At 40.8% G+C, this 52732-nt stretch overlaps 5 protein-coding genes across 5 annotated transcripts; 4 read left to right on the top strand and 1 right to left on the bottom strand.

The window, feature by feature from the left end:
* Positions 1–1960: 1960 nt before the first annotated feature.
* paqr4a (progestin and adipoQ receptor family member IVa) lies at positions 1961–8727 on the top strand (the record flags this gene model as incomplete). The annotated part of the gene is made up of 3 exons (XM_083896830.1): positions 1961–2234; positions 5909–6127; positions 8294–8727. The coding sequence occupies 3 exons, from the start codon at positions 1961–1963 to the stop codon at positions 8725–8727; spliced, it is 927 nt and encodes a 308-aa protein (XP_083752956.1).
* A 7191-nt stretch (positions 8728–15918) lies between these two features.
* Positions 15919–24443, top strand: coro1a (coronin, actin binding protein, 1A). The gene is made up of 11 exons (XM_083895770.1): positions 15919–15989; positions 17042–17245; positions 18705–18827; positions 19129–19258; positions 20255–20436; positions 21142–21261; positions 22056–22160; positions 22253–22398; positions 22727–22784; positions 22867–23082; positions 23752–24443. Exons 2-11 carry the CDS (start codon positions 17048–17050, stop codon positions 23842–23844), a joined length of 1371 nt encoding a protein of 456 aa, XP_083751896.1. The 5' UTR covers positions 15919–15989; positions 17042–17047; the 3' UTR covers positions 23845–24443.
* A 347-nt stretch (positions 24444–24790) lies between these two features.
* Positions 24791–26235, bottom strand: cldni (claudin i; the record flags this gene model as incomplete). The annotated part of the gene is made up of 2 exons (XM_083896043.1): positions 26095–26235; positions 24791–25294 (listed from the first exon to the last, which is right to left on the bottom strand). Exons 1-2 carry the CDS (start codon positions 26224–26226, stop codon positions 24791–24793), a joined length of 636 nt encoding a protein of 211 aa, XP_083752169.1. The 5' UTR covers positions 26227–26235.
* A 3029-nt stretch (positions 26236–29264) lies between these two features.
* On the top strand, positions 29265–36343 carry ppp1caa (protein phosphatase 1, catalytic subunit, alpha isozyme a). The gene is made up of 8 exons (XM_083897090.1): positions 29265–29385; positions 29639–29758; positions 33773–33904; positions 34152–34382; positions 34626–34730; positions 34815–35038; positions 35293–35427; positions 35774–36343. Exons 2-8 carry the CDS (start codon positions 29704–29706, stop codon positions 35888–35890), a joined length of 999 nt encoding a protein of 332 aa, XP_083753216.1. The 5' UTR covers positions 29265–29385; positions 29639–29703; the 3' UTR covers positions 35891–36343.
* Positions 36344–41509: 5166 nt separating this feature from the next.
* On the top strand, positions 41510–52339 carry kmt5c (lysine methyltransferase 5C; the record flags this gene model as incomplete). Its single annotated transcript, XM_083895856.1, has 10 exons — positions 41510–41783; positions 42219–42351; positions 43329–43494; positions 43650–43759; positions 43908–44071; positions 45416–45435; positions 45703–45839; positions 45977–46137; positions 46956–47969; positions 49938–52339. The coding sequence occupies exons 2-10, from the start codon at positions 42239–42241 to the stop codon at positions 52337–52339; spliced, it is 4287 nt and encodes a 1428-aa protein (XP_083751982.1). The 5' UTR covers positions 41510–41783; positions 42219–42238.
* Between the last annotated feature and the right edge of the window lie 393 nt (positions 52340–52732).

The following is a 52732-nucleotide window of genomic DNA, read 5'->3' as shown; positions in this document are numbered from 1 at the left end:
GCGAACTTTGAACTGTGACGAATTTCCATATTTCACAAATTAAATCAAATTTTAGAGATTTTGAATATACTTTTCGCTCAGGTGTGTTTATGTAATTGGTGAAAATAAAGAAATAAAAAATAATTTCATGAGATTACCTTTAAGTTGTTGAGAAAAATGACAACATATTAAGACAATACATGTATATATTGCACATTCTTATAGCCTCTGTATGTTTTAACATAGTAATGAAAAAAAAAGCAGCCAAGGGTTAACTACCAGCAACCATTCATTTTCTATGTCATTTTCTGTCACAATTATGCATAGTTGTTTATTTCTCTGGTATAAAAGGTGAGATCCATAATTTATTCCTTTGGAAGTATATATATTATAAGATAAAAAAAAAAGAAAGAATTGTAGTGGTACTTAATTGCTTGTTTGTTATTAGTATAAATCTACAAATAATAATCTTTAAATTTTAGTTAGCTCAGGTTATAACTATACATTTTCTACCTGAGTCAGTGCATATACACGGCAAAAAGTGCAGCTGGGTGTTGTAAATTACACACAGTCAAACTGACAAGACCGGAAGTTAAACGAGTGTAAGTACAAAATAAATGTTTTATTTTTAATTAATATATACATATTTTTTTCTTTTATATTTTCTGGCATAGTGATAATGGTTGATGGTAATTATGTAGCAAATATTGTACAGGACAGACGATCAGAAGGTGGAGAATACAATGTGCAGCATTCAGGCCTGACAAACTATTGCTGCAACCTGAGTTTATTCTACATACAGTATGTGAACACAGTCTACACGTGGAGTCTTGAATCTGATTTTTTAGAAGACCAATTGCTCAAACAAGCCTTTCAATCACCTTTATAGAGTATTCTACATGACTTATATATTATTATAAGCGGGCTATATATTATATATAAGCCATTTTGTTTTTATATTTATATTGTATTATATTTTCATGTTAGCAAATCTTTTATTTTGTGGTCTGAATTTGACCAAACGGTGACGTTTGCATGAGTTACAATAACAATACAATATTGTTTCTAGTCCGAAAAATAATATATTTACATATTTTATTTTGAAAGCGAAAATCGGAAGTGTCGATATTACATTTTAGATAGCTTCACTACAGTCAGTGTGGAAGCGATGCAGGGGACCTGAGGCCGCCAGGGAAATCACCGCATGTCAGGGAATACAGCCAGACTGAGATAATGGCGGAACGCAGTTGGGTAAACCCGGTATCGGAAAAACTGAATTTAATCTTTATGGACGTTGCCGTTTGTGCTTGGAGTCAGTCGGCTCAGATATTATCCCCAGTCACAGGACGTCGGTAGCGCCGTTCCCGGTGTCGTCCTGCCGGCGCGCTAGCGAATCTCAGCTCCACAATCACGGATCTCATTGTTATTTCTGTTCTTTTTAAAAAAAGATAATAATATATACAGCTGTGTGAAAACAAGCCTGTGACAAGCGAATCGGACGCGAGGAATATACCACTGCTTTGCTGTTATTAAAGTAAGTCAGGTATGACCTGCTAGTCCTCCGCTAGGATCAAGCTAGCATCATCTAGAGTCGGATGGAGCCTCAGCGGCGGCTCTCACAGCATCATCCCAGCCCGGGACGCGCTGCAGCCGCAGCAGCGGAATGCTAACGACGAACGGGGAAGAAGCGGGGACATGTTGTCTTTACACCGCCGCCGGCGGTCTTATCATTGAGGTGCTCAACTTGTACACTCTTACATGTCTAATGTGATGAATACGCCCAGGTTGCAGCATGTATGTGGCTGGCCGTGTCTGCCTCCACCCCTGCGGGTGACACACGTACAGATACCGGCGGCTCAGAGCAAACACAGCCGGAGCGGTCACACCGTCGCCGGGTAGCGCCGAGAGACTCCTCGCTACTAGCGCCGAACCAGGCGGCTAACAGCACAGTAGGAAAGACCCCGAAGAAACGGCAACACCAATGGTGTCCCATAAGGTTTTAGTCGCAATCATCCTACTTAATGTGTACATCGGGGTACAGTCCGCGTTTTACTTATTCGGCGGCGTTATTTTAACCGTCCTGTTTGCTATGGCATTTTTGAATGGACCCAGGCTGCTGGACTGGACGAGTTCACCTCCACATCTTCAGTTCAACAAATACGTCCTGACGGGATACCGGCCCATCTCCTCCGTGCAGGACTGCATCAGAAGCCTGTTCTACCTGCACAACGAGCTGGGGAACATTTACACTCATGGTGAGTAAAAAAAATAATAGAAAAATCACAGGGAATTAAAAATCAGTTTCGTGAGCAGGTGACATTTGTATATCTGGTTACACCACGTCAGGTGCTTTGCAGCTGCAGAGAGAGGACAAACTGACTCTGCTGCACTGAAGCCTGGAAATCCTGCAAAGCTTCAGTGAAGTCACCAAACACCAGACCATCTCACTTTTCCTCTCAGCTAAGGGCCAAATACATCCTTTAAAGAAGTACTTCAAGGAATCTGCTCATGTATTTCCTCCAGAGTTATGTACATATACACTTATAAGGAAGGGTGGGTAAAAAATATCAATTTGGTGATGTATCGTGCGATACGATAATCGATACGCCAGGGCAAATATCGATATTTTAATGATCAAATTGAGTCGCTGAATGAAGTAAACACTCCCACTTCTAGATGTGTCCTCGCGGTGGCTGAAGAAGAGGGAGCTTACTGCGGGATAATGGCAGAGAAAGCTAAGTTAAGACATGCTCCCGTCCACGTTCAATACACAGCCTTTATGCACTTTGTTCTCTGTGTCGTGAACACAAAGAATAATCCTGCACTTTTACTTTTTTCACGTTAACTTTTTGTTTTTTTTCACTTCGACAGACATCGCGATGCATCACTATATGATTTTCTTGCAATATATATCGATTATCGCAGAAATTATCATCATGATATTATTGGCATCGCGGACCATGTATCGTGTATCGCGAGGTGCGCTGTGATTCCCACCTCTACACACCAGCCACTTCTTTAGGTACTTTGTGTACCTAATAAAGTGTGTAGTCTTCTGCTGCTGTAGGCCATCTGCTTCAAGAGTCAACATGTTCTGCTTCCAGAGATAGTTTACATACCTAAGATGTAGGGCTTGGCAGTAATTCACGTCTATTATATACGGTGATATATTCCTAAATACAACAAACATGTGACATCTTCTCGCTTGATTTACAACGTTAGAACATTTTCCTGAGGAGAACGTCTCGGAAACCAATTTCAGGTCTTCTTCAAGAGCACATGATGTCAATATTGTAAGTTATGTTCCCATTTAGGACACCATAGGTGGTTGTTTGTCTCTATACGTGTCCATGTGATGGACTGGTGATCTGTCCAGGGTGTACCCCACCTTTCGCCCTATATCAGTTGGGATTGGCACCAGCGCCCCTCATGTAGAGGATAAAGCGTTAGAAGATGAGTGAGTGAGTGATGTTCCCATTTAGAGGAAAATAGGCAATAAAGTAGGCACGTATGAGTGGACACAGACAGTTTCTCAAATACTCAGACCAGGCCGTCTGACACCAACAACAATGCCACATTCAAAGCCAACACATCGACAGATGGATTCTTAGCTTAATCTGTGTATTTTATTTTGCGAAACAAAACACAAAATCACAGTTTCCCACAGCTTGATAACATTTCTTCAGATGCTGTGAATGTAACGCAAAGGTTTTCAGTTTTCACTGATATCTGACGCAAGAAACACAGCACGTAATCACACATTTTTGTCTAAATGATCGCTTTAAAAAAAAAACTGTGAAAACAAACAGAGTATTAATTAACCAGTCATACACTATAGTGGTTATCTGAACAATCATCTCAGCCCAGTAACATAGTTTAAACTCAGGGATAAAACTGATACGAACACACTTAAAATAGCTGTGTCACAGTTAATAGTGTTTCCTGTTTCACCTGGCTGGTACAAACGCCTTGACATTGGGAAAGGCAGAGTGAGCAGAAAAAAAAAGTAGAGCAGGAGAGTGGGATATATATGTCGCTGAGAGATAAATGATCGTAACAGCTGTATGTGGATCAAATTTCACAGTCTGGTTTTTGCCCGTGTAGCAGTGAGCAGTGAGCACCCCCCCCTCCCTCCTTACTGTACAGAGGACTTTTAAGTCCTTCCTTTTAGCTTTGAAGCTGATGAAGAAGACACTTGTGCACAGATGTGTGATTTACCTGGCCGGAATTCATATAATTCACTGTGTAAAATCCAAGAAATTAATTCCTGGAGATTCCTTGTGAGAGAATCTGAACAAGAACATTGGAGTACAGTAGCAGAGTTTGAGAAGGTACATTTTTACGGTCTACCTCAACAGCATATTTATGCCTGGATTAGCGAAGAATATCAAGTTCTGGCTTATCTCAAAACTGGCACAGGACGGCAACTCCTCAGTGTAGACATAAAACATTCTGAATCTAGAACATTTGAAAGCTTTACGTCTGCATTAGAGCTGTAACAATGCATTGATTATTAATCCATTACTAAATCAACAACTATTCAAAACTCAGTGAATTATGTTTAAGTGTTGTTGTTTTTTTGTTTTTTCTTAAATAATTAAAACAAACTGTCTGATTTTTCAGCTTCTTGAATGTGGATATGTTGTGGTTTATTTGCTCCGTGTATGAAAGAAATCATTAAAAGTGATTCATTTTTGGTTTGTGGACAAAAAGAGACACAGTACACCGTCACTGCTGCTCACTTTTGTGTGGCGTGAAACACAAACGTCCACAGGCAACACAATGTCCTGAGCGAGACAATCCGTCAAAATAAACATGACACCTTCATTTGCTTTTGTCTAATGTTGGAGTTTCCGAGCTGAGGGTCATGTATGTGTGTTACCTCAGGCCTTTTCTCTTGTCACTCACAGGGTGCGCATGTGTGTTTTTTATTTTGTTCTTATTGAAAACATGTATGTAGTACTTATAGACAGAGGTCAACAGATATGGGATTATCTGTGGCTGATTATATATGTCTGTCTGATTGATTAATTAATAACTTTATCGATTTATCCGCATCTTAAATTTGAGATAAAAAAGAGTTGAGTTTCTTTACTTCCTATAATGGAGAATAATTTTGGTTCGTGGACAAAGTGAGACGTTTGAGAACATCATCTATGTAAGGTTCAGGGAACATGATCAACATTTTTCTGCTTTTCCTGACATTTTAAACTAAAACTGATTAACATAATAACACGTGGTACACAACATTGGTTGACTTAAACAAACATTTATTGAACAATACTTAAGGTCTGTCACTACAAATAAATACACTGCCGTGCACTTAATAATTCGGCACCAATATTCGTCATATCAGCATTGGCCAGTTTACATTATAAGAGATGCTGCTGACCTTAAAACAAAGATACGTGAAAGATAAAATAACATTTCAGTTATATTGACATTTTGGAAAACTTTACTTACTGTAGAAAACTTTTGGGAGTTTATTTGTTTAAGTTTTTATTTAACTTTATAAGACATACTGCTGAGCCTGGGAGCTTCCTGCACTTTTTGTTTGAATTTTAAAACAAAGATGTCTATTGTCTAAGATTGAAAAATGTTTCAAATCTGAAAAGCTGTTTAATAAACATATGCTTAAAGGCATTTATACTTTAAAGTTAAGTGTTGGTGTTTGTATTATTCAAAATTTTGAAGCCAATATTTTTACTTTTATTGCAAATGAATATCGGCTCCAAATATCGGTTATCGGCCTCCTTGACTACTAATAATCTGTATCGGCCCTGAAAAAAAACATGTCGATCTATCTCTAACTCGGACCCTAATAAATAATCACAAAAAACTACGAGTGACTTGTGTGATGTGGTCATTGTCAGTGGTGAATTGACCAAACACATGGAATAAATGCGTTTATTCTGTCTTCACCCTGCAGGCATTCCGCTGCTCTGCTTCCTGGTGCTGCTGCCGCTCAACATCCCCTGGTCTCAGATCAGCGTCACGTGGCTGGGCGTGGTGCACTTTCTGGCGTGCCTGTCGCCGCAGCTGGGCTCCGTGCTCTACCACCTCTTCATGAACCACGAGGGCGGCGAGCCCGTCTACCACACCCTGCTCAAGCTCGACGTGTGTGGAATCTGCATGATCAACACGCTGGGTGAGTGAGTCAGTTCTCCTCTGAACAGAGGCTGATTCGTGGTCAGCTGGCCCTTCCGTTATTGCCCCGTCTGTTTTACTTTATGGGTGGAATTTTGCTTCATTGATCATTAATGATTTACCCTGGATGTATTTTTGCTTAGAGGTGTACCTGTATTGATTTGAGTGCATGCTTTGGCCAGTGCAAGCAGCGATCCAAGTTCTGAAATTATTATTGATCCCTGCACGCTGCCTGTATTACCTTAATATAAGTGAGTATGACAAGTGCATTATTTTACATTTATATAACTCCTAACTCCTACTGCGTGTACTTTGAGCAAACTTCTAGACGGGCCTACTATTAATTTTAGGATGTAAGACTGGAAAGCTGGTACTTCAGCACTGCACTGCACATTAATCCTATAGAATCAGTATGAATGTAAAATGGCTTGTCAAGTGTGAATAAACAATGAACCTTGTGTGGGCCACATGAATAATTCTTATTCCCACATTTAACCACACGTCTTGCTGTCAGTATTGGCCAATTTCAAAAAGCACAGGCTGCAAGATATTTTTAATACGGAAGATTCTTCTGGCAGGGAGAATTAACAATGAACTTTATTTTGATTCTGCATTTAGTTCCTGATTAAAGGTCTAGAGTGTAACATGTGGGAGGGTTTATTTGCTAGAAATGGAATATTCTACCCAGAGGTATGTTGATGATGAATGATCACTGGATTCAAAAATTAGAATGAGACTTTTATATACTTCAAGCAATATGGAGTCTGCCATCCTGTGCTGCCAAGAGTCTGCAGCAGCCAGACCATGTTTTTATGGTTTGAAGCCAAAGCTTATTCCACAATTGAAGAACAACATTAGAGATTATTTTGTAGTCCATTAATCTGTGGATTATTTTCTCAATGAATCGTTTGGTCCATAAAATGTCAGATAATCATTTAAAAAATGGTTGATCGGTGTTTGTCAAACCTGGAAATGTGTACACCAAGGGTGTTAAACTCTGGCCCGCAGGCCAAATTTGGCCCACGAAACCATACTAAATGATTACTCAGGCCGGTATACAGCGTCCGCGCAGACCGCGAGTGCACGAACTATGGCTCTGTTGACAGCAGTCATAGTGTCCCTATGCTACTACTGGCACCGTGCCACCCCTCCCAAAAATGACAGGTGGGAGGCTGAATGTATGTTTATATACGTAAAAGACAGACCTGTTTGTCTTGTATGTGAAGCCAATGTGGCTATAACCAAGGAGTACAACATTAGAGAGAGGCCACTATGATACAAAACATCACAACAAGTACAGTTGAAAAGATGAAAAGAAGTTTGGTTTCACAACAGACTATGTTCAAAAAAGCCACATCACAAAGTGAGGCTACTGTAAAGGCTAGTTTTATTGTGGCAGCAGAGATCACAAAATCAGCCCGACCCTTCAATGAGGTGAATGAATGTCAATGTTGGCCCACGACTTTGTCCAAGTTTTACATTTTGGCCCACTGCTTATTTGAGTTTGACACCAATGGTGTACACAAACTAAAATGATTCTGTTTTAATGATTTCTTTGTTATGTGGAGCAAAGAAATGCAGAAAATATTCACTTTTAAGAAGCTAAAACAATCAAAAGTCGTGGTTTAATAATGAAAAAAGCTTCAAACCAGTTAATCAAATATCAAAATAGTTGATGATTCATTTAGTAATCAATTACTTGATTGTTTCAGCTCTTGACAACATCCTTTCTGGTAAGTTAAGGCCACCGTAGTTCCCTGACATGCTCGTGAAAGGGAGCAGAGAAGTTTGGTTCATTGTTACAATCTGCAGTTTCACATTTTTACACATCGTTGACCGACCATCTTTGGACCACATTGCTGTTTTGGCTCTTGTTTTTTTTCTTTTTCCCTCTAATGTTTAATGACAACAATACAAAAATGCTTCAGTCGAAACAAAAAAAAACAAGAGTTTAATGTCGATTATTAGAACAGTAATCGGTTATGGTTGGACCCGTCACCATGGAGACATGTGTAAACTATTATCCCATTTGTCCGTTTTCAATAAAAAGATTCAGGTTCAGACAGTTGAACATCTGTGTTTTGGTTAATGTCAGGCTTTGTGTTGCTGTCGACTGTCGTCCCGCGTCCCTGCGCTAACGTCACTGTGTGATTTCTTTCTTTCTCAGGGGCTCTGCCCATTGTCTACAGCACTCTGCTGTGCTACCCATTCATCCGCACCGTTGCTCTGGTCGTCTACATCCTGCTGTCCTCCCACGCCATCTACTGCGCCGTGACGGCGCGGAGCAGCGTTCGCCGGCTGCGCTCCTTCGCCTGGCAGGCCCTTTTCCGCTTCTCCTTCTTCCTGCTCCGCTGGGCGGGCGTGGGCGGCGGCAGCCCCACCTCTCTACGCAACTTCATCACAATGGATGTACTGGCTGTGCTGGGCGGGGTCATCAACATCATGCGCATCCCAGAACGCTTCCGCCCGGGTCTCTTTGACTACTGGTGCAACAGCCACCAGATCATGCATGTTCTAGTGGTGGGCTCCATCCTTTACTTACACTGGGGTGTGCTGGATGACCTGCTGTGGATCAATAGCTACAATTGTCCCTCTAACTGACCCCGCCTGCAGCCCCCACCCCTGACACAAGGAGCACTGGGATGTAACAGTGAAGGACTTCATGGGGGAGGGGGTTGTTTTCTGGAGATGGGGAAGCAGGGGAAATCAGGGGAGGAGGTGATGCGGCGAGGTGAGAAGATGACGTGTGCATGTGTTCTCGTACACTCAAACTCAGAATGTTCATATCTCCGTCCATTTCTGCGTTGTCTGGGAACGCAGGCAGATGTATGTCAAGTAACGCGCACAAGCATTTACACTCACTTATCACAGACATGAACACACACACTAACTATTTTAAGATGTGCTTAATGAGGATTAAACCCTCAAGTCTTTGACAAATGCTCAAGTACAAAGTTACTGCTAATTTCTACTTGAGCGTTAGCTGATGTCATGGATTATGACAGTTTGCAGTGGAACGATATCATGTGCTGAAGTCCCTTCAGATGTCACTGTTGCTACCTATGCAACACATTCATACACAACAAACGCACTCCCTCACACCTATATTTTTATACGACATGGACAAAGTGCAAGTGCTGCACAGAGCGTTCGTAGAGTTTTGTCCATCTGTGCTAGTTGTACTGACTCGTTTGTCCTCTCTCCCTCTGTTGTTTTTGAGCGTAACGATGAGACGCAGACGTGTGGCAGAGGGGTTCATTCCTCCTGAATGTTGGCTGTGAGTTGACTCACTCTGGGTGTCTTGTGCCACACTTTAAGAATCAGTCGACAGTCAGTGTTATCAGCTTTGTTTGCAGCCTGAACTTGAGGCGTTTATCGTCAGGAAAGTGAATTGCACATGTTTACAAAGCGGCGTTGTTGCTGGGCGTTACTGTTGGCCAAACTATTCATGTATATTTATGACGGCCCTTGAGCTGAAAGGAGGCTTTTCAACACAATTTTTTATCTTATTTGTTTTATTCTCCCTCTAATGTACGTTTTTAAAGATAAGAAAGATAACAGTTGTTTTTAACACTGGGTTGGTACTTTGTGTACATGGCATCGTAACGTAGACACTTAACACTTGCCAACTCGTAACTGTAAGTTGTTTTTACACTGTAAAATTACTATTGGAATGTTACGCACAGAATACATTGTTTAAGGAACACACTGTTGCTTTTTCCGTTAGCTCCTTGAAAAGCGTTGTTTCTGTGCAACATCGCTGGCTGACGGATCAAAGTAGAGGTCAGAAATGAACTGCTGTGCAAAGCTTTTACGGTTAGTCTCTGCTTTTTAAGTGAGAAAATTGGTCACATGTTAATATTGTCTAAAATAACTTCCCCAGAGGATGTTACTGTTCATTTTACCAAAGACGGCTTTAATGAACACACTCTACTTTATTTGGATGACATCAAAAATATTGATGGTTTACATTATTTATTATTCTTATTCTTATTGCCACTTAATACTTTGTTGTTGTGTGAATATGCACTGCTTTTGCGCTGCAGCTGGATTTATGTTATTGCACTATTTATCAGGCCAACCAGAGGATACAGACGCTCATTATGTCCCTAACTGAGCAGGAATGAACCCCTTCACCGCGTTGCCGCGTGTAAGTAACCGCACTTCTTTTTGTTTTTGAATGGTAACGATCATTTTTGGCTCCTCCGCTGTTTTGTTTCAGTTGCTGCTCTAGAGTAAAAGGAAACGTCGCTCTCTTCCTTTATGCACAAAAATGTCAAAGCCTGATTTTTATTTTCAGTCCTTAGGAAAGAAACAGTCCTTGTTTTTCATGCCAACAGTCGCAGCCGCCCGCTGACTCGTTGCCAGTCACCTGCACTCGATCTCGCCAAATGAGCAGTGTATGTGAGGCGTGTTCACACAGTGACTCATAAAGGAGAAGAGGGATTTCCCAGTTCGTTATCGCGTACATTATCGTCATCAGTTTCCACCGTCACTGCCCCACCCTTGGCCTTGAACCTGTACGTCTCCTCTCTTGAATATTTACCGACGACGACCGTGGTACAATGTAAAAGTTAATGTTTTATTGGCCACTGAATGAAACTGACACAATGCATGAAAGTAGCTGCTAGTGTTACCTGATTCGCTGTAGCCAAACACAGGCCCCATATAGACTGAGTCATGAAACTGAGCCCAGGAAGTAAGGACAGAAGTAGCAGTTGGCCACCAGGGGGCAACTCCAACGTTTGCCAAAAGAACTCTTGAATGAAATGACCCTCTCACTTTATTTTATAACGTCAGGAAACGTTTTCTTCTGAGGATTCAACAACCTCAAAGTCTAGTTTAAGGTTTTCTTCAATAGCACATGATGTCAAGTTTGTAAATTATTATTGGTCACCAGTAAAGGAAGATGATTGGAGCTGGCGGCAATGTGTCGCTGTCAAACAAACTGCACTGTTCATGCTCATTGTTCTCGGAAAAAAAAGGGCTTTGAATCAAAGTAAATGACAATTTTGAACCATATTTAAAATCCGTATAAATACATGTAAATACATTAAAGTAGATCCAATATACACGCAGTGCAGGAGATAATACCTTTATTCCTTTTTGATACGTATGTTGAGGAAAGACCTTGGATTAGTCGTTAGCTGCTGCTCTCTTTCACAGCCAAAGTGGGACATGAGAGAGGGAAGCAGACGCAGCGCCGTACTGATTAACAGCAGATTAATATCAAAGATGCCTGTTTGCTTAGTTATTTCCATAAGTATGTAAAATTGGTTTGAGTGCTAATGTAGGCTCTTGACATTATGTGACCCCCCCCCCCCCCCACCCCCATCCCCAACTTCGATCATTTAAATGTAAGTGCTATTTTGGACACATGGGTAAGACGTTTGCGGCCATCGCGGGGAGTCTTGGCAGGCGTGTGAATACCTCGTGACTACCACTGGTCTATCTATGCATTATCAGCCGAGGGATACGTAACAGTGAAGTCGGTTTGTGTCTGTTCAAAGCAGCTTTCTGATCCGCTGTAATGGAGGTTGTCACTCCAAACATCCTGGGTCTCACACTTCTCAGGGTGCCATAACAGTAGCCACAACAACAACAACAACAACAACAACAACCGAGGCCTGACCTCTGCTGTGTGACGCATGGCTGCGAGACTTCATTTCACCTCCTCCTGCCCCCATTTTTTGCTGTCTGTTCACGGTGTGACAGTGTAGAGGTAGACCGATGTTCGCTGATACCAAACAATGTTTTTGTTCACAGCCATTTGACAAACGGGCCACTAAGACTAACATGTAATTGAAAAAAAACTGCAGTGCAGACACAAAATGCTAATTGAATTGAATCAGGTAAATGTTTTATTTGCACCACGTTTCCAGAGTATTACGCAAGTGATATTTTTCTCTGATTTTCCTAAATAGTCGATGCAAATGACTAAAAGATGTATGAGGGTGGGAGGCCGTTCAAGCAGAAACTCTCTAAAAACCCACAAGTTCAATGGATGCAAGGATTGTGAAGCTGCTGTCAAATAAGGGGTCCTATGTTCAAATGTAACTTGACCTGTGAAGGTGTTTTTTGATTGAAATAGCGTTTGGTTTAAGTAAATATGACCTCCTAATGCTGCAAATTCAACATGACGAATGACAATTTTCAATTCTTTACAACCTATAGTTATAGTTTGTTCAAAAACATTCAAATTATACTCTAACGACAGAAAATCAGAGAAAAATCAATTTTGCATAATAATTTAGAATGTGGTGTTAGTTAAGCTATTCCATTTATCGTTTTTTAGCAATTTTATCAGATGGAGGGGAAACCCCCCCCCCCCCCCCCCCCCCCAAAAAAAAAAGTGCCATATATAATTTCTACCACAAATTTCCGAGTGAAGCTGATACACAGATTGGAGATGAGAGGATGGGGAGGTTTAAAGGGAGTCTCTGAAACCATGTGACTGCAGTGGAACCTGGCCAGAAAAATTGGTCTTTGTCCTTTTGTCTGTCTGTTAAATAAAAAAAAATGACATGATCTATGAAAACATTGCTAACAAAATTAATTTCTGGTTTTTTTAATATAACACAGGTGCCGGTCAGCCTGTTAACAACCTGTTTATAATGGATTACCTGCACTGTTATATACTGATTATAATGACTACTGTAATTCTGTGGAGCCTAATAATGACACTGGTCTATATGTACAGATAAGGAGACGAGCCCTTCGCTTTAGGATGAAGGGAGTTTTCTGGAGGGTCTGTCTGTTATCGTTTTCAGTCATATCAGCTATTTATTGGCATTCTTGAAATGACAAAGGAGCGAGTGTGGCTCCATCTTGTGGAGCCTCGTGCGCACTGATGCAGGAATTACTGTAGCCATACTGCAGCCAAACGAACCTGACAGACAGCTCGTGGTGCTGTCGCGGCCGGTTTGCAGTTGTTGCTCTGCAGAGTTGTTAATTAATATATATATATATATATATTTCCAGACCATGTATGTACAAATGTGTGTGTGTGTGTGTGTGGGCTCTGCGCGCACACACACACAAGCATGAAATCTGTATGTTGTCCCCCGTTAAACTTTCTCCCGTTGCACAGACGGGGGTGCCGATCGCATCCTCAAGAGTGCCTCATCGTCCAGTCTGTGTGCACGAACACAGACACACACACACAGTTTGTCCCCTTTTTTCTAGATCTGTCCAACATTAGTGTCCTGTGTAACAGACAGGCTCTCACACTCCTCCAGCAACGATTGTGCAATAAACTGAAGTCTATATTTTTAAAAATAACTGCCTACAGTACGTTTATTTCTTTCGTTTTTTGTTTTTGTTTACCTTGTTGAAGTCTTTTGTGTTGTTATTAGGTAGTCATGTTGTCATTAACCTTGTTCTTTCTCTCCCTAGTTGACTTTCCTTCCTTTCCTGTCTCTGTGTCCTCGTCTTGCAGGATACTATTTTCTTCTGTCTCTACCTCATCGCCATCTTGTCCCATCTGTCCCCCACCTCTCCTCTGTCCCCCATTTTTCCTTTCACCCCAACCGGTCGAGGCAGATGACTGAACATCTTTGAGTCTGGTTCTGTCAGAGATTTCTTCTTCTTCTGTTGAAAGGGAGTTTTTTTTCTCTCCACCGAGGCCGAGTGCTTGCTCATTGTGTGAACTGTTGGGTTTCTCTGCTCTCCGAGATGTTGTTTAATCTGTGATGGTGACCTTGACCTTGGTGCCAACAAATAAATTGTATTATTATTATTATTATTATTGTTGTAGTTGAAGCTAAGACAATGTTGCCAGATTTACCACCTGATTCTTTCTAGTAGCAGCTTGTGATCATTTTTGGCTACAGTGTCTTTTACCAGCTGGGTGGATTTACCACTAAAGAGTTCATTATTTAGCCAACTCATGATCCTTATTCATTCCTCTCTGTGTATTAATTTGAATTCTTGTTTCAGGTGTTTGTGTTTATCTGGCCCTGTGATGGACTGGTGACTTGTCAGCTGGGATTGGCACCAGCTCCGCCCCCCGCCGCGACCATCATGTGGAGGATAAAGAGGTAGAAGATGGATGGATAGATCAATACAGTATGTTTTACTATGTCACATTACAAATTAAAATTGGCCCAGATAGATATTTATTACCATGGTTACTCTGTAGCAGTCTAGTCTGTTGGCGTTGTGTCAGGTGAAAGCACCATATTCTGTACTCACTCACTCAGTACAGACGTATGTTCAAGGCTGAACGTCCTTGCAGTGACATTGACAGTCTCACTAAGTGAAATGGACACAACCTGACATCAGCACTAAACCAGGCTCGGGCAAGCTTTTAGTTAGAATTGAATTGAAGGTCTTCATTATAATTTGGTTTGCATGCACCAGTGTCCACAAGAGTTGCATTTGGAGAACTGATGGTCCTTCATGACATTGCTGAAGGAACAAATGAAATCATTTGTAGGAGGAAAGGACATGAGCTTGTAACGTGGGTTGCTGGTTCAAATCCTGTGGTGGCGTGTCCCTGAGCAAGGCACTCAATCCCCTATTGTGTGGGGGATAGAGCAAGTGCTGCCCACTGCTCCTGGGCCTGGTTTGTGTGTAATAAGGATGGGTTAAATGTAGAGGTCAAATTCACTATCACTAATTAGTGCGTGTGCAAAAATAACTAATTCAACTTTGGTCTCTTGTAGAAAGTAAACCTTCTCCCTGATGGCAGAGGATGAAATTCTGCATGAAGCTTCCTCACCACTTTCAGCCATCTATATATGAAAGCATCTCTAACTGTAGACCCTCGTTTTTCTTCTCCTCTGTACAAGACAAAGGTAGCAATAAGGCTTTTTAGGTTTCGGTCACGTTCTGCATTTCAAACAGCTACAGCTGCAGCTGCTGTGTTGAGGTGACGCACCACGAGCTGCGTGACTGTGGACTCAGCAATTCAACATGTTTCCTTAGTGTCTGACGGCGAGTCATTTTTATGAATATGATGCATTTCTTGCATAAAGCACCTTTAATCAGCAATGTCTCCCCCGTCATGCTGCATTAATGGCTGAATGAATCTCATGCTTTTGGAGCCGTTTTACACGACCGTTCAAAGGTTTGGGGTCAAATGTCTTTATTTTTGAAGGAAAAGCACTTTTTCCAAAGAATATACAATTAAATGAATCAGAAATACACTCTATACATTGTTCAAGTGGTAAGCGACTATTATTGCTGCAAACATCTGGTTTTTAATGGAATATGTACATAGGTGAATAGAGGCCCATTTTCAGTGTTCTAATGGTACATTGTGTTTGCCAATCGCGTTAAAAGGCAATCGGATGATTAGAAAACCCTTGTGCAATGATGTTAGCACAGCTGAAAACAGTTTTGTTTGGTTCTGGTTCTTTGACAACAGCAAAGTTTGAAGGGAAAAATTATTATTTTGAATATAAATCATTATTTCTGATTTTGTCAATGTCTTGACTATATTTTCTATTCTTTTTGCAACTCTTTTGATGAATAAAAGTGTGACTTTTAATGGAAAACACAAACAAATTGTAGAGGTGACCCCAAACTTTTGAACGGTAATTCACATTTTCTACCACAGTCTGCGTTTGTTCACACTCATCTCGATGTTTGATAATCTCTCACAGCAGATCTCACGCCGTCATCCTCGATCTGTCGGCGTTCTGCAATTTTTTTATTTTTTTTAAACCCCAAATGTGACAGGAGGACACCTCCCACTTCCACCTTCATTTGAAACTCTCACTTCCTCCATGCCGCTTTATGTCATATACTTTAACCTACAGCGTCTCCTCCGCGTCCTCACTCTGGTGGCAGGATTTTCGGTGTGCACCGCTGGATCTCCTTGAACTGAATTGGCCCCTCTGCACACACACACCTCTCAGGTAGGCTTGCAGTTTCTCTTGCAGCACATTTACATCTGCATAACTTATCTGAAGAATAGAAATATTTGATGTATTCCAGCGCCACTGATTGTGTTTATCAGATTCTGATATTTATGATCCAAAAGGTGCAGTTTGTCCACTTTCAAATTAGGGAATTTACCCATTGGAGGTTATTTCCATCCTGAAACACACACACACAGAGGAAGTGAGAGGATGAGTTTATTTACATGCATTTTGGCTCCAGATAAAATTAGAGGATTATTAAATTAGTTGCAGAGCAGCCTCAGAGGTCTTGTGATGCACATGCAGCAGAAGAACTGTTGAAGGCTTCTGATTCGGAGTTGAGGCGCGGCTGCACCTTTCAGGAAGTTAAAAATCTACAAATGGAGGTAAAGCAAACATTTTCAGCGTTTGACTGGCAGTGCTTTTGTCAGGCGATGCACAGGTCGATTCAAAGGCCTTCACCTCTTGTGATTTGTTCAGGTTTCGTCTCCTGCTTTGGTGAGAAATGCGTTTATTGTGCAGGGTTTTTGATGAGAAATGTATTGAAATGTATTTATTTTTAAGGGGTTTTTAACCGGTGATAACGTGAGCGTGTGAATGAGACACCAGAAATGAGACAAAGGTTAGTGGTTTTGTTGCACACTCTCAAGGACGTGGTGTAACTGCCACTTTAGGCAATTTCACAAACTTTTGAAAGGACACAGCGTGTGCGTTACAAATTTTAGATGAATTAACGTCGCTCGTCATGTGTCGTCTTTGTTCTGCAGACTTGGAAATGTTTCCTTCAACGTGCACAGTTGTTTCAGTGGCACACACAAGCCCAAATTTAAGAGATGGGTCAGGTTAGAGTAGCAGTTACAGACAGACGAGAGGAAGCAGTTGTGAAAGCTTAAACTTCCTCTTTGTTTTTTTTACTGTCGTGCCTTTGGACTGTGTTGTCATATCCACATGAAATCAAAAGGCATCGAGTAATGATGAATTAAAACGTATGCTGGACAGATCTTTTCATTTTCAGACTCCTCATCATATTGATTGCTCTGGTTCCTCAGTTCACCATGTCCAGGAAGGTTGTGAGGTCCAGCAAGTTCCGTCACGTCTTTGGTCAGGGTGTGAAAGCTGACCAATGCTACGATGACATCCGCATCTCCCAGATGACCTGGGACAGCTGCTTCTGCTCCGTGAACCCCAAGTTTGTGGCCATGATCGTGGACGCCAGTGGCGGAGGAGCCTTCATGGTTCTGCCACTGAACAAGGTGGGACGACAGGAAACGCCCTGCTTACACTGACACAAAGACGAGAGACACGTGTCTGCTGCGTGGCTCTCTGTGACCATTTTTGACCAATCTTCTGATGCAGGTTGCTGTGTTTCAATTACATTTTTTTCCCCACACCATACCAAAACTAAAATTTGAATACTGCCAGTCACCATCACACACTGAGCTAAATAAGGAAGTTTGACGGCGGCATTGACTCTTTGTACACGTCACACGCTCTGCTCTTGAGAAGTTTTCTCCATATTAGGAGTTTGTTGTCGGCTCAGTCAGGGCAGGATGTGGCCTCAACCCACTTATTCTGCGTTCTCTTGTGAAGTTTGACAGGTGCTTTGCAACTTCTTTATTGCATTTTTATGTGCCTGAAAATGTAGACAAGGACACAGCTCATCACACCTTATATATGGTCATCTAAACATCTGAGTTTGTCATATGATGATTCTGAGACTTCCTTGTGATCATCTACATGTCCCAGAGAGGCCTTGGAAAAGTCTTTTACTTACAGAAACCATGCAAACTTCTTGTTGAGATAATAAATATTTGTTTTCTTTGAAGTAAATGTCTTTTTATTCTGGGTCTGGGTCATATTTATATACATATACTCCTTGAAAGTGGTGTACTTTTGCACGATGCCTGCTAATAACCCAGCAGAAGTATTATAGTCAGTAGTCATTGGAGGATCCGGGGTAAAATTGTAGAAATCTACAGTAAAAACATGGAAAGTCATATTTTCTTAAGAAAAAATATTGGTGCTATCAAGCTTTTCATTGCTAATGATATGTATTGTATGTATTTTAATGAAACTAATGTGATTGAAACAGAACTACAGGGCTTTTTCACATCAGGAAGATGCAGCATTTGAGTAAATGTCCTGATGTCTGGCTTTGTCAGCGAGCAGAAGAACTGAAGAAATTTTGTCTTCTTGAACTTCTCCCAGTTCCTAGACATAAGTAGTTGTAGCAACTCAGTCCTGTACTGTGGCGCTACTGGCTGCCAGTTGATTGCTGGTAGGTTTTGTTTTTGCGTGCACTCGGGTATAAATCACGACCAGATTCTTCCTTAGTGTCTGAAATGACATCAGCGATTTATTTTCTGCAATGTCCACTTGTTTTTCCATTTTCAAATTTACAAATCAAAATGAAACGAGCACAGTAGAAAACAGTTTGCCCCTTTCAATCAGCAACACCTGAGCCAAATGACCGTTGACCTCAAATAACCCAGCATGACCCCAGGCCGAATAGGCAGAATGTCAGAAATTAAATACAACCCCCTAGTGGTTGGGGGAAAAACTCATCCACCTTCAACCATCCACAGTTGTGTTTTCATATGCAGTTCCTTTGCTTTATCTACACAGCTGTCATTCATTAGACCTTGTTTTGTGTGTGATATATATATGTGTTTGGCTGATTTTTGTGTCCAACATTTGTCTCACTCTCTGCAGACGGGACGCATTGACATGTCTTACCCCACTGTGTGCGGCCACACAGGTCCCGTCCTGGACATTGAGTTTTGTCCGCACAATGACAACATCATTGCCAGCAGCTCTGAGGACTGCAGTGTCATGGTAAACCATCCATCCATCCATCCATCCATACGTCCATACATACAACCTTTAAATACACTGGAGAAAATCATTGAGGGGTGACCTTTATTTACAATCATATCGAGTACAAACCTTTATATCACAATAATTTGGCAGAAAAGGTAAATATTACCATAGATTACCAAAGATTACCATTATTTAAAACAGTTTTATTTCTATAAAGTCTAAAGGGAGGATTTTTATTTAATTGAACATGGTATATTGGTGTTATAATGTGAATTATAACTTGTGTCTAAATATTAACTGCTTTGTTGGTGAACAGATCTGGGAGATTCCAGACGGCGGACTGATCACCTCTCTCTCAGATCCCGTCGTGAAGCTGGAAGGTCACTCCAAACGTGTTGGCATCCTGAGCTGGCACCCAACGGCCCACAATGTGCTGATGAGTGCAGGTATTCTCCACATGTCACATCATCACATCACCCTCAATCGACCGGTTTACAGGGGGCCCCTGTGTATCCTGTGTATTAGAGAAACCAAGAGTGGGATGGATGTACAGAAAAGCTCACAGACGTTTTCTTGAATGAGACACAAACCCCTGCAGCACAGGAAGTTATACTATATTTTAATTCACAGCAGCAGGTGGACAAATCAGGTTGTTTAACCATGTTAAAACATGTAAAAATAACCCTTAATTATATTATTATCAACTGAAACATGCAAATGATGACACAACAAACCTCAGCACTAACAATAATAATTTTATTTTTTTAATAAGATATTTACATTGACAATACATTTTATTCAATTATCTGTATGTGGTAAGTTATATTATTTATATTTCTACCCATATGTCTACCTAAACCTAAGCACTGTTAACAGCGCTTTGTCAAGACTTTTGAAAAATATACATATTTATTAGATTTTATTATTCTTTTTGAGGACTGTATGACAGTGGTGTCAAACTCGTGGCCCGGAGGCCACATGCGGCCCTTACATTGATTTCATGTGGCCCACCACTTGAATGTTTGTTTTTTTGATATTTACATATTAATTATTTATTATTTATTTGCCATCATAATAATGAATAATGTCTTTGCGTATCAAAACACACACCTTTTACTTAAAAATTATGTCAAATATTGTTACAAATGTTGTTGTCACGATGGAATAATGTGACATCGCCCATTCTGACTCAACAGTTGTTATTCCTAACACAGTTGGGCTTTTCTTCACTTGACTGCCTCCTACTGACCAGACTTGTACCTCATGTGGCCCCCAGGTCATTTGAGTTTGAGACCCCTGGTGCATGAGACCTTTTCTCAGCTCCCTACAGTGACCTGAAGTCCTTTTGGTTTTCACACGCTGCCCCCACAACGTGAATCCCTTCACCCTCGTCTCCTCTTATTCCCTGATGATCGACTGTTGTTGTTGTTGTGTCCGCGCAGGCTGCGACAACGTGGTCATCCTGTGGAACGTGGCTCGTGGGGAGGAAGTGGTGAGGATCGACAGCGTTCACGCTGACCTCATCTACAGCGCCTGCTGGAACAGGGACGGCTCCAAGATCCTCACCACCTGCAAAGACAAGACCATGCGGGTGCTGGACCCTCGCAAAGGCACTGTCCTCTATGTAGGTGTCCTCATTGTCCTCACTGTAACATCCATGCACACTACCGTTCAAAAGTTTGGTATCACTTATACAATTTTTATTGTGTTTTCCATTAAAACTCACATTTTTATTCATCAAAATGAATAGAAAATATAGTCAAGACATTGACAAGATTAGAAATAATGATTTTTAGTCAAAATAATAATTTGGCCCTTTCGTCAAAGAACCAGCAGAACTGTTTTCAGCTGTGCTAACATAATTGCACAAGGGTTTCCTAATCATACAATAGCCTTCTAACGCGATTAGCAAACACAATGTACCATTAGAACACTGGAAATGGGCCTCTATACACCTATGTACATATTCCATTAAAAACCATACGTTTGCACCTAGAATAGTTGTTTACCACATGAACAATGTGTAGAGTGATTAATTTAATGTTATATTCATTGAAAAAAAGGGCTTTTCCTTCAAAAATCGTAATTCCTTATATTATGTATTATGTATTATGTATTATGTCACTAGTGTCAGATTAGGGCGTCTGAATTGATGTTTACCTGCTGTGTTGATCACACTTATTAACTGGTCAGAGAATAATTTAAAGTTAAGCTATAATCTAATACTCTCAAATTTGAGCATATTGAGATATATTCCATATGTTCATTAATGTCCATTACTACTGTGTCTGCGTCACCTCCCACTCTTCTCTGCCTCACACAACAACAGGAGAAGGAGAAGCCTCACGAGGGCTCCAGGCCTGTCAGGGCGGTGTTTGTGTCCAACGAGAAGATCCTCAGCACGGGCTTCAGTCGCATGAGCGAGAGGCAGGTGGCGCTGTGGGATCCGGTGAGTGTCTACAAACACAGACCTTTCACTCGTTCAGTCACGTCTGTCTCAGGCTCTTGCTGTAGATAATCCACATTTGAGTGCAAACGTCCATGCTCACCTGTTGTTGATAAGATTTTATGAACACGTTTTCGGCTGGAACACTTTAACCTCGTCCATGAGGACAGTGAAGACATGTTCTGACCTGATTTGACACAGTCAGTCACCACAGTTTCAGTCAAACGTTGCTAAACTCTGATTGGTGTTCAGACGTGGCGTCATGTTTTCAGAGCTGCCCACAATCCCAAGAACAAATTATTATTACAGGAAAACACATATTAAACTTCCACCCCCACACTTGTTTTAATGTTATTATGTGTCAGGTGAACTTGTTCTGACTCTTTAGAATCTGTGAACACATTCATAGTGTGTGTGTGTGTGTGTGTGTGTTTGTGCGTGCGTGCGTGCGTGCGTGCGTGCGTGTGTGTGTGTGTTTGTTGCTAAATTCAGGTTTTCCCACTTCACCAGATGACTGTAAAATCAACATTCTAATGTCAATCTTTGAATGTAGACAGACTTAATACTATATTGTGATGCATTCAAGCTCCTTTACTCACTGTGTTTACAACACTACTCTTTCACAACAGCCATATTTCAGCATTCAGGGTGTTGTTGCTCTGCACTGTCTCACATCGAGGTCAATTAAATAAATCCTTACTTACCTGCTTACCTGCAGCCTGCCCATGCAGACTGTTTTCGTCCTTGTTGCTATAGTGAAATTCATAACTTCTATGTATCTGAATCTGTTTTAACAGAAGGACTTCAAAGAGCCGCTGACCCTGCAGGAGCTGGACACCAGCAGCGGCGTCCTTATCCCGTTTTTTGACCCAGACACTGGCGTCGTCTACCTCTGTGGCAAGGTTAACATGAAATGATGAAATGAGTGTGTCTGCCTCACCCACACGGGAAAAAAAACACAAAGCTTGATTTGTCTGTCGCGTCTTCGTCACAGGGCGACAGCAGCATCCGCTACTTTGAGGTGACGGATGAAGCTCCGTTCGTCCATTACCTGTCCATGTTCAGCAGCAAGGAGAGCCAGAAGGGAATGGGATACATGCCCAAGAGAGGCTTGGAGGTCAACAAATGTGAAATTGCCAGGTATTGACCTTAGTGTCCTTACTATGAGATTTAGTGCAGATGTTAAAGCTCACAATCACCAACGCACCAAGTAGTGAATCAAAGACACTAAAAGGGTATTTTGTAAAAACAGACATGAACTGAGCTCCTGCAGTAAGTGACAGAGACATTGTTGTCTTCTCCCGCAGAGGCTCTGTAAAATGTCTCTGTGTCTTGCTTTGTGGTGTGTGAAACTCATATGACAATGGTTGTTTTCCAATTATTAAAAGTTACGATGATTCTGTCTGATATTTGATTGCTTTTTGTCCACGAACCTGAACCTCGCCTGAACAAATATCTCTACCCTCAGATTCTACAAACTCCACGAGAGGAAGTGTGAGCCCGTCGTCATGACGGTGCCACGCAAGGTAACTTTTTTTTTTTTTGTATCAGAGACAGTTTGTGCAGTTTGGGTTCCTTCTAAACTTCTCTCTCTCTCTGCCTGTGCAGTCTGATCTCTTCCAGGAGGATCTGTACCCCGACACCATCGGCCCGGAGCCGTCAGTCGAAGCTGACGAATGGTTCCAGGGAAAGAACGCTGCGCCCATCCTGATATCTTTAAAAGACGGCTTCGCAGCCACCACCAAAGCTAAGGCATTCAAAGTTCACAAGAGCCTCCTGAAGACCACAACTGTGTCTGCTGCGAGTCAACAGGACAACAGTGGGGTGAGACCTTTAAGATGTCACATTCAAACAATTTGGACATAAATTATAGTAAATTCTCACCAGATATAAGAGTAAAATACTACTCACTCATGGATAATTATTAGGGATCGTTTTCATAATGGATTCAAGCACTCTGAAGCACACTCTTAGAAATAAAAGTGCTAAATAGAACCATATAAGGTTCTTCGGCTTGTCCTCATAGGAGAACCTTTTTTGGCTCCAGGTAGAATCCTTTATAAAGGTATAAACCCTTTTGGAGGGTTCCACCAAGAACCCTTTTAAAACCCTTTATTCAGGAAAGGGGTTTTAAAGGGTTCTCTGGATCAAAATGGTTCTTACTGGAACCGTTAGTGTTACCAATAACCCTTGAAAGAAGAAAATGGTTCCAGGTAGAACCTCAGCCCTTGTAGGACCCTTTTGGAACCCTTATTTCTGTGTAGCGATTATTATACTTATGGCTACGATTTGGCTAATAAACCCTTCTACATGTTACATACTAGATCTTTAATTAACAATCATGGGAACTATGAGAACTTCTATTTTATTTACATTTGACTTCCAAGTGCAGAAAAATACTATTTGACTTGAATGTGATTGTGAAGGCAATTGTTATTACTTAACCCACCCACATCCCTCCATCCCGTCATGACTTTGTCTCTGTCCTTTCAGGAGGTTCAGTCCTTGAGGAAGGAGGTGAAGGACCTGAAAGCAGCGATAGACGAGCTGATCGAGCGTGTGAGTGAGCTGGAGAGCAAGCATTAAGGTTCAATTATCAGGGAAAAAATCAAGCGAGAGAGAAGCAGAGGAACAAAGAACGTAACAACAAAGTAAGGGAGAGATTAAGGCAACAGGTGTCGTTAACATTTATTTAGTTTTATTCACTTTTATAAAAAAGAAAATCCCATTATAATATATGCTTTTGGTTTGAAATAAAGTCTTCTGTATTTCAAAATATGTATGTATATATATTTTTTTGGACTTTTCTGTCGTCCAACAAACACAAAAATCCACACGGGACACACCATGTGTATGAGACCAATGTTTAATCATTTGAACTCATCATCACTCAAATGGAGAAGTCAAACAAAAATGAACAATAACAATAATGTATGTTGACGACATGTTGAAGTGCACACAGATTTTTCCCTGAAACCTACTGAGGTGCCTTTGGTTAAAGAGCTTTTTCTGAAAAAGCATCAATAAAAACAAACACCAGAGGACAATGGTTGATCTAAACTGTTTAAAATAATGTGATTTCATTCAATTACAACATGCACATAATCTTGGAAGTTTAATTTTTCTCATGTGTGGTTCATTTGAATTTAATGTCAAAAACTAAGAAAAACAGGGAAAATGCTACAGTTTTCTCCCTCAATATCAGATTACATTGTATATTTTGAAGCACAGACCCAAATAAAACTATTAGCTTTACAAACAGTTCTGTTTGACGTTTGATTTGCAGCCTGTGTAGAGTTTGTCTTCCATTTCCAGATTATAACCCAGCACCAAAGAAGAAAAGAACATCAAAACGGAAACATCACCAGAATAAATGATTATTAAAAACGATTATACAAACTGGAGCCAGTTATGGTCAGAATTCAGTGTATTTACAGACTCATTCTGTTTAAAGGTTGTTCCTTCCCAGTCTTTTACCAACTAAATCGCCCTCCCGTCCCTTCTGTCAAACTCCAGTCCTTTCATAAAGACACTACACGTAGTTTTTGTTGGGTGCAGACGCGTTGCTGTTGCTGTAGTACTTGGCGGTTCCACCTGAGCTGCCAGATTTGGGCCTGCTAAAGCAGCACAGCAGACCTCCGGCCAGAAGGAGCAGGACGCCGGCCGCCCAGCCGATGAAGATGCACGGTCCGAGCTCCCACTTCTGGGTCCCCTGCAGCGGGTTGTTGAACTCCCTCACGACGTTGCTTGCGGACCAGCTGACGGGGATGATCACCAGGAGGCCGCCCAGCATGAGGCCCACGCCAGCCACCAGGCTGATCTTGGGCTTGGCTTCTTCGTTCTCCACGCAGGTGGTGAAGTCGGCCCCGCAGAAGAGGATGAGGATGCTGAGGATGCTGAGCATGCAGCTGATGATGGTCATGGCACGGGAGGCTTGCAGGTCAGAGGGCAACACCAGCAGAGAGTCGTAGTTCTTGCACTGCTGCTGCCCAGTACTCTGCACCACACAGCTCGTCCACAGGCCCTGCTGACTGGTCTGACACACACACACACACAAATCTGTCATTTCATGTGTTATCCATATCCAGTTCAGAAATTCAGATTATAAAACAACTTTGAAATTGATCAATGATTAACATAATACTTTATAGTATGATGTATTGCTTTTCATAGTATTTTGATAAGAAATACTTTTACATTGTTTTACATTAGTAATCTTTGTAAATATAGTGGAATATTCTTTAGTTGAATATTACTTCTTTTGCTTAAAGGTGCATTATGTAATAAAACTAAAGCAACTGGCCATAAAATCCTCCTAACATGTCACAGAGACTCAGGAATAATGTTCATAACAAACTGAACTCACCAACAACAACAGTACAGCCAAAATATTTCCATAAAAAAAATATTTTGCAGACTGCAAATCTTCTTTACATTTTGAAATCATGTTTTGGCATGTGGCGCCACCTACCGCCGTCTACCAATCATTGCAGTCCACGGGTTGCCAGTTACGTCAGAAAGTGAGACCTTGGTATTTTGAATTTGAAGGTAGTAACCGTTTTTGGTCACATTCTTACATATGGCACCTTTAAATAAATGCCTTGGCTATTTCAATAACAATTATTTTTTTCCTATTTTTGATATACATAAATTAATGTAATATAATTGGAACTGGAAAATTGTGAAAAGACTACAATTATCGTCTTTATGAAACAAGTGGCTACACTTTATTATTATTATTGTGGTTGGGGATGATTAGTACAACTGTACAATTTATTTTACTTCTTCACATTTATTACAATTTTGTTTTTCTCAGATTGTTGTAGTCGTCGTTACCTGTGCGGTCACGATGTTGGCGCCTACGAAGGAGGAGGTTTTCCAGCGAGGGAGAGCGCAGCAAACGATGACCCCGATCAGACCGAGGACCCCGAGGGTCACGCACACCACCTGCACTCCAACAGATCCCATCCTGAAAAAGATCACACTATACAATTAGTGTTTGGCGTCTCAAATTTTCCAGTACAGTTTTCACATTTTCTCCCCAGCCAATAATCTGAGGAGGTGGATCTTTATTGCCTCACCCAGAATCAAAACATATGTACTTGTTTGTTTCTGCCGCCCTCGCTCTTTTTTAAAAGACTGCAGGCTTTTACTTGTGAGCGCTCCTAGTGTTCACTCCTCTGTTTATGATTACATTCATTATTCTTTCACCCACACATCTGAAAACATCGGCTCTCACACCGTCATCCATTCTCTCTGAGGATAATATGACTTGGGGCTACATATTTTTAAACAAACTCTTGTCCTGACAGGCCCGGGCCTCCGCAATCTCCACCCAGGACCCACTGAACCACTCCCTCACATCTTCTTTTAAGGAGAAGCTCGGCCTCACTGCTTTATTTTTGGTCTCTTTAGAAATTTCATTCAACTTCATTCTGACAACATTTAAGTTCCAGTAAAAAAACAAAACAAAAAGAAATTTGAGGACAGAAGAAAATAACTGTTTACATGAAAAGTACAGTTTGGTTAGATTTGATCACGTCAGAGAAAAATGAATCAATTAAATAATATCAGATTAACTGTTTTAATCTACTAATTGCAGCTGCTTGGTTTTGAAAGCTTCAGTTTGATATATGAAACTATCACAAACAAAGTTTTTGGAGGGAAAAAAGTTGAGGGGTGAGAAAAGTCAGTTTTTCCTCTTTAAAAAAAAAAGATGGTTAATCAAAATCATATCTCAGATCATCCTTACACTCTCCTTGTCTCCTACAAAACCTATGGGTTTACAAAGAGAAGCCGAAAACCAAGACAACACTAAAACAATTCAAAAAAAGAATGTTAAATTCCAAAAACGAACCTGATGTGATTGAGAGGACTTCAAAATCTGCTGTTTTTTCTGAATATCCTGCACAGTTCTGCTATTTTATCCCCAGTATAATGTATATGCATTCATTTTGCCCGTGACCATAGAGATAAAGATATTCAAATAATCCTCAAACACTCCTTAAATCCTCTGTCATTTTAAAGCTTTTGCAGAAACGCTAACAAGAGAAAAGTGGATTTAGAAAATAAAGGATGCAGCCTACCTTTCACTGTGACAATCAGAGGTGGAGGATTCTTGAGGCTCGTCCTTTCTCGCTGTTTGGGAGTTGTTTTGAAGATGCTGTTTTCTTTTGTACAAGAGCTGTGTGTTAATATGATGGGGTATATGTAGAGGAATGTGAGGTTTAGGGTGGGGCTAAGCTCTCATAGGGGAGGACAGAGGAGGGGAGGACCGCACGACCAGACTGGACTTGTCTTACATGCATGTTTCCCTCTCTTTTTCCATCTTAGTCTTCCATACATAACATGCCTCAGTAGAGAGAACTGTGTTTAGGAGAGTGGAAAAAAAAGGAATGATGCTTTAAATTGAGTATTTTTCTTTGGTAAAAATCAGATTTGATGGATATTGTTGTGATTACACTGATGGTTTTAATTCAGGTGATGATGCAGAGTGAATCACTTTTTTGGTCGTATCCATCACAGGTTGCCAGAAAAAGCAAAATGAGTCATCCTCGTCATCTTTTCCTTCTACAGTGTGTGAGTCTAAAAAAAACACTACCTTTAGGCTCCTTCCTGCACATCCTAGGTCACCCCCCCCCCCCCACACACACACCTACTACGTGTGTCGAAACTGTGGTGACATAAGAAAACCCAGACTGAGTGGGTTTTTGGACTTTGCGTAAGATTACAAGTGGAGTTTCATGGATCATGGGGAAGGGAATAAAATGGAGGACACTCGATGTTGTGAAAGCAGAGCCAATCCAATCCAATCCAGCTTTATTTGTAAAGAATAATGAATAAAACACACAATAAATAAAAAGCTTAATAGCTCACAAGAGGCGATGAAATGCATCTAATACAACTAAAATACATTAAAAGACAAAAACGTGGATACAAACCATAATTAAAGTATATGAAATAAATAAATAAAACAAAAAACAGACTTAACAACTTAAACAGTGTCAAAGGCCAATGAAAAGAGGTGAGTTTTAAGAAGAGATTTAAAAACAGGCGAGGAAGAGGCCTGTCCGATGTGCAGTGGCATCAATCGCTCACACCTTTATTTGACAGATAAAATGACAGATTGATGTGTCACTGACAAACCTAATTGTATCTCGTAGAATACAACGTGATGGCTGCAACACACTCACATATGAGTTTGGACACAAGGTTCCATAAGGTTAGCAGCTTAACTTGTAACAGGTGCTGAGTTGTGGCTCACATTTTGTGCCACAACCTCAGGTTTCTCAGGTGAAATAATTTAGGTGTGTCACCTTTTACAATTCATAATATCATGCTTTAGATTTAGGGAGTGAGACTCTTTTATAAAGGAAAAGGGTGAAAACATGAAAGCTTATGTTGTTTTACATGACAAATAACAAAGTACAAATGTTGTATTTTGTTTTTTAAGTACAGTACTGAAAATTATGCATCCATTCTCCTGTAGTATTATGGTGTTAAATTTAAATAATCTATTTTCAGTTTGAATCGTACAAGAGTAATAGAAAATGTCAGAGCAAATGACTGTTTTAAATATATATTTTTTTGTTATATTTGTTTTTGCATCATATATGGATTAGATTTACCAGATTAGATGTAGTTTTAAGAGGACTTGAGCAGCACATTCATCGTTTTCTCTTGAAAGAACAAACTATTCACAGTTTTACCTAGTTGTTGGTTTTTAACTTTTAACTGCAATTTCAGTTGTCAACACAAGAGGGCGAACTTTGAGCTCCGGTTTAAATCTGCCTCTGGGACGTCGTTGCGAGCGGCTCGGTGGGCGGTGTCTGAGATTGACTGGGGTTTGTCCAATCGGACGCGAGAGTTGTGTTTCTGAACTCACCGGTGGACCAATTGCGTTTCAAGAAACATACGCGCAACTCAGTTTGATTCGGCCTCCTGTGTTAGCGCTGTGTGGAGTAGACAGCCTAGTTGAAAACGGCCCTCCCTCGAAGTTCTCGGGTGAAGGAAGGAAGAGGGAAGGGACCCGGACACACCACTAGAACAGGGGCCAGGATTTAGTTTACGGGTTAAACATTCACATATTATTCATTCCAGGAGGGTCGGTGTTGAGGGAAAGATAAGGTACGTGGTATTTGATCAAACAGTGAGTTGTTTAAATAGCTAACGTTAGTTGACCGTCCGCGGTTCAGCCTGGCTAGCAGTTAGCCAGCTAGCTGGGTTAGCAGAAGCTTGCATGAGCTCATTGATTGTTACATTCCGCCACTGTTGCTCGGTTAGCTCTCTGTTAGCCACGGGTTATCTAAGCGACAAGCGTTTACGCGTTTATTGGCCGTTTCGGTTAAAAATGTTCGTCTCATTTCCCTCTCTGTTTTAGAAACCGAAGGTGCAGCGCGGAAATTCAAGGTTCCTCCTACTTCAGAACGACAGAAAATAAAGAAAATGGCGGAGCCGGACAAATTAAACATCGACTCTATAATTCAACGTCTCCTGGAAGGTGAGGAAGAACACATTCTCTGTAAAGCATTGTAGTTCACCTATATTATGATTTCATGGCGGTTGTAGCGACATTTGTCGTCTGTTTGCCAGGTAAGTTGGGAAAAGTCACAGGCAGTCATTTTACGATGTTGTCAGACTCGATGGTTGGATTTGGATAAAATGTCCACTTAACTGGTTGTTAAGTCAATACAGTTTAATGAGCAGCTCAGTTTTTTCCACTTCTGTTTTTCAGTTGCATATGAATGCACATAAGGTGTTTTTAGAGGGAAGTAGGCGGTGTTTTCGTCACTGGTCCATTTTATGCAAATTAAACTTGGTCATACACACCTGTCTTCATTGTCTTTAATTTCTGCCTTCACTTGTTGCATTTATCGTGCAATGTTATATTGAGATTTATTGTACTTAAACTTTCAAATATGAACTCTGCTCCCAATATATTATGTATATCCAGAGGGCTTCACCGTTAGTGATTGCTGTCTTGTAGTTGCATTGTTTTTTCAGAATCACTTGTTAAAAAGCTGTACACACAGAAGCATTGATGAGTACACAATCCCTGTAACATAGTGTGAAATGGCTTTTCAGTTTAGCAAGAATTGCTTAGTTTTTGGTGTTATAAAATAGTGTTATACAGTTCATTTTCATGTACATTAGAATAATTTTGGGTGAACAGCCTCTGGGTTAAATGGTGTGATATATTCTCTATGTTAGTTTACGGTTATTGGGAAAGTCTAACACAAACATTCCCTCAGTTTTGTCGTACTGCAATGTGCGAAGACACATTTGTTATGGTTGGAGCTGTATGTGTATGGAAAAACACATACTGTTCACGGCTGTTCTATCTTCATAGCCACATGATGATTGTGTAACAGCAGCCCTGAGGACATTAAACAAAAACATAAATATCTTCGGACTCAGTGATACAGTTCATCTAAAGGGCACTAGAAATGGTTGTGAACTCTGTTTGCCCTTGCAAGGCAGGTGCAAATGTTGGGCATGCTTTACACGTACAGTATTATCATGTCAAACTGTTGTATGGAAACATTGCACCGATAAACAGAAGTAACATCATGTTTGTTGTTGGGGGTTGTGTTTGTTGTTGGGGGACTGCATGTTTAGTCCCAGTACCAGAATTTCTTTTCACCTTTGCCCTCTGTGTGTTTACTTTGTTAAATATAGACCCTGTACATTAGGCCTAAGCCGGGCTGGTGGAGTTGACTGAGATTCTTCACAAATATGCATATGCGGCCGTAGTGCAGCGTAGTTTTGAATGTACCACGCTGGAGTGTTTTGTACATGGATTTTTATACTTGGGCTGTAATAAGATTGTCTGCCAAACACAGAAGACAAACGAGCCAGATAGCCGCTGTATTTATATCCTCTTATGCAACTCACTTGACCTTTTTGGCACATGTAGTTCCATTGCTTGGAATAACCACACAGTCTCCAGGTATTATTGGTGTTATTTTGATCTACCAAAACTACTGGCAATTGTAGAAATTGCCTGTAGTTTTTGCATCGAAGACTCTGACTCATCGAAAGGTTGATAAATTATATCGCACAGGCTTAGTGTCTGATGTGGATACCAAGGTAACCCCCTGCTTAATGACTGTGTTTCGAGACCAAACCAATTAAACGTGTTTGGATAATGGGTGGTTACAATTGGATTACTGGCAATTTGGAGTGAACTCTGGGAGAGAGTGTTGTTAATAGCATGTCTGGAAAGTGTGACATCACATAAGCCAAAGCAGAGCACCCAGCACGGAGGTGGAAGTACTGAACCAAACCAACTGTAGCACTCCTGACACAGCAACAGCTTTTCTGTTTCTTTGTTCGCCACCCCCTGATCAGTGCAATGGAAAGCCTTTTGTATGTACCCCTCACGATAAGCCCACTGTTGCCCACTGGCTATGTGGCTAACTTTGGAGTAAGCTCTGTCAGGGCTTAGCTTTCTGTAATCCAGGTTTAAAGTGACATGCAGCACTGCAATGTTCATTCCCACTTTTCACCTTTTAGTGCCTTGGTTTCAGTTGCTACTTCAGGACATGCTGGCTTTTACATCTCTTTGTTAACTTCTACTCTCACTCTCCTCCAGGTGCTTTTCAAGCACTATTAAAATGGTTATGCAAGTGCATTTGCCAGATTGTCATCAAAACCACATAGATGCTGGGTGGTAAATTAATGATTAAAAATAGTAAAAGACACTTAAATTGCAGGATATCTGTTGCTTTATATGCACATGCAAGTAATGAAATAGAACTTCCACATATTGTTTATTTCTTGGTCAAACACGTACCTGGACATGGACCTGTACTTTTTGGTCTGCAAGTATACAAAAAACTTGTAGCAAGTGTTCTCTACTTTCTCAACAAAGTTTGTCAGAAGTTTACCCAAAGCAATTTGTGTTCTTTTCATTCCAATTGGTATTGCAATTGTAAACATCCTTTTTATTTATGATGTCACTAATTGTAATTAATTAATGATACTCGTTAATTTGATTTTGTTGTCAGAGCCTGCTTTGGTATATCAGCCCAGGTGGGTTCTATTGACATTGAAACCCCTTTAGCAGTCCATCTGATCAGTTGATAGGCTGAGCATGTTGGTTCCTTTGGATTAAAATCTACTCTTATTGATGTTAATCTGGTTATTTTTATTATCATTATTATTATTTGATATACTTCCATTTTGCTCATAGTGTGAAGGGCAATAAACTGTTTTAAAAAATCCTACTTTTGATGTCTGCGTGGCCATGTAGATCCTGGTTGTATTGTCCATTGTAATTATTGACGCACATCACTTAACCCTTTCTTTAAAGGAAAAAGCATTCATCTGTTAACCGGTTAAACGTGTGATGCCTATTAAATGCATTCCAGGAACATTAAATAGTGCTTCGTTTCCACGAAGCTTAAAAACAAGTTATTGAGACGGTTGGAGGTGGTTCTGTCACTACTATGCATACATTACCTGTTCAGTAGCCTGTGAATTCCTCATTTGTCATTTATGTGGCTTTTGGTTGGAGGTGGCTTGGTATCATGTAGCGTATGTGGGACTGGAGTTGTGAGTGATTCTGTCACTGAAGCAAACAATCCAGATTCCAGACTTACTGAGGTGTAGACTTGCCACAGTGTACACACAGATAGTACCATAGCATCACATCCTGGTGCAAAGGTTGGAATGTAAATATTTTTGATCTGAGTTATAAAGACTTAAGACTGCTGTTTTTTTTGCTCCGAGAATTTCTCATTTACCGTGTATCTTTACCTTTTAAGACAAATCCTCATCTGTTCATAAAATGTGTTGGGTTTCTTCATCTGTTTTGACTTTATTTGGCATGTCTGGTGAAAGTATAGAGAACGTGAGTAAGATACCTGACAAACCTGTTCAATTCTCGAGATTGTATCAGTGGAAGTAGATGATGACGGCGACAGAACGTTTTCTTCATTACATTTATTGTTGTGCAATAAATAAGGTTAATAGTTTATTTTTTTTATTGCAATCTTTTCGTTGACCCTTTTAGTTTTAATATGAAACAGTGTTTTACCAGTTATTGTTTTCCAACAGCACATACTCAGAGAGGCCTAATTATGTGTTCGCAGTGTCTTGCTGCAGCTTTATCTTGAGAGGGGAAGTGGGTTTCACATCTTTCAGCCAGCTTGGGTTTGAATTACAACTGAAGCGGATATAGTCAAACTTCCATCTCTGTGCACACTTGGGTGTTTTAAATAAAACAACTGTTAAAAGTGAATCCTATGTTCATAGTTTATGATTTTTAAAATAACAACCTTTAGCATTACCTCTGAGTCATGTGCTTTGGTCACCTGCTCTCATGGAACAATGATGGCCAGCATTTGGCTGGTGGGAGGTGTTGACTTCCCATTCTGGTGGTCAAACCCAGCATCAGATTTCACTGCTATGCTTTGTCAAGCTTTCTCACAGCTTTGTGTAGAGGTATGTCTGTAGTGTTATAAATGTCCCCAGTGAAACATCTTATCTAATTTATCTCCTTTTATTTCAGTCAAGGGCTCGCGGCCAGGAAAAAATGTCCAGCTGACAGAGGGTGAGATCCGTGGCCTTTGCCTCAAGTCCCGTGAAATCTTCCTGAGTCAGCCAATCCTCCTTGAACTGGAGGCTCCCCTCAAAATCTGTGGTAAGTTTTTAATGCATGGGAGCGGCCAGTGAGTTCCACTGAAGCGTAGTTGCAAAGTGCAAAATATGATTTGTGATTGAATGATAATTATGTGAGGCTTTGTAGATGATTTACCACACATTTTTCTCATTTGTAACTGTCACTTTTTTCAATTTAAGTGTAAACTCTGCATTCAAACCAAAGACTATACACCCAGCATCAGTGAAAGTATTGTGTTTGAATTGCACTTCTCTGCTGCCCCCTATAGGTGATGTCCATGGTCAGTACTATGATCTGCTTCGGCTGTTTGAATATGGAGGCTTCCCCCCAGAAAGCAACTACCTGTTTCTGGGTGATTATGTAGACAGAGGGAAGCAGTCACTGGAGACTATATGCCTGCTCCTAGCTTACAAGATTAAATACCCTGAGAACTTTTTCCTGCTGCGCGGGAACCATGAATGCGCCTCTATTAATCGAATCTACGGCTTCTATGATGAGTGTAAGTGCACAGAACCTTTTAACAGGAAGAAATGTAATCTGGCCTGTCAAGTCTCACTTAACTGTCATTGCTATATTTACTTTGTATTATCCCAGTTGCTCATGTTTCCTTATTTGCACGTTTGGTTATTTTTATGCCTCTATTTTGCTATTCACCTGTCCTGCTTTAATATGGCACAATTCCCTGTTATATATATATATAAAGATCTTAAGTTTAATGGTATTTCTCGTCTTATGCTCAAAGGTAAACGACGGTATAACATTAAGCTGTGGAAGACCTTCACAGATTGTTTCAACTGTTTACCTGTGGCTGCCATCGTAGATGAAAAAATCTTCTGCTGTCATGGAGGTAGGTTTTGTTTGAATAGTGCGTGACCATACTCTTATTAGCTGATGAGAACCACACTAAGGGTTTGTTTTCTCCGTCTTCTAGGCCTCTCTCCTGATCTTCAGTCCATGGAACAGATCCGCAGAGTAATGCGACCCACAGACGTGCCTGATCAAGGTCTGCTGTGTGACCTGCTGTGGGCGGACCCAGACAAAGATGTGCTGGGCTGGGGGGAAAATGACCGTGGTGTCTCCTTCACATTCGGGGCAGATGTGGTGGCTAAATTTTTGCACAAACACGACATGGACCTAATATGCAGGGCACATCAGGTAATGATTACCACTCATTTAAGTCCAATTACTACGGATTCAGTTGACTTTTTGAAGAACCAGAAATATACATTATTAATGACAAATAGACTATTCTGTTCAATTTTGATGCTTGTAATTTTAAATGTAACTGTGGTATTTAAGATGATCTAAATCTGTTTTGCTTCTCACAACCACCTGGACCAAACAGTACCAACAGCCCTCTTTTTTGCCTCTCTATTGTTCTGTACTGACTTTGTCATCTTTGTCCAAAGGTGGTAGAAGACGGTTATGAGTTTTTCGCAAAGAGGCAGCTCGTCACCTTATTCTCAGCTCCTAACTACTGTGGAGAGTTTGACAACGCTGGTGCCATGATGAGTGTGGATGAGACGCTCATGTGCTCTTTCCAGGTGTGTATGTGTGTGGGGTATATACTGTATATATGTTTTGTATGTATGTTTTGTTTTTTCCACAAACAAAATTGATTAAATTTTAAGGATTTTTTTCATATATATACACTTAAAAATCAGAGAACTTGTTTTAATTATATAAAAAAAATTCTAACTGATTAATTGATTATCAAAATAGTTGATGATTTAGTAATTGAGTCATAATCATCACTGATTTTTCGTTGTTGGTTAGGTGTACTCATATTTAATATCTAATTTGCTTGCTTCAACGAGTTTTATCTTTATTTTTCTGCACGTCAACTGTTAAATCTCTACTTGGACTCATCTGTCTCTCTTGCTCTCTCAGATCCTGAAGCCAGCTGATAAGAAATTGTATCCTTATGGCGGAGGGGGAGGAATGGGTTCTGGGAGGCCGGTTACCCCACCACGAAATTCAGCCAAGGCCGCCAAGGCAAAGAAATAACACCTACTTGGTTCTCCTTCAACGACCTGTCACCCCCTTTCAGCCTAGTGCACCTTTTATTCCCCTCTACCTCCCAAACTTGTTTATTCCTCATCACAGAATAGCAACAAAGCAAACAAGTGTCCAGGGTTCAATTATGTTATGTTTTTTTTCTCTCAAAAACTATTTTTAACCGTTTGGCTGCTTGCGTGTAATTTTGTGTGAGAATGTGTATAAAAGTGTGAATGATCCAGGAGGAATTTCTATATTCTGTATGTACCTTCTTTTTTTTGGTCTTCCTTCTGTGGGCTACCTTCTGTTCTGTTTTCCTGTCATTTTGTAGAGATGGGTTCTTGCCTATCTGTGTTGTAAATTCAAACCTGGGTAGTGGGGAGGAGGGGAAGTGAAAATAGAGGAGCCTTGGCTGTTTATGTTAAGGGCCTGCACTGTTTAATGCTAAACACAAGCTTTTGAACATCCTGTTTCAGAGGTCTCTGTATGTATTTGTGATGGGAGGGATGGGAGGGTTGGGAGGGAAGGGTGGGAGGGTGTAAGTTGCACGGTCAAACAGTAACGGCACATACAACACACTGGGCACACAGGAGGATTCATGTGTGGGTGCGAGTCCTCAAAGATGATTGGATTCACAAATGAAACGTGCTATTATTTTCATTTTTTTCGAAAACCAATAATTTGAAAAACGGACATGGATGTGAAATAGTACCTTTTTTTTGTAGATACATGAAACCATCATGATTTAATTTTCTTTTATTTTTCCTCGTTTATGTTTTTAGTTCATGAAAGTCGAGATGAATAAAAAAAAACAACATTTATTTGAATCATGCTCATCACTTTGTGTTTGCCATTGCTATAAAGTTGGAAGGTATAATTTTGGCCCAGTTCACTTACTGTCAATACAGAAGGACATTTCACACATTGCTTCATTCATTGTGATCTAGCCAAAGATTATCCTCATTGGAAACTCATTGACTTGCATAAAAAAAACGGTTTCGGAATCATTTTAATTAGGATCATCTTCAATGAAGAGGGAGTGAGTGGAGCCGTCACTGAGCTTCTGGTGCTGCTCATTACCTGACAAATGTTTCAGCAGACCTGACAGCTCACTCTACTCAGTCTAATCCATCATCCTCATGTGCAGTTAATGTGCCCTCAAGTAGATGCCACAAGTTATCTGGCATTTAATCTTCTCCGGACATAAACACATTGCCGTGCACTCCACGTGCCTACTGAGGAGCTATTAATGTCAAATTTCTCCATATATTTTCACATGGAAATATTAAATACTGAAACGGCAGATGTGATGGTGAATAATTGCAGTGATGTAAATGCTCTTCTCAAGTCATTTGAATATGTGGGGATGAAAAGGAAAATGGGCTAATTTAAGCATAAAGTTGCGTGATAGCTAAAATTAGAAACGACTGACTAAAACTAAAGCCCTTTAAGCACAAATCCTTGTTCTACTAAAAACAAATTATGCATACCAAATTTGGATAGAAATTTTAACTTTGAAGATTTGGTGATTCATTTTAAAGCTGCTTTAGGTGTGTTGTACAAAATAAATGCAATGTAAATTTGTCAAAAACAAGGACATGCCGAGTTGCTGGAAGTCTTGTGCTTCTCTTACATCGACATATAAATATCTGACGTTGTCAACGTGGATTCAAAGTAATGCATATATTTTTGTCTCAAACCATTTTATTTTTAAATTGTCCTTTGTATCACTTCATGGCACAATAGCCGTGTTGCATCCTCTTTACTGCGTATCAAGTTCAGCTGGCATATACAGGGTGTTCCAGTGAAAACAGTCCATAGGTCAGTACAGGCTGTTGCAACTGGTGTTAAAAAAAAAAATCCTAACAGTGTTTCAGGGGCATCTCACTGCCCTTTTCTAAAAACCCAAACACACTCTCCCCCCCTTTTATTACATAACTGCTATGTCTGCTTTTATTTGTCTCCTGCGTGTCCTCAGTCTTCAGCGTCTCTGTCCAACTACGACCACATGTCATTACAGCTCTGCTGCAAAGCCAGCAAATATGTGTCGGTCAGGTTGTGCACGAGAGCGCGCGCTAAAGCAGAGCGGCCCATTTCTCTGTCGAGAGGTTTTCAACTCGGTACCTCAGAAAATAAATCACTTTTTATGATGTAATCAAACGTGAGGAATCCTGTTATATGTTTGAACAGATTTGCATACACTTACAGCTCATTTCTGCGTCGGGTGTTGTGTCGGCGTATTATAGTTCTTCTGTTTAATTCACATCCAGTAAGATCAACTCAGGAAGTGACTTACATTAAAATACAGTGAAGTGGTATGACTCATACAGTATATTGTGAAGCTTATAACAGGTTATATACAGCTTATCCGTGGAATTTAAAATGACTAAGATGTGAATGAGTCGAGCCCAATGTTGGAATGCTGTTTAGTTTACGGCGGAACACTCCGCAGGGGAGTGATCTGTGGCTTTATTAAGTTTGATTTAGTAATGGTGCAGACTCAGTTTTCTCTGGCTAAAACCTGACTTGTAGATGTACAGATATGTATGGCATTTAAGTTAATAAGTAGGATAAATAAACCTTAATGTAGGGCTTGAGCATTTACGATGGGATGGATCGTGTTCTATTCAAACCAACTAAGTAACTCATGCAAGAATTAATATAGAGCTATAAAGCGTGTATACCTTTGTCATTTTGAATGAATGGTCCACTAAAGGCCGCTGTCATTCCCGTTTCCTTTGCTGTAAAAAAAAAAAGAGTCTGCTTAATCATGCATAACTACCAATAATCATTTTATTCACATTTGTACTGACTAATTTCATGTTAGACAATGTAGGCTTATACTAGTGTAAGGTTTTCTTTGATTAATCAGGGATGTTTTGCACCATGCACTGTTGCTGGGTAAATAATATGACACTATTTGATTATTATGATTGCTAACATAGAGGAAACGACAGAAATTGACAATTTTCTATTTGTTTTCAGACCGGTCACAAAATGTCTCTGTAACAAAGGTAGAAATAAAAGAGGATTTGTACATTTTTGTCTCGCCGCGTTCTCTTTTGTCACATGTGACAGCAGTGTGGGAAAACACTACATCCCAACATTCCACTGTAACTCAGAAAAGGGAGGGAAGGCCATCATCTGCTGCACAGGACTGGCAGTGACTGGGAGTGAAGTAATTGGATCTGTTTTATTACCTCAGGGTGGGAGTTCTTCTCTTATGTCTGACAAACATTGCACCATGATACAGTCAGACAGCTCACAGACACGCCAACATATTCTGCGTAACGTGGATGATGTGGGTGAAGATGATCACCCTTCTTATATGCATGCGTGTCTTTATCTATTCCCTTTTTGCTACTCTTTAATAGATTTCTGTCACTTCTTTTGAATAAAAACATGTAAACCTGCCCCAGAGACCGATTTGATCGCAAGAATCAAAATATCAGATGTTACAGAAAGGCAGTAAATTGATTCTAAATGTTAGATTTGCTCTTGTCACGATTTACACTACAGTGTGTCATGCCTTCTTACAAAGAAAAATATAAATCACACTGTGAGAAACTCACAGGCAATAAACCAAACCAATTAACTGGACACCAGTCAGTTCCACTTTTATGTGTCCATGCAATAAAATGAAAAGCATGCCGTGTAGCTACAAATTGGACTTGTCATTCCAACTTGGAAGGGTTTGCAACATTCACACCACATGACTGAACGCTGGCTGCAGGGGCGTCTGTGCTGATTTATGACATGCACCCTGACATCCTCCACCGTGAAGTCACTCACCCTCGGCTCATAAATAATCCTACTGTCTCATGAATCAGACGCGTACATGAGTCTGCACCAGACGGCGACATCAAATCCTAATTCATCCAAACACTAAACAACAAGAGAGAAGAAAAGGGTTTGAGGCTCAGAGGAGTAACTTCATTAAACCAGGCCATGTCAAATACCACAGTCATGCCATTGTGGTGATAGAGAGAGATGGGTGTTTTCCACTTCTAAGTCCTTGGAGATTGCAGTTGCTGGGAACATGAATGACACCCTGTAAAATATGCAGTAGCACTACTCCGGCTTGTTTACCAGCTGAAACTTGTCCACAGAATGGGAGGGGGTGGGGCGAGAGTGGGTGAGTGTGGGTGGGTGAGGGTGCAGGGAGCTCCTTGATTTCCAAGGCATTTCCACATTCCACATGACTTCCAAACACTTATCCTCTCTTTCCTCCTGCAGCTGTACATTTCAAAGCTCTATTTCCAGTTTGTGGTTATGTTGTTTTGTACGTATAGTACATATTTCAAGAAGTAGTAATGCAAACACTTGGCTCTTATGTAATGAATTGTACATATTTATTTACTTTTTGCACTTAACAGGAAGCAATCAAAGATGGAAGGATCCAGAGCTTTGACCATTAATGAGTCGAGCTCAATATCTTGTTCAAACAAAAGGAGGTGTGTCCTATTTGTGTTTCAAACAACATGAGATTTGATGTCGTCTTTTTAAAAAGTAAACAGGAGCTCCACCAAAAATCAATACAGCAATTTATTACTTCAATGTCAGCCTTATTTACAATAAAATCTCAATGCTTAACCCCTGAATTACAGACTAATACATGTTATGCTATGATTAAAACTGATATTTTCTATCAAGAATCTTTGCTACTGCATGTAAAAATGACACTGTAGTACAACAACTGCTAAGTATCTGCCCTTCTGTCCCTTCTATCTCGCCTCTCTCTTTCCCTTTCTCTCCCCCATTTTTCCTTTCACCCCAACCGGTCGAGGCAGATGCTGCACATTTTTGAGTCCGGTTCTGTCAGAGATTGTTTCCTGTTAAAAGGGAGCTGTTGTTTTTTTTTATTGCTCATCGTGTGAATGGTTGGGTTTCTCTTTTCTCTAATATATTAAGAGTCTTCTGCCTTCCAGTGCCTTGATATAACGTATATGTTGTAATTTAACACTGCACAAATACAATTGATTTGAACTGAACTGAACTGTTTGATGGCTGTGTGGGGTTTTATGATTATGACTGTGGTCCAGGGAAACTGTATTTTGCACGTGAAAAAAACCCAGATTTTTTAAAATTCTCTGTGGTTTTTCCTGGTTAAATAAAGGTTAAATAGATGAGTTTTGCTGGCTGTAACAGATGGTTTAAACAGGGCACACAGACAAACAACTCTCTGCCACAACATTTAAACCAGTTACCAGTTTTATTAGTGCGGCTTATTGATTTGCAGCCAACATTAAAATACAGGCACGGTCATGCATCAGTGCTGCTGTGAGTATCTCTCAACACACACACACACACACACACACACACACACACACTTCTCTTTCTGTTTCCCAGCTGAGGCCAGCGGACGTGAGGAAATACTCCTCTCTGCTCACTTATCAACATGCTAAACAGAACGTAAAGCTGTGGCTCCACCCATGACAGCAATCCGACCAATCACAGGGCCCAACACACAACTCTGGACGTTGATTTGTAAAATTGACCTTGACCCCAGCGAATAGCAAGAGCCGTGGGCGTGGCCACAGAGTAGTTCGGTTGCACTGAACGGGGGCTCTTCAACTTTTGGTACTGGAAGAATCTTGTGCAAAGCCAGCAAGGGAGATACGTAACATATAGATTTTCTACACTAATTTGTCGCCGTGTGCGGTGCATTGCTGCCCTCCGACATCCGACCTGAGCTCTTGTAATCGTTAGCATTCCAACAAATTCCAGAAGTGACGAGGAGACTCCATTTTCGAATGCGGCTGCTCGGGCTAGCGGAAACCTAGCCAGTTATGCTGCTAGGCTAACTTTCCCCCTGCTAGGCGGACATTATCTAGAACAAGCGAGGAGCTTGCAATACATTGCCCAGCTGACGAAACATTCGTTGACCACAAAAGACTCCCAGGTAAGTTTTCGAAAGACGTGTGTCCAGTATGCACCACCGTGGCAGCGCTTTGCTGCACATACATGCGTTTAGTGCCTGGATTTCGTAAGCGATTGAATGCAGCAATGTTGCGCTAGCTGTAGACAGCTGGTGCTACCATGTTAGCTCCCCCGCCTCTCAGCTGATAAGCCAGCGTATTCCCCGTACAGTCAGACATGCTAAGCTAATGTGCTATGTATGGAAGCTAATGGGAACGTAGGCGCATTCCTAACTCACACATACCGTAACGAGTTACGGCTCAATGTTGGCGCAGTGGACACAAGGGGGAAGAAAGTTAGCAGGCGGCTAATGATCTGTCATTTCCACACAGGATGTGTTGAAATGCTCTATTAGACGATTGTGGTTTGCTGTTGTTGATGTTGTTGTCATAGCGTTACTTTGACCCTGTTGTTGCAGCATGCTGATGGTGGGAGGCAATGGAAGGATGCACTAGAATGAGTGTGAAGGAGCTGTGTGAGACCGATGACTTGGCCACCCGATTGGTGCTGGACCCTTTGTTGGGCTTCAGCACCCACAAAATGAACATCAGGTAACTTGTCAAGCGAACAGTGTGACCGTCCAGTCAACACCTACTCTTAATGTAATCACTGTTAATCGCTTGTTTGGTCTCCACACCATTCAGCCCTTGCTCTTTCTGCTCCATCCGATTACACACACACAGTCGAAACGAATGCACGTTTTCATGCACACGTTCTGCAGTAAATCCTGCTTCTATAGAGGTCACAGCAATTTTTATTTTAAATGTTCCAGACGTGTGCTGATTTGACTTGACTGTATTTGTAGATGTTGTTCGTGATGCTGCATTGAACTGTGTTGAATTATACTTTCACCCAATTTACATCAGAGGGAGGAGTTAGTTAGGACTTAGTTATAGAAGAGATGATTATGCCAGCCCTCCTCTTCAAAAGTAATTATCTGTTTGAGATCGATGCTTTCTGTGTTTAGTGTGATGTTGGTGGAGAGCCTTTTGAAGGCCACAATATATTCTATTGTCTTTATTTTTTGAAAGACATGTTATTATGAATCACTTTTAAAAACATTTTTATTCGTTTGAAACATCACGTTAACTTTGACAGGCTAGGCTTTTATTCAACAACAAAGTATTTTCTTTGGCATCAATAAGAAAGACTTGATCAACACTCATATAATGGTTATACATGTTACATATACCTTGTTTCCGTGAATATTTTACCTTCAGTGTGTGAAATGTGTCACCGTTTAACCAGTGTTGGCTGTTTTCTGTCTGTAAGAGAAAACAAACTTTCCGTCTGGAGCAAATTGTAATCTTTATTTATATGATATGAATTTAAGAAAAAAAGAAAAAAAAAAAGACCTGAGTGCAGAATGTTTTGAGGATTCCAAGCACAGTGTGAAACAGTCACTTACACTAACCTATTTGTTTAAAAAAGCATCACAATTTGAGACATTAGGCTTGGACCAACAGTTTGTATTCAGGTTTTGTGGAGTGACACTTTCTTTACACCTGTGCCTTTCTGCCCTCCTCAGTCCCCCACCAGAGATCCGGCGATGGGGTAACCTCAAAGAGACCCTGTTGCGCTTTCAGCGCACACATGACTTCAACGCTACGTTTGAGGCGCTAACTGTGGGGGAACTGGCTGGTGACTACTTTAATGCTTTGGGAAGTCATCGACAGGAACTGCTGAGACAACATGTAGGCAAAACAGCATACATTAAAGTGCAGTCATATAAAATTATGCTTAAATGTATCTTGATATTTGATCTATGTGTTAGATTCATATTTGTATTTAAATCATCAGTTCATTATTAACACTTGAACACGATTAAATCTACCTTGGGTGTCCACAGGTGTATCGTTACCTCGGTGCCTTCCTGTTGGATAGCGGTGTGAAAATAGAGTCATGTGACAGATACTCATCGGAGACCAACGGGGCTAAGATAACCTCAACGAGGCACTGGTAATCACTCTCGCATCATCTAACATAACACTGTGTGAAGGCAGCATGTGGCTGGGTAACATCAGACTGATCGTGTAACATGATGTCCTGGCCTGTGTGTGCTTATCTTCAGTTGTAGCAATGTGACGCTTAAACTGTTGCTCTGTAGGTTTGCAGGAGAGCGGGTGGAGGTCCTGCTGGGCTGCATAGCAGAGCTAAGCCCCACTGACAGCGCTGTGCTAAGGGCAGGAGTCAATGACTTCAGTGTGATGTATTCCACGCGCAAACGCTGCGCTCAGCTCTGGCTTGGACCAGCAGCTTTCATTAACCATGGTGAGTTTGTTTGGATTCATGACTCATTCTTTTCCACTGTAAACACACACACACATACAGATGAACCAACTCTAATTGTCATAGCTGATAAGAGTAATCCCTCTCACCATTTAATTTGTATAGCTGCAGTCTGTGATCCAAATGTAAACAAAAGTAATGCATGTACCCATAATCAAAACACAGGGTTGAAACTTGAAATCACACTAATGCTGATTGACGGGTCTTTAATCACGTGGCCACATAACAACTAAGTTGATGTAAATGATTTTCTTGTGCTTGGTGCTCTCTTACTTTATCCAAAGAGGATTACAATTTCAGCTCGGAAACTAAAAGTGCTGTGATTTTCACATGAATTTATATTGTTCCGGTTTTTTTTTTAATGTGAAGGAAATCCTGTATTCAGACTGAGGAAGAAGTATTTTTATACTAGTGCTTGAGAGCTGAGTTGGCACCAGTTTCTAAACATTGTCCTTTTTATATACTGTAGATATCCTCAAAGCACATCTAAAAATATGCCAAATGTTTTATTTTCTTCAGTTTCTTTTAGTGGCCGTTCTCATCTCTTCTGATTAGCTTCATTTGATTTATTTTAATGTGCTATGCATAAAACATGGAAGTGATTAATCATTTTTGCAGAGGAGGTTTTCTGTAGTGATGATGGAATCTGATTGTAACTATAGTCACAGATGAAGAAATACTCACTGTAGAGTTGAAATCAGTAATCCATTTAAAATAGAAAATGCTGTCAGTAGTTTCATTATTGCTAATAATAAGCTTATTCCTTTTGGATTTTGGACTCGGAGGCTGAACCAACAAAAAAAAACGAACAAAGACGTTTTTTTAAATATTGTGCCATGCATATTTTGTTATTTCAAGACCAAATGAAAAATTAACATATACACATCAGCAAAGTAAGCAACACCGAAGATAACGTACACACATGGAAGATAACTTACTTGCAGACCTCGCCCAGTGTGTAAAACAATTATTCTTTGTTATTTAATTCCACGAGTGTGGAATAGAATTCAGTCATAGATTGATTATATGAAGCACAAGCAGCCTGTTTATCTCAGGCTGTGTGTCAGTCAGAGACGTGAGTTGAATGCAGGTTGTGCAAAAGATGTGGTGTAAAGTACATTCTTCCCAAAAACACCGAGGCCAGTTTTTGACAAAATGTTTCAATAATATCTGGGAGTTAATCAGCTTAGCCTTCAAGCTTTTTCAAAATGAAGTCGGCGGGTGTTTTTTTTTTTTATTGCCTCGAATGAAGTTATGCATTTTGAATTTTTAACTTGACATTTTTTATTCTGTGTTTTTCTCTTTGTGTGTCCCTCTGATCTGAAGACTGCAAACCAAACTGCAAGGTACTACTCATGAAGCAATACGAATAATTTCTCACATTTACGCTAGATTTTTGACAAAATAAACAACACATTTTATTTCTCTTACTTGGTCTCGTAACATCTGTTGTGTAAAATTTCACATATTCAAATTTGTATTGCAGGAACATATGTATCTCTCTCAGTGTGTTTCCTAAATGTAGTGTGGTTTATCCCATGGGAATACTAAGCTTTGTCTTTGTCTTTTTGTTCTTTGTTTTTTTTTCTTCGTCCGCTCTTTAACCTGCACAGTTCGTCCCTGGTGAGAAGAATATTGCCTGTGTTGAAGTGATTCGACCCATCTCACCTGGGGAGGAGATCACCTGTTACTATGGTGCCAGCTTTTTTGGCGAAGGCAATGAAATGTGTGAATGCTGCACCTGTGAAAGGTGTGTCCATCATCAGATCAGTCATTGTCTTTACTACAGCAAGATTTTTTGCTCAATACTGATAGTTTTTTTTTTTTTGTTTCTCTCATATTAATTTTAATGTCTATTTTTTTTTTGTTATTTTAACTGATTCCAAGGAATGGAGAGGGCCACTTTAGACACAAAGGGAAGCAGCCAGAGAGTGAAGAAACAAAGGACCCTGTGGGGCAGAAGTACCGTCTGAGGGAGCGGTACCTTCGTCAACACAGAGAGAAGGGTCATTTTCCTGCAAGGCCGATAATACCAGGGATACACTCAGGTATCTTTAAAGGTAACTCGATACAGGATTATCTTTCTCAAAATCAGTTGCTTACAATCATTTAAGACAAAAGTAATCACTGAAACAGAATTCATGTAATTACTTAAACAAATATGGACACTCTGCTAATTCAAACAGAAGATGTGCAATGCTTGGAATATTATTGCTGCATTGTAAACATACAGCGTGCAGAAATGTAAACTACTGCAACTATATTTATGCTTAAGTTGCATGTGCATATTGATGATGTGATAATCAATGTAGAATGACTTTACACAGCAAACATTATCTACTGGATGGAGTCCACTGGATATCTTTGTATATTGTTACAGCAGAAACAAGATCGGTTAATGCAGTCAATTAGCTGTTAATAAATAACTTTGTCTCCCTCTTTGAAAACTGATAACAGTGTAGAATAGCTATGTAAATATGGCAAATGTAACCCAGAGTCTTTTCAAATAGCACTCTCTTTACTTTAAGCTTTAAATACTGCAACAATGGGATAATCAGTTAAAACCACTGATGATTGAAAGAACTGAAAAATGTTATATATCACATTAGAAATTAATATTTCTGTAATGTTATATGAAGCACTTCCGTGGACTAGGTATTTGAAATATCGCAGTGTGTGTTGGCTTTGGTTCTCCACAACACATCAAGCAAAGTTCTCAGATCTTATCTACTGACTGTCTTGAAACCCTGTTTCCTTTTTGAAAACATTCTGCTTATGTTGCAAAGACAAGCGTCTGCAGAAAAAAAATGCTCTCATTATTTTGCTGCTTCACATTCAACTGTGTTTTGTTGTCTTTTTTTCATAGCCATCCCCTCGAGGAATTCCTTTACCCAGCAAATGAGGAGAAATGCCCTGAAGAATAGAAAATTGAGTCAAACAAAGAAGTGGAGACGAGAGAAACACCGGCGGTCAGGAAAGCACCCATTGAAGTCAACAACTGTCAAACAGCGATGGGCACTTCCATCATTGTCCCAAGTTACTCTGAGGGACATCAGCATCAGAGTACGGCGCCACTCAGTGGATTTTTTACTCAACTGTAAGGATCCTAAAAGCAAAGAAAGGGCCTTGCTGCAAGAACTGGAGGAAATGAAGTCGAAAGATAGTGGGCTGAGTGAACTGAATTCCACTGGTGATGAAAATAACAGTACAGAGGTCAACTTGAAGCCTTTTGCTCTAAAGTCCCTCATTGCAGATCGGCAGAAAAAGAGACCTGTGGTAAAAAACACTGGTCGAAATGGGAAGCCTGTCAAAGTGGCGCACAAGCAGGTGGTCCTCACAAGGACTTCTTCAAGGACAAAAAGTATGGCTGACACCATGCTCACTCAGCAGACTGAGTGCAGTAACACGGATAACAAATCTCTTTGTCACTCTGAGACCAACAAAACCAGTGCAATAAAACAAGAGGAGATTGAAACGGCAAACACGGAAAGGCAAAACAACCTCAAGTGCAGTAGCGTTGAATCCTGCACCGTCAATGCAGCTCAAGGTCCACCTGCTAAGCAAATGGTGCAGAAGATCAACAGCACTCCATCTGTTTTAGAAGTTCGTCACTGTGTCACAGAGGCATCAAAGAACATAGGGGACAATCCACTGATAACACTGAAGCAATACCTTACAGTCAACCTAACAAGGTTATCAGTGACACAGAGTGTAAGAGCAGAAAAGATGTTAGAAGACAGGAAAGCAAGAGTGGCGGTAAGAGGAAGGAGCAGGCAAATCCACTGTCCTAGACCAGCGCCTGTGACAGTCCAGTCAGAAAAGAGAGCGGTCAGTTCTCAGCAGAATCAGGGAGAGGGATCAGACGTCTGCACAGCTGAAGGTAACAGAGGGGTGAGGGAAATGTTTTTTAAGGCTGTTGATAAAGTAAATGTAAGGAAGCGACCTGCAAGTGAAAGCACAGGTGAATTATGCCATGGTGAGAAAATGGAAAGTGAAAAGGTTATTGAAATACAAACGTTGTCCGAGGGAGAAAAAGGTAGTGAACAAAAGAAGCAGCAGGAAATCGTAGATGGCAAAACTGAAGGGGGGAAAGAAACGAGAAATGCCGCATCCAAGGTTATGGAATGTGAGAGTAAGGGAGGCCTAGAGCAAAAGAAAGAGACAGAATGTAAAGTAGAAACCGGCGAAAAAATTACACATCAAAATAACATCCATTGTATTAAAAATAATGACAAGGGTGTATCTACAGGGAAGGGCGCTCTTAAAATCCCAGAACAAACAGAGAGTTGTGTGGGTAAACAGGCTGTAAGGAGGCAAAATGATATTGTCATAAAGCAGGCAAAAGTTCTTCTATCTGATATTTTACGAAAAGATAAATCCTTAAAAGGGAAGCAATTACAGGATGATGTTGCAGGAAGGTTATCTTCCCTGGCTTCAAGAGAAATGCAAAGTTCAGCAGAAGAAGCAGAACAGACTGAAATAAATGGAGGCAGGTACCGTTCTGTGGTGCGGAGGAGGCGCATGTGCAAAAGAAGACGAAGGTTGAGGCCAAGAGCGGCCAAAACAAAAGTGGAAGATAAACAGAGCCCCGACACGTGCTTGAGTAGAGTGGTTCCAGTAACCATTAAAGAAGAGTTGAGTGAGGAAAGTTTGTGTATTCATTCAACAGAGAGGCATAATGGCCCAATGGCCACTTGCCTCAATCCACTACCTCATAAATCACTAATTTCTGCAAAAGCTGCAAATACTGTGCATTCAGACACTAATCCACATGCACATATACAGTCCAACATACCTCTGAAGAAACGAACATTTCGCAGTGCTGTGGAATTGGACTCCCAGCAAGGCTTGAATTCTACATCTAATCAAGCTTCTAAAGATGCAGTAGAGTCGAGTTCATCTGCAGTAAAGAAGCAGGACATCAGCCCGTGTTCAGGGGAGAGTAGCAACGTGTCAAGAAATACTAGGAGCAAATTTTTTAGGAAAAGAATCTCAACAAAATTAACCCCGAAAAGTAACACAAAACAAAACTTTAGAAGAGTGCTACGCCCCAGACCTGATGTAGTTCAGCGACGTGCTTCATTAAGAAATCTCAGAATATGTAAACTTGAGAGACGAGACGACGTTAACAAGCCTCAAACACGAGGGAGTAATATGCTTGCAGTGAGAAAACAAACTAGGAAATCTGCTAGAATCCAAGAGCATTGTCCAGCTCTAAATCATCTAAAAAAAGACGAGGTTGAAACATTAATCCAAGACAGTGATGTGGAGGAGATGAAACCTTGCCTTAATTTTAAGATTCGTTTCAAAAGAAGAAGAGGTAGAGTATGGGAGATGCAAAGTGGAATGTTTGAAAATCTAACTATAAAAACAGAAAGGAAAGATGAGTTGGTTACATGCGATCCTTTCAAAGCCATAATGGACTCCGTATCGCTGTTAAACATGGAGATGGAGGCTGCACAGGCTCATGTGCAGGCTAGTAAGAAGTCAAAAAGCAGATTGCATCGTTTGAAAAAAAGAGGTCAAAAGTTACAACCTGTAAAAATCCCCTCCAACACAAAATCAGAGAAAGGCCAAGACCATAAAAGTTGTAAAAATGAATGTGAAACCAGCAAATCTACTAGTGACAAAGTAGAAAACAAAATTAAGCCCGGCGGGGAGCTTTTGGTTGGAGTCGAGCACGCGCCTGAAAAAATAGATAGTCCAAGAAATGACACGCCGACTTTGTCAACTGTTGTTCGAGAAACAAAAATTGAAGATCGTTTTTCCAAGAATTGCTGCTTGTTTGAAACTGGATCACAACAAAAACAGGAGTCAGAATTGGATATAAATGGGGTTTCATTACCAGTCATCAAACTTCGTAGAAAGGTCGAAGATATTTGGGAAGTGGATAGCAAAGAGGAACTCTTACGAGCTGAACTAAAATTAGAACCGAAAGTTAAGAAAGAGGTGAAGAGCCACATTTTAGGGAAACAAAAAAAAGAATGTCTTGAGTTATGTATGCTCAAAGAGGAGTGCCCATCCTCTCAGAGACTGAACGCATCAGCCATCATGAAAACGGAACCACCTCCGTTTTCCTTATCCCTCTCACCACTGTCTCTTTCTTCTCCTCTTAATGAAAATAAGACTGACATTACATCCTCAGCTGCAGATATAATCACTGAAAGGCCAGAGTTAAATTGTGGTGGAAGGAAACAGAGGCAAAAAATGGACAGACCCAGGAAGTGTGGGCCTGTAGATACATCCACCGCTTGTCTTAGTCATACTCTACAACAAATTGACAACAGTCTCTCTAGGCTGTCTGAAGGTCTGTGTTCATCGCAGACTTTGGAAAAGCCAACAACCAGCTCCAGTGTTTCACACTCTGTCATCCAGCCTCCATCCCAGTTTCCACCATTCACTACTGCAGATAACATGCTTTCCAGTGAACCCAGCTTCGCGAACTGCTGTGATGATCTTCTGGACTTTCAGTGTCTCAACTTTGAGGGTTATTATCAGCCACAGAACATACTTCCATCTTCACCATCAGACCTGCTGGATCCACCCACCGATCCTTTCAGCAGTCCCCTCTCTCACAGCCCATCAGATACCTGGACTGCTGAGACACCATACCTTGGCCCTCCCAGTCCAGGAAATAACTTTACCAGTGAAGATCTGCAGTTTTTTCCAGGTCTTATTTCTTCCAAAAGTGACTCTGTTCCTCTGGAATGTGATGGGAAGTACACATCCGGGAACAGAAACCAGCCCAATCCCAGTTTCAGTTTCTCAGCTCTCAGCAATTCAGACTTCACTGCTAAGGATCTAAGTATAGCTAAAACTTCAGGGATGAGGTTGTCTAAAGAAGACCTCAGAAATCAACCTTTGTCTGTAGTCGGCAAGCCTCGGTTGTTTGGTGCAACCTCATCTTCTGTTACATGTCAAAATCCTGTTACTTTCATGCAGCCCTCCATCCATGTCAAGCCAAACACCAGCCAGTCGAAATCCAACACCAACTTAAAAACCCAGGGCCCCTTCCATCGTATGGCCATGCCTAGTAAAGCTCAGTCTTTTTCAAGTCAGCCAACCACAGTTAAAGGACTGCCGCAGAATCTCTTCTCAAAGTCTGTTCCATCCCATGTGTCTAACAAACTCCCCTCTACTGTGAGACATCCCAATCCTCCAGATAGTCCATTCAACTTCCACGAGAAACCATCCACAGTTATTCACAGGGTGCTCAAGTTTCAGGGGGGGAACCAGAGCCAGAACTTGTATAGTGCACCATGTAAAGATACCTTAGCTGCTGGCAGCCCAACCATCACATCCAGAACACTCGGCACAAAGTCGGGCTCTACTGAGAAGATTCAGCAGAGTCATAAACATGGTCCTGGTATAGAAGGTTATTATAGAAGTAACATGTCTGCCCAAGGATTTGGAAAAGATGTCAGCCACCTTGCATCATCCGGCAACCCCAACAGGTCCACGCCTCATTTCAACAAGGCCAACTCCTTTTCTCAGTCTTTTAGTAAAAGTAAGATGCCATCCGATAAACATGAAAGTGGAGAAACCAACATGGCATACAAAAACTTTTCTGCCATGCCCAGGCCCTTTTTCTTTCCTAGCAAATTAGCTGAGAGTCAGTCATCAACACAAGACAAGAGTTTGAAACACGATAAACCCACTATGTTGACCTCAGACAAACACCAGCCATGTTACACTCAACAAGACCCATTTGATTTCAGCTTTGGCTCTTCTCTTTCGCCCATGTCTCAGCACAACAGCCCACAAGTGATCCCCAATACACCTCCTGGTACGCCAACACCAGCACACAAGAGCCACTCCTCGACCTCCTCAGCGTCTTTCCCCTACGGCTATCAAGGTCCTCCTTATGTATTAAATTTCAGTGGAGACCATTCATTGACCCTGGGTCTCAGGGATGGGGCGGATGGTCACCCAGGACTTGGCTCGACAAACTACACCTACCATTGTTTGATGGAGCCATCTGGCACACAAGGACGGCTGGTTTTGGAGCCCTGCGGGCCCCAGCTTTCAAACCCTGCATCGTTTTCCTTGGGTGGTTTTCCAGGACACAAAGGTCAGGACGAACATTGCAGGAAGGACATGCAGCAACAGTGCCAGCCTGGGGAACACCACGGCCCGCCACACTATGGACCTGTAACAACATCTCACTCCATGGGTGGCACAAAGCCCAAGAGGGTGAGGTTGGTAGTGACAGATGGCACAGTAGATTTAGATCTCCAGTACTCGGACTGATTTATACACACCTGGTTCACTGCATACATTCGGATGTTGTTTTGCTCAAAGGGGATTATACAGTGTCTACCACAACAATGTTTTTGTAAACATGATAATAATTAATAGACTAGTTATTAAAGCCCACTGAGTGACATTTTTCTAAAATCATTACTTTGTGACTTGTACAGGGTTTTATGTAAAGCTTGACTATCAGTGTGTTTTAGCTACATTATACGTTTTTGAAAATTAAAAAACCATGAATTTGCTGAGAATACCAAACAGAACATATAGTATATTTGTGATTAGGAATTTGACCCTGGAGGCCGTGTAAACACTGAAAACCCTGTTGCTGTACTGTAACATAGTTGTACAAATCTTACTGTACCATGTATGGCAGTAGAGATGAGAGCA

This window comes from Microchirus variegatus (assembly GCF_963457635.1).
Source record: "Microchirus variegatus genome assembly, chromosome: 10".
NCBI classification, from domain to species: Eukaryota; Metazoa; Chordata; class Actinopteri; order Pleuronectiformes; family Soleidae; genus Microchirus; species Microchirus variegatus.
This window is presented reverse-complemented; position numbering and strand designations above follow the sequence as displayed.

Bases quoted from the DNA above. Each gene is read 5' to 3' on its own strand.
- coro1a (XM_083895770.1), top strand. From the start codon at position 17,048: ATGTCCAGGAAGGTTGTGAGGTCCAGCAAGTTCCGTCACGTCTTTGGT. The intron at 18,828-19,128 runs GTAAACCATCCA...GTTGGTGAACAG, and splicing joins CTGAGGACTGCAGTGTCATG to ATCTGGGAGATTCCAGACGG. The intron at 22,399-22,726 runs GTATTGACCTTA...CTCTACCCTCAG, and splicing joins AACAAATGTGAAATTGCCAG to ATTCTACAAACTCCACGAGA.
- ppp1caa (XM_083897090.1), top strand. From the start codon at position 29,704: ATGGCGGAGCCGGACAAATTAAACATCGACTCTATAATTCAACGTCTC. The intron at 34,383-34,625 runs GTAAGTGCACAG...TTATGCTCAAAG, and splicing joins CTACGGCTTCTATGATGAGT to GTAAACGACGGTATAACATT. The intron at 35,428-35,773 runs GTGTGTATGTGT...TTGCTCTCTCAG, and splicing joins CGCTCATGTGCTCTTTCCAG to ATCCTGAAGCCAGCTGATAA.